This window comes from Chiloscyllium punctatum, chromosome 36 (assembly GCF_047496795.1).
Source record: "Chiloscyllium punctatum isolate Juve2018m chromosome 36, sChiPun1.3, whole genome shotgun sequence".
Lineage (NCBI taxonomy): Eukaryota > Metazoa > Chordata > Chondrichthyes > Orectolobiformes > Hemiscylliidae > Chiloscyllium > Chiloscyllium punctatum.
The window spans coordinates 43,419,823-43,491,911 of NC_092774.1; the positions used below are offsets into that span (position 1 = coordinate 43,419,823).

The 72,089-nt window shown below is 40.1% G+C and overlaps 1 long non-coding RNA gene and 2 gene segments (V, D, J or C); all 3 read left to right on the forward strand.

The window, feature by feature from the left end:
- Positions 1–11,929: 11,929 nt before the first annotated feature.
- On the forward strand, positions 11,930–25,869 carry LOC140460452 (Ig heavy chain C region-like). The segment is given in 3 exon segments: positions 11,930–12,021; positions 24,224–24,544; positions 25,641–25,869. Coding segments are annotated over 3 exon segments (591 nt in total).
- Positions 25,870–25,927: 58 nt separating this feature from the next.
- LOC140460068 (Ig heavy chain C region-like) lies at positions 25,928–30,701 on the forward strand (the record flags this gene model as incomplete). The annotated part of the segment is given in 4 exon segments: positions 25,928–25,937; positions 26,109–26,336; positions 29,289–29,609; positions 30,409–30,701. Coding segments are annotated over 4 exon segments (852 nt in total), but the record flags the coding sequence as incomplete, so codon positions are not given.
- A 1-nt stretch (position 30,702) lies between these two features.
- Positions 30,703–47,207, forward strand: LOC140460453 (uncharacterized). 2 transcript variants are annotated; one of them, XR_011954105.1, is made up of 3 exons: positions 30,703–30,729; positions 42,879–43,045; positions 46,948–47,207. It is a non-coding gene; the product is annotated as an uncharacterized lncRNA (long non-coding RNA). The 2 variants fall into 2 exon arrangements; XR_011954104.1 differs by lacking the exon at positions 30,703–30,729 and adding an exon at positions 39,650–39,976.
- The last annotated feature ends 24,882 nt before the right edge of the window (positions 47,208–72,089 follow it).

The window sequence follows — 72,089 nt, forward strand, 5'->3', positions numbered from 1 at the left end:
TCCTGAACAGCCACAACATGACCTCCTAACTCCTGTACTCAATACTCTGACCAATAAAGGAAAGCATACCAAACGCCTTCTTCACTATCCTATCTACCTGCGACTCCACTTTCAAGGAGCTATGAACCTGCATTCCAAGGTCTCTTTGTTCAGCAACACTCCCTCAGACCTTACCATTAAGTGTATAAGTCCTGCTAAGATTTGCTTTCCCAAGATGCAGCACCCCACATTTATCTGAATTACACTCCATCTGCCACTTCTCAGCTCATTGGCCCATCTGGTCCAGATCCTGTTGTAATCTGAGGTAACCCTCTTCGCTGTCCATTACACCTCCAACTTTGGTGTCATCTGCAAACTTACTCATTGTACCTCTTGTGCTCGCATCCAAATCATTTATGTAAATGACAAAAAGTAGAGGGCTCAGCACCGATCCTTTCGGCACTCCACTGGTCACAGGCCTCCAGTCTGAAAAACAACCCTCCACCACCACCCTCTGTCTTCTACCTTTGAGCCAGTTCTGTCTCCAAATGGCTAGTTCTCCCTGTATTCCATGAGATCTAACCTTTCTAATCAGTCTCCTATCGGGAACCTTGTTGAATGCCTTACTGAAGTACATATAGATCACATCTACTGCTCAGCCCTCATCAATCTTCTTTGTTACTTCTTCAAAATACTCAATCAAGTTTTATGAGACATGATTTCCCACGGACAAAGCCATGTTGACTATCCCTAATCAGTCCTTGCCTTTCCGAATACCTGTACATCCTGTCCCTGACTATTCTCCTCACTTCTGTCTACTTCAGACCCTGTTTGGTCTGTACCTTAGATCCATTGTCTTATGCTGAAATAGAGACATCGAGGCCTACAAAATAGTAAAAGTCCAGTCCCTCCATCTTGGGCTGAAGTGTGGTTTATCCACCGTTGCTCTCCCTCAATAGCTCCAACATATTTTCAGCAATAAGGACTCAAAAATTCACACAATGCTCCAGGTGAGGTCTAACAAAGCTGCTTTACAAATGAGGCCACACTTCACTACTCCTGCATTCAAACCCTCTTGTGATGAAATCTGAAATTCGATCAACATTTCTAATTGCTTGCTGAAAGCGGATGTTAGCCTTCAGTGCATAATTGGGAAGGGCACCCAAAGCCTTCTGTTCCTCTTCTTTTACAACCTTTCATAGTTTGACAAATAGTAAGCACATGGTTTCTTTCCATAAGAGTGGGTAATCTCTCATTTTCCCAGGACATTTTCAATTTGCTATTACCTGATCATTGTTTTAACATGAATTACCATAAGCACGCGGGCGATTTTACTTCATGCCTCCAAGAACCAGATCAAATGTTTGTGTGTGTGATTAATATTCTTTTGACCTTTTCTGAATATTTTAATTTTTATGTCTGTGAAATCCTTGGTTTCATTTTCTTTGAGCCGTCAGAAAAAAAAATCCCCTGACATTGTCAATTTGATACATAACATTCCAGGAAAAGAAAACTTCCTTCATGTTACATCGAGGCGTTGGCCTGATCAGCCATTTCAGACCATCTGGAGATATCAAACACGATATCGATACTTTGCACCTTTCGTTATTTCCTGTACGTTGTTTATCTCAGTCCACACATTCCAATTTTACATGGTTGGGCACAACCTTGACCAGAGACATCTATTTTCATCAAGAGTCTGGAACCTGCTTTATGCTGTGCTTTTTACTTTTTGGATTGTAAAGAAATAATATTCAATTTGTATAGACGCCTCAAAAGTTCGATTGCCTGATGCAGATGAGTACTTCCATTCGTGCGGTTGAATTGTCATTCTTTGTTCAACAGGGAGGAACAGTTGTTAATCTGTCAATAATATTTGTATCTCTAAAGACAGGCAACTGTTGAGAACCTGTATTTTATCATAGAAACCTGGTTGTTGCAAAACATCGTCAAGCTTCGAGACTGCAAAATACTGACCAATTTCTGACACGATGAGCTCGGGTCAGCCATCTGTGATGTTTCAATAAATTGTAACATGTATTTGCATAATGCACGTTATTGTGCTGATTAATATTTCATATTTAAATTCAATGTTTTGCAGTGCCTTTTACTTGTAATACTTTTAGGAATTTGTCAAGAATAATATTCATTGCCATAATTCTCCTAAAGATAATGCTTGTACACTTACACAATGACTGAATGATGTTGATTTTGGTTGAACTCCGAAACACATCACTGATTTTTTTTGTTTTAAACATCTGTTTTACAGGAAGGTATGGCAGAACTGAGATGCCTATCAAGCAGATTTCTAATGCATTTCCTAATTTACTTGATTCAACAACTAATTGCTTTGAGAGCAAATTCTGGCTGAGACACTGAGCTGCAATCTGAATCAGTGGAGTCTCGTGCAACTTGATTTCTCAGCTGTATCTGCAACAAATAACTGTCAACCAGATTGCAATTGACTTAAAGTGAACTCAGTTGCGAGGGACATAATACACAAAAACTTCGTGGCGTCACGAAATATTTGAAAGTACTGGACACAGCAAAGGCTATTTTTGCTGCCAAATTCCATGCAATAGTTACAAATTTAAATGCTCCATATCTTTCCAGTACAAGCGCTTCCAGTACAACTACATTGCTGTCAACTTCTAGCAACACAGAACCCTTCCCACATACATCCTGCCCAGGAATATAGGGCAATAACAAAAACAGAAAATAGCACAGTATTTGACTGCTGTTAGTCATTATAAACAAAAGGAGGGCAATCTCAGTGATACGGGGGAATTCAGTGAGTGTAATGGTATCAAGTGGTGATGGCAAGATCCTTTCTTGTTGCAGATGGTTACTGGATGACCATGTGAGGTGCTAATATTTGTCATTTCTGAGCCTAAACCTGGGCATTTTCCAGGTCTTACTGCATTTGGCAACGTGTGCCTTTCGTTTCTGAGGAGTTGTGAATTGTATTGAACATTGTGTCTTCTTCAGAAAACATCACACTTCTGATCTGAAGATGATAAATGAAGTAGCTGAAGATGGTTGAATATATGACATTACTTTGAGTATTTCCAACAAAGATGTTCTGGAGCCGAAATATCTTACATCCAATAGCCACAGCGATCCCTCCTTTGCAATAGGAATGATTGGAACCAGTGGAGAGTTTTGATTCTGATCTATTTCAGTTTTGTGAGGGCTTCTTCATTCTACACGCGATTAAACGTGGCCTTGATATGAAGAATTCACTCATCTGCTTCATCTCTGGAATTCGGCTCATTTGTCCATAGTTGAACCAAGACTGCACTGACGTCAGTATCTAAGCAGCCTTGGCAGAAGTCATACTTACTGCAAAGCAATTGGTTCTTTTTAACTCTGCTGAGGAGCTGTACCATCACATTTCCAGTGATGAAGAGTTTACTGATTGGGTAATAATTGTTCGGAATGGATAAGGAAATAACGAGGCAATGTTCATCATTGCTGTTTAGATAGCATTATTGCAGCTTTACCAGAACAACTTGGCTCGTGGGACAACAGGTTTTGCAAAATTGAGTAAATTTGGAGGAACGTTGTAAGTCCTCATTGAATTATCCGGAGCCTCCAGATATTTGATGCTATGATCAAGAATGAATCGAAACTGAAGACTGGCATGTTCGATTTCTGTGGCCTCTGCCAGAACAGAAATTTAAGAAGATAACTGACCACCTTCTGAATGGCAAGAAGGAATGAACAATAAGTGCTAACCCAACCCTGTTATACATATCCCATGAATTAATCAGTTATGAAATAGCAGTGCTTCAATTTTCAATGCATATATTTACTTTGACAGAAATAGACAAGGTGTGGTTGGGATAACAATAAGCGGCACGGTGGCACAGTGGTTAGCGCTGCTGCCTCACAGCAACTGAGACCCGGGTTCAAATCCCGCCTCAGGCGACTGACTGTGTGGAGTTTGCACGTTCTCCTCGTGTCTGCGTGGGTTTCCTCCGGGTGCTCCGGTTTTCTCCCACAGGCCAGGTGAATTGGCCATGCTAAATTGCCCATAGTGTTAGGTAAGGGTTAAATGTAGATGTCGGGGTATGGGTGGGTTACGCTTCGGCGGGGCGGTGTGGACTTGTTGGGCCAAAGGGCCTGTTTCCACACTGTAAGTAATCTAATCTAATCTAAAAAAAAGCTGCAAGTTTCCTTCCGAGCTTTGACTAATATTATGTTCTCTCACGAATTTTAAGAAGCAGCATTGGAACTTTCTGACAGAAATGTGGGAGCTTCTCCTTATAGTATGAAGTGATTCAAGAAGCTGTCAGTCCATTATCTTCTCAGGAGTAATTTGGAACTGTAGCCAAAACAGGACGGACAGTTCTCACTCTTTTATAAATGTCGAGTTGCATTATCAATGAAAGGAAAACGCTTATTACTCGATCTAAAAGAAGTTACGTAGCCCATGTGTAGCTCGTGATAACTGAGGTGCATTCCCCAATTAGGTATTGATTTGTGGCAAATTCCCAGTTGTTATAAATTAAAAATATTGTTCTGGAGGGTACCTGATGTGAGGAACATTAGTTATTGATTTTACGGGAGCAGGAAGGTGGAGGCAAGAAGAGACAAGAAACGAGCTAGTTCCTTCTTTTAGTTCTATTATGATACAGAAATATTGGGCCATTTGTGGCATCGGGGCGAACCCGACAATATGTTGCGGTGAACACTGCATTTATTGATTGGCTGAACTGCAGTTATTACTTATGTATAGAAAAGTTAAACATTTGAAACTGTGTTCATGCATCTAGTGGACTGCAGTTGTTTGGTTTGTTTAATTGCGGTCTCACATAAAATATATCAAGTTGTGTGCATGAAGTAATGATGGTCATTAAATATGCAACAGAGCTTGCATTTATTTCAGTGTTTCCCTGTTTCGTGCCGACTACACAGCTTCACAAACAACGTGTATTCTCGTCGGGACTGCAGTTACATTGTTTTAGTCTCGACAACTAATTTTAAATATAATTTCCTGATACATTTGTTTATGCATTCCATTTTTAATATTCTTCCAGCACCACCCAGACTTCATGTTGCATTCAAAATTGCTCTAGCATTATGAGGAATTCTAAGCGTTAGTATATAAACATCAAAACAACCTGGTGTGGATTCTGAGTAGAGACCAATTTATGTGCATTCTGGCGAAAATGTGACACTTCTTCTGCTTCAACATGTTTTGTGGACTAATGTAACTTTAGAGTTATGTGTGTGCTTTGTAACAGTATGAATAAGTTCTCGTAGAAGATCGAGGAAATTTACGGAGAGTTGAGAACCCCCAACTGACTGCATTCACAATACTGTAAAAGACTCTGCAAAATGTGTCAATATTAAACTGTAAAACCTTCATATGTGTTGTATTAATACGTTCATTTAGAATACTAGATCTGCTCCGTCATTCGAGCATTGCTGACATGCCTCTCAACCCCATTCTTCTGCCTTCTCTCCATAACCCTTGATTCCCTTCCTAATCAAGAAACTAAATCTGTATTAAATGCACTCAATGATTTAGACTCCACAGACATCTGTGACATGGAGTTATACCATTTTGTTGAATAAATTCCTCTCCATCTCAATTTTGAAAGATCGTTCCTTCACTCTGAGGCTATGCCCTCGGGTCGAAGTCTGTAGTGCGAGGGAAATTATCTTCTGCTCATCCGCTGTATACAGGTTTCTCAGTATTCGGTATGATTCACTGACACTCCACCCTTATATTTCTAAACTGCATTGCGCTCAAAGGCAGAATCTTCAACTGATCTTCAAAAAATAAGCCTGGTATCCAGTGGATCATTTATGCAAAGCCTCTGTGGACTCCCTCCAATGCCACACGTCCTTCGTTAGACAGGAGTCCAAAACTGCTCACAATATTCCAAATGTGCTCCTAATGGACCCTTATACAGTTGGACTTCCAACTCCCGTCATGCTTCAGGTTTCAGAAGTCATTCCCCATTTAGGAAATATTCCTCATCTTGATCCTTCCAACCAAAATTCGTAACCTTACACTTCCCCACATGATGTTCCATCTACCTCTTCTTTGCTAATCCCCCCGACAGTCGAAATCCTTCAGCACAATCCGTTTCCTCAGCATTTCTTATCCCTCAAACTATCATTGTATAATCTGTGACGCTGGCAATAATGCCCTTAGTTTCTTCATTTAGATCATTTACGAATAAAGTGAACAGTTGTGGTCCCAACACTGACCCTGCAGAAATCCAGTCGTCACTGGCTACCATCCTGAAAATGACCTCTTTATCCCCACGTTTTATCTTCTGCCAGTCAGCCAATTCTCCAGTTATGTCAGTGAGTTATGCCAAACACTATGGCTCTTATCTTAATTATCAGGGCTCTGTGCTTGTCAAAATCAAAATACCTCGTGTTTACTGGGTCTACTTTGTCTTAATTGCTGGTTGCCTCGTCAAATAATTCTTACAGATTTGTGAGGCATGGCTTCCCATTGAACAACCCTATTTTACCAATCACACGCAAGTGTTCTGCAATCTCACGTTGAATAATGGACACGAAAATCTTACCAACGACCGAGGTTAGGCTAACCAGCCTAAATGTCACAGCTTTTGAGTTAACTAATTCGTTGCAAGAGACCGGACATTAATAGAATACCATTTCTCTCTTTCTTAGATAAGCTTTCTTAGAGAAGCAATATAAAATGACAAAGCCATTATGGCTTTAATTAGAACAAAGAACAAAGAAAGCTTACAGTCCAGGAACAGGCCCTTCAGCTCTCCAATCCTGAGCTGATCCAAATCTATTGTCTAAACCTATCGGCCAATTCCTAAGCATCTGTATCCCCCTGCTCCCCACCTACTCACGCATCTGTCCAGACATATCTTAAATGAAGCTACCATGCCTGCCTCTATTACCGCTGCCGGCAGCACGTTCCAGACACCCACTGCCCTCTGTATGAAGTACTTGCCGCGTGTAGCCATCTTAAACATTTCACCTCTCACCTTGAAAGCATGACCTCTCGTTATTGAATCCTTCACCCTGGGGAAAAGCTTGCCTCCATCCACCCTGTCTATACACTTCATGACTTTGTATACCTCAATCAGGTACCCCTCAATCTCCTTTTTTCTCATGAAAACAATCCTAACGTTTTCAACCTCTCTTCAGAGCTAGAACCATACCAGGCAGCATCCTCGTAGAACTTCCCTGCACCCTGTCTAAAGTATCCTATACCCTGGAATATTTAATTGCCAATCATGACCTTCTTTCAACCAAGTCTCTATGATTGCAATACGTCATACTCACAGGCACCAATCCAAGTCCTAAGTTTATCTATCTTACACACTATACTCCTATGCATTAATGTAGATACACTTCAGGTCACCAATTCTTTTGCATCCATCTGATCTGCCTACTCTTCCACTTATTAATGCTATCTTTATGATTCTTACATCTCTAATATACATATCACTGTCTAATTCTCTTCTCTTCTGGTTCCCACTACCCCTGCCACATTAGTTTAACACCTCCCCAACAAGTAGCAAAAACTCCCCCAAGGACATTGGTTCCAGTCTGTTTCAGATGTAGACCGTCCATTTTGTAATAGTCCCACCATCCCCAGAACCGGTCCCAATGTCCAACAAATCTGAATCTCCTCCCTCCTACACCAACCCTCAAGCCACGTGTTCATCCTGCCTATTTTTCATTTCTACGCTGGCTATCAAGTGCCTTGTGTCGTTTCAGAATATTCTCCTGAAACATTGGAAACAACGGATCAGACTAAATTCGATAGAAGGCTGAGTTTCAGCCCTGGTTTAATTAAGACGCTGTTATTGAGGAAAACTCAGCAAATAATGAGTGACTACAATAAAATGAATCATTGCGATCCAGGATAAAAGATAAGACACACTAATCAATAATAAATCCTATTATCATGACGTTAATAAAGTGCAACGTTCTCACATGCAGAGAGATCTGGCTTTCAGAATGGACATTAATCAAGAAAGTTAAATGAAACTTATGTGTTTTTGTGACAGCAGTGCGCTGCAACAGTATAACAGCTTCTGTTATACAGGGCATTGGTAAGATAAAAATCAGATATATTTTGGATAGTGTTGGTCACTGTGCTTATGGAAAGGTTAATGAGAAAGAAGAGAAAATAGGGGAGAGAGGCGAGGTGTGTACATTCTGGAGTTAAGCAGAGACAGAGGTCAGTTGATTGAAACATATGGAGTGCTGAGGAAAATAGGCGGGGTCGATGATGAATGATTGTTTCCTTTTTTGGGGGAATAGAGAAAAAAAATCATAGTTTTAACACAAAGACTTGCCCACTTCAGACAGACATGAAAGGGAAATAATTGCTTATATATTTGTGAGTCTTTGGAATGCTCTTCCACAAAGTAGAGTAACCAGAATGGTATTAAATATTTATATGGAAAGGTAAATGAATTCTTGATTTCTTGGGGATGAAACATTATTCAGTATGCAGGAATGTGGAGTTGAGGTTAATTTCAGATCAGCCATCATCTTCTTGAATGCTGTAGCAGGGCTAGAAATGCGGGGGTTGGGGTGAGGGGCATTCTTGTTGCCTCTTCTGAAGAAAAAGACGGATAATAATCAGGGAGAAATTAGATATTACTCAGTTTCAGCCAAGCAGCCACAAGAACTCCGATTCCCTCCACTCCACCTCCACATGGAAAACAGCATGCGATGATGCTGAACGTTTTGCATTAAAACCGGGCAAATAGAATACACTGAAAATGCTAAACAACGTTTGCAGTCTCTGAGAAGAGCAGAACAAAGTTAAAACTTCACGCCATGTGTTTTAATCGGAGCCCATCTGATGAAATATCATGATATGAAACTACAACCCTGGTAAAAGTTTTCACAGCATCATAACGCTGTCTGCGAGGGTGTGCCTGCTTCCCCCGACAAAGATTTTACATTTAAACGTATATGCACGGCTCCTGTTTCCAGCTTATGCAATCTCTCGAAGTTCTCTTTCTCGATGCAAACATTTTCCTCCTGTTCCACATATTATGTGGGCCAACAATTGCAGTTCTTTGAACAAAGAAAGCTCGTTTTCCATGTAATCATCATATTATATTTCCACGTCAGTCAACATTCTGCATAACTGTTGGTGCAAGCTTTGAAATCACAGCATACAAACTCTTTGGTGGGGTCAAAAGCTGATCTGTGATTATAGTGTTAGGATTTATCATTTGCACCATTTTGAATTGATTTAACAAGCATGACCTGGAATTTCATTTGATTCTTTGTGAAATCCTACCAAGCTCTAACGTTATGCTCAAAAAGAAGCCTTCCTCAATGAAACAAGACACTTTTAACAATTTAACGCATATCGAATCCTCTTTTGATTAACAAATGCCAAAAACATTTTGCACTTGCTCCTGAGTTCTGTCTGCTGCTTTTAAACTTAATCACACCAATCTATCAACATCGCTTTGATCTTGTGAATTGCGAGCCATATTTGCAGTTGAACAGAACATTCAAGTTTCAGCAGCACCATCTCGAAGATTATACCCAAATGGATTATGTCAACGTGACGAGAAGCTTCTATCCATTTTTAAACAGGCTGAATTTCGTCTCATTTTTCGTGTTTTCTCTGTTCTGAATTCTTGAATTGACTTCACAGTCCAGTTTCAAATTTTGAATTCAGCAAAATCTGCACTTACTTTCATAGCTACTAACAGTCAAAGACTTTCAAATATTGACACACATTTCATGCGAAATTTTCAAGGAACGAGAGACGCCAATTAAACCTGATGTTTCTAATTTTATGGTTCTACGAGCATTGCATGCATACAAAAGACGCGTGGCCACTCGGTTGTCAGAGGTCACCATGTGTGGGTTTCAGTCTTAATTATTTAAGTGCCCCCTTTGTTCATGAATTCGCTGCCTGAACTTGACAAATGTTCACGGATAGGAAATCAAAATGTCACCAAGTTAAACACAAGGAAATAAGCACATGCTGTTAATCTCTCAATTCTCAATTGATGCAGATTTCCATGATGTGATGTTGGTTCGTCTGCACAAAGCTCAGCCCATCACATTTCGTGAGTTAGAATCAACGTGATTGGTTTCTCGCTCCACATGATGCAAATGAGCAGAGTCTCCCGTGGTTTATAAGGTCGGTGCTCCGACACACATTGTTACACAGAACAGGTTTTAATTCCAGTATTGGCTGCGTATGAAGTTTTGTTTGTTGGTGCAGAAACAATGAATATTTTCTTGTTTTCGTGCCTTTTAGCCTGGTTGCCAAGTAAGTACGGTTTCTTATAGATGTTACTCGCATGGAGACCGTGTTTTTATTATTGATATGTCCTTGTCTGAAACTCTCCCGATGAGAAATAAATGTCATGTATTAAATATATTTTTCTCCGCACAGATGTCTTTACTGAATGGGTTGAACAAACACCGAGAACGGCAACAAAGGAGGCAGGCGAATCACTGACCATCAATTGCGTCCTTCGAGATTCCAGGTTTGCATTGTGTAACACGGGCTGGTATTTCACAAAAAAGGGCGCATCAAAGAAGAGCTTATCAACTGGTGGACGATACTCGAAAACAATGAACAAGGGATCAAAGTCCTTTTCTTTGCGAATTAGTGACCTAAGAGTTGAAGACAGTGGTACATATCACTGTCAAGCGTGCAGTGATCACAGTGATAAACCTGATCTTCCACCAATACAAAAACACCTTCAGATCTTCCGTGAAGCAAATTTGCCTTGTTTTGTCTTGTCAACGCTCAACATGCACTTTGAGGCCACTGTTCAGGATACAGAATAGCAGGAGTCAAGTTCTAAAAGATAGTTAACACAATTCAGCAGGGAAATTCAGAGAAGGTGCACTTGGATATTCAGTGCAGTTGTTGAACTTACAGTAATGTGCGAGCATTTGTTTTTGCACTGGGATGTATCACTGTGACAGCTGTGATTACCACAGCAATCGAGAACTCGACGTCTGTAATACAGAAACTACCAGCACACATTGTTACCAGAACCTCAAACACTTTGATTTATTGGTTAACAGGATGGCCAGCTATTCTGGAGTTTGGATGGATATCAAATTTGGTTTTCTGAAATAAATGTGAGAAGGTGCACATTGGTAGGAATCCAGATTGCAGTTTGTGCATCGACTTGGTTTTTTTGTATGAATGATAATGACAAGTTTTGGCATTGCTGTGTGTGACTGTGTTACTGTACTACCACAATGACTAATCTGTGATTCCCGCAATACAGAAACCTCGTGCCACATGTGAATCTACTGCTCACATAAATTATTATCTGCATGCTTAAGTACCTCATACTGAAATATTTCTTGCAACTTTTAGTGCCTGGCAACTGCCATAGACCGATTTTCATACTTCTTTAGCTGATTATTATGCGACTGTTAAAATCATATTCACAAAGCAATATAGATAAGTATTCAGGATTTGAAGAGTGGCTGAGAATTATAAACGTGCCTGGGAATACAATATATAAAGGGAGTGATTTACGTTACACTTGCTGGATCAATCAATCAAAATCCTGTAGAATTTGAAGAATCTTCACTTATGTTTGCACAATGGATTTCTTGTGCTGGTGTGAAACAATGTGTAGCTGGGATTGCACAGTGACACAAGCCAGAGCATAAACCTCTCGGACAGTTATTCCTTTTTCTGCTTCTGATGAACATGATTCCATAATCAACTTTCTGTCATGAATGCTGCTTCATAGAGTTAACATCAATTCCAATTCGTTCCATTCTGGAATTTTATACAAGTTTCACGTTGATTATCGATCAGTTTGATAACGTTTCCAATGTCACCCAAGCTGGCATTGGAGATAGTCGGTATATGAATGGATTTAAATTGTTAACAAATGAAGATTTGTTCATGCTGTGAATATATATGGAAAATAGTGGAGAAGATTTGTTTTGGCATATTGATTATAGGACTTCTGCTTCACTGACACTTTTTGCATGGCGTTGAATGGGAGCTGATGGACTGTGATGATTACTATGAAGGAGGCGGCACCATTCTGACTGTGAAACCTGGTAAGTGACCCTCTTGCTACTTATCGCTATGATTTTGCAGTTTAATTATTTTTTTAAAACGTTTTCTCGTTAAAACAGGCTCAACTGCACAACGTGAGATTCAGAACGTTTACTAATCGACATATTTTGCGTGCTATAATTTGTGTCTTCCATTTCAAATTCATTTGCAGATTTTGTTTGAGCAAATTTATGCTAATATACAAATATAGACGTAAATTTGGCTGAGAACAAGCCAATACAGTATCTAAATGTTTAACTTGCTTGGCATAGAGTACATAAGATTTTATTTGCGCAGATGATGGCTTTAGCTGTTTACGCAGGAAACTGCCCACGATGTGAGGCTGTACTAAGGCATGCCAGTATGTCAATGGTATTCAAAACTTCTAATCTGAACAACTAATGCAAGTCTAGTTTGAGGAAAACTTTCTGCAAACATTAATGTTTTGGATTGTGTCCAAAATCAATGTTTCAAAAGACAAGCCTCATTATTTAACATAATGTCGATTACATGAACATTATCACAAAATCAGCAAATGGACCGTCCAATTTTGAAACTGGAACAATTGCAGCTCACCAAATGTGGGCTTGGTAAAGGTTGATTGGAGCTTAAGTTCTTCTGCTCCAGTTCCACAAAATGGTGAATAATTGTGCACTGATTTTACCAGAGCCCTATTTCAGACAACGAGCGGAGAGTAATTTCACAGTAATTTAGCACGAATCCAGATTATCTGAAACATGCTCTCCCAGATGCATGTCCATCTGTGGATTGAAGTTTGTTGTGTTTCAGAGGGAGTCAAATATTTGAGAACTTTGAACCCACTATAGCTTTAGTGTAAAATGTTTACTTGACATTAAAGTGGAAATCATGTAGCCCATCTGTACGATATTAATTCCTAGAGTGGAATATTCTTTGCCTTACTGATAATATTCATTGCTATCCGATTCAATTCTTTTAACCACATCAAGCAACCTGGCTAAATAGTCTTTGCCTTGCCCTCATGGATCCTCAGGACATCATACCTAACGAAATAGGATCAATAAGTCGATGTGTGCACTACAGCATTGCTTTTGCGATGCAGTCACCTTGCTGTCGTATTCTTGGACAGGTATTTACGATTGCAGGTGATAATAGGGGAACCCCAAATCAGTAGTTCATAATTGACAACAACTAACAAAAAAAGGTCAGAAATCAGGCTTCACCTGACAAAGGAGCGAAGATCAGAAAGTTTGTGATTTAAAAAGAAGACCTGTTTGACTATAATCTGATGTGGTGTGACTTTTGACCTTGTCCACCCAGTTCAACACAGGCACCCTCACATTAAAAGAAAAATGCAGCTTTGCCGTGGTGTCAATCCCACAACAGGAAGCATTCACTGCACTTAACAACTTCTGCAATTTGGGCATTGTTAGACTAATGTGCGAACAAAGAAAATGATTTTGGTGCATCTAGAAGGTGCGTAGAATAGTTTGCCCAGGCAGAAGGTACTGTCATTTTAACTGATAAGAATTAATACTTTCCACTGTGATATTGTTCGTGTCGTGGTAAGTTTCCAGAAAATAGCTCTGTCTCTTTTAATGAAGTGGAATTGGGTGTGTTTACGCCATGCAAATTTAATTATTTTACCTGATACTTTTCGCGCCAATGAAAAGTTTTTTTTAAATGCCATGTCACGTTTCCCTGCAATCATAAAAAAACTTCACATATTTTATTGTTTTGTTTTCTATTATACAAGTCTGTGTAAATTTATTTTGACTCATACATTAATAACACGATGTTTGCCAGTACAGTGATCACTTGTTCTACTTCGGAAACTTCTTCTCGGCCAAAACTACCAGACTCTGTTATTTTGCCTGCAAAACGCTAAAGTATGTGTTAAAGCAAAATTGCGAAAAAGTTTTACCCAAAATCAAATCTGAACGGGACGATCTGAGAAATTAACTGTTCTCCACCTTCCCGTAAGGGAAATTATGCAGTGAATTTTGGGGACAACAGATCAGCTGGGAACACTACCAAATTATATTAACCTGAAGAATAACCATCAGTATGAAACACGGAAATTCAGAAAATCGGCGTCACAGAAGACCAGACCTTTTGAAATTACTCCAACATAATTAAGATAAAATGACTACAGTGTGTAAGCAGGGGATCCGGCCCAAAAAGTTGACACTGACCCTTTTACGAGTAACCCACCCAACACTCAACATTTACACCTGACCCACACACCCCTGAACTATATGGGCAATTTACTGCAGCTAATTGACCTAACCTGTAGATCGTCAGACCGTGGCAGTAAAGATGAGCACCCAGAGCAAACCAGACGGGACGAATTTACAAACGCCACACAGACAGTCGCCAAAGACTGGAACTAAATCTTTATCCTGGGTATGGCGAGGCAACAATGCTAACTACTGAGCCATGATGACGTCCGACCGTCTGTCCGTCCATCCATGATGAATCAGTAAACTCAATCTTGTATCCGGTTTCTCTGAAGCTGTTTAATCCATTTCCCCTAATTCTATTTTTGAATTGGTCTCAAAAACCATTAATGGTTTGACCTCAACAGTTTTCTCTGACAGCGAATCTCTTCAGTTCACCCGTCTCTTGGTGAACAAATTTCTCATGATCTTATTAGAATTTTGTGACTATCTATGAGCGTCCCCTCATGCTTTTTCTCTCCAGTGTATATGGTCCGAATGAATTTAATCTCTATGAATAGATCAGTCCTGTTGACCCAAGAATTAGTTTGGTACTCAGTCTGGTCAGATGAACTCTGTGCATAAAGGAAAATAATGCACGCATATGGTTATGAAAAAAAGTTTCGGAGTTTCAAGAATTTCATCATCAATACAGAAAAGTCAATTGAAGATAGGACACGTTCTAGTAGGACAGAGAAAGGCTCAGTGAGACAATTATTTGGCTTGGGAAACTTGTTCCCACCTGAAATCCTCCAAAAACAATTATTTTCCTTCCTGCTTGAAGAACACTAAGACTGTTTTAATTTTGTATGCATGCTATTTTACCTCGAGGATTGGAATACACCAGTTGGCTCAATTGTTGGTTTGTAGAGCAATGTGGTACCAGCAGCATGGGTTCAATTCCCATTTTTGCTTTGAGGTTATCGTGAAGGACTCTCCTTCTCAGCCACCTCCATCCCCTGAGATGTGATGGCCCTCAGGTTAAATCACCAACAGTCATTTCCCTCTCATGAGAGAGCAGCCCCTGTGGTCTGGTAAGAGTATGCTGTCTCAGCCAATAACTTTATTTCTTTCAGTTAGTAGTGTTTTTTGGGCATTCCATGGAATGCTGAGATGATGAAAACCGATGTTCAAATGTATTTAACTGAAATAGACGATAGAAATTTTCTGTTTTACTTTGACATGTTTCCTCAAACTGTAAACTTTAAAAAAAATTGGATACTTCTATGCCAGTTGCTTTGTCTTGATAAAAATATGTTTAATATTCCAAGTTTCCCAGCAGTATGAAGTTAATATCAACATTAATGGCTATCTTATAGCTAATTAGTGTCACTGGTTCGAACTTGTTATTTCATTGCTATGTCTGTCATTTTTATAGTTCTGCCAAACTGCACTGCACCAGTTTGTCTGGGAAGTATCCATTATTTCGTGGAAATTCCTTTCCTTTCCATTAATTCTGGGAATTCTGCTTTTATTATGAAACTTGCATGACTAAAGCATATTTGTTTAATAGATTTTTTTTAAAAAAGGGATATGGGCTTCGCCAACTGAGGCAGCTTTCTTTTCATTTCAACAAAGTCAGGGTACAATGCACTTTACCCTATAAAATATGGTGTAAACCTGACTATGTTCTTCATTATGATTTCGCAATGTTATTGTAGTTATTGGCAAGTTGTACCAAACACATCGTTCAGTCCGACATGCAGTTTTATATAAAAAAAGTTACAACCTCCTGCTGCTCCACATGGTTCATTAATTCTGCCTTTCCTTGAATGTCTTTCATATTACTGGGAAATTGTACCCTAACTTCATCTGATTGACATTATTTTTTAATCGACCTAATCATGGCATATCCACGTACATATGCAGCATTCAATATCAATTCCGTCAGGAGGGCTGTAAAGCCATTCCGACAAAGGCAATTTTTCATTCCATGGAATTGTCAGGTAATCCTTTCCTGAACGGCCTCTGTGTTCACATCTCATGTGACTGAGATGACGAATCAGACGCACCACGGAGTCCAGGAGGAATCTTTTATGTACCTGGTTTATCTGGAAAAAAGCTTCTGCACATTCCCGTCCAGTTTCCAATTTGATAAATGATATCATTGTTTTAGTTTCCTTAATTATTTGCTGGCCAGATGTGCTAACGTCAAGTGATCCATCCTTTTGGACACCATCAACTTTCTGCAACTCAGAGCTGCACAAAATGTCATCATTTTGATTGTTCTTTTCTATTCCTCTTGCTAGATATTCACCCCTTTCACCAAATTACTACATTGCACGTCATTTTCCGTGTTCTTATTCACACGTGTCAAGATATTCTTATAGTTTAATTAGACCCTCTGATGACTTAATGCCTCTTTTTATTTTTGAGAGTTCGTTATGTTGGGCAAATGGAGCATGTCCCACTTAATCCAACACATAAATTACGAACAGTTGCAATTCCTCCAACAGTCCCTCTGGCACATCAATTGCCAACCTTAGGATTACTCCTGCACACCTACTGTCACTTTCAGCTTATTCTCCTGTCCATTTCAGAATTGTACAGTCCTCTGTCTTTCAATATCCACTATCAACTTTGATTTGGAATTTTATTGAATATTAACGGAAAATCAACACACACTGCAACCGACGATTCCCCTTTTATCCAGTAGATTTCTTAAACATGATTTCCCGTTCATAAAGCCGTGATTGTTTTGAACTTGTCCAGTTGCACCTTATTTTAAACAGCTTCTAATATTGCAAACTGACTTGTGCCATTTCTTGCTCGCTGTCTCAAAATGTTTTGATAAACTTGTTAAATGTGATGCGTTGCAATCTAAAGGGCCTTCCCAGCATTGGAGATAATCTGCAACAGTCAAGACAAAAGGTCAGTTATTTGAATGACATTTTCACTTTGGACGCAGGGATAATGTCACGAGGGGACAGGCAGCTCTCGGACCGCAGCTGCAACTATTAAGGCAGGACCGTTTTTCTGTTGCATGTCATTTCCCTGCTTTTGCCCTTCCTTTGCTTTGCCGATTAATTGCAGTTTCTAGAATGCTGCTTGTGTTCTCTGTCATGAAAACTGTTGGAAAATAAGTGTTCTATTTATTTCTTCTCTGCTGCGTTTGACAGCATGATTTGTCGAACATTCATTTCTTGCATGACTAACTTTCACTTTGTAAATTATTTTATTTTCGAAATAGTTACAGGACCTCGTCCTCTCTCTTTTTTTTAACTCACTGGTTAGCTTCCTATCATATTCTGATTATTCAATCTTTTTTTCTTAATTTTCAGACATTTCGTTTCCGAACATTTTAATATTCTGTCTAATGTTCTCACTAACCATCAGTTTATCCACAATCACATACGTTTTCCTTAATGTAGATATTATCTTAAACCACAAAAAGCAGTTCTGAACCTTGCAATATCCCTTACTCTTTGGAATGTACCTATTTAAGTGACCTGAAATGTCTCCTTACATGTTTGCCACTTTATCATGATCGAAATCTCCTCCATCTGATTTTCCATTTCACTTCAGCCAGCTCTGATTTCGTGCGCACAGAAATGATTTTTATTTCAAAAAAGAACAGTTGCCTATCTCTCAAATTGATTGCATTATGCAATGGAGTTAATGTTGCTGATCCCGAAGGGCGCCTTTGCAATGAGATAATGAGTTAATCCGATCTCATTCCACTATTGCAGGATGTTCAATATAGGTTGAAAACTTGCGATTCGAATGAATGATTGCAAGATCTATTTTTATGAGCTGCACACGTGGGCTGTCTTTGCACATCTAACTTTCACAGTTCTTTTCGAGATAATAGCTCGCATACTGATTTTCGTGATTTTCTGGCAAGCTGTTGCAATGTCTTCCTTTATGCTCTCCCTATTGTATTGTTACACATGGTGACCCAAACAATACTCCCACAAATGACTTCTTGAAATGGTAATTTCTCAGCTTTACTCAAACCCATTCCACGGGCTGCTTTTCTGAAATGGGGTCACCCCTCTCCCTTTCATAAAACTAGAACAGCAAACTCTGAAGAAATTCAGCCTTCCTGGAAGCATTGGTGGAGAGAAAGAGACTGAATATGTCTCCAGTCTGATATGACTCTATGAATGAACTGTAGCACTTGTATAGGTATCCTACCCCACCCCTCCCAGTCTTTTCTACATCATCTGGACGAATCCACTCCATATCATCTTGCGGGAAGGATAATGTTGAAGGCCTAGAGTAGTTTCATCACCTTTTGGCCTCGGTATGTGCTGAATATCAGCATGGACATCACTAATGTCAATTCAAACTAGTGTAACTCTGATACTTGCTGGAAAGTGTCACAAATTGATGCTTTCACATTGCATGACAGAGAAGACATACGCATATGCGTGAGAATATCAGTGTGCAGGTGGGATCAGTTATTATGTAGGGTATGTTGTTCCCAAGACTAATATACATAGTCATTGCCATGGATGTTATTTATAGTATTTGATATCTTAATTTACAGCAAAATGCTGCAGTTTGTTGACAGTGTGCTTGCTGGAGAGCACGGAACAGTGGTCATGTGTAAAAGGTCCAAACAATGTAATGAACTCAATATTTCAATCGCGGGTTGATAGTTGCTGCATTCGTGTATTATTTCAATATAAAATTTCACATGCGATATTTTCTCGTGTTATTGATGACGTGATTGCTGAGTAGTGAGAGACATTGGGGATTGATAAGAAGTCAGCAACAGTCCAGTTCATAAAGCTAAGAGATTGTTTATCTCGGGCTTTGTAATAGCAAAACCATGGCTGTCGTTGAATTTGAACAAATGGAAGGAAAAAGACATTCAAAAGTATTCTCTGACTGTGAGGTAAAACGTTGATGGGTGAACAAGAAGTGCAATTTATGATCTGGGCAGCAGAGTTCAGATCAGATTTGCTTGAAAGATTTTGAAAATGGGATCCCAGAGTTGAGAATTGCTGAATAATCTAGAATACCTTTAAAGAGCGTGGAATTTCTTGTCACAGGTCAGATTAGGTATTTTGGAGAGAGTAGTTGATTTGATGGAACAAGCAGGTGGTCCTGCTGATGGCTGTATTAAGTGGTCTGGTGACTATAACAAGGTCACGAGTAAAAACCAACTTGTGACCAGTGTGGTCAGCTGTTTGCATTGGTGATTACAACTTTTGTGTTGAACATATTTGTTCAGGTTAGCGATGGAAAGGGATAGGTATATAGGCTAGGAGTCATATCGGGGGGAGAAGCAACTTTGATGAGATTAGGCGAGATTTAGGACGCATAGGATGGGGAAGAAAATTGAAGAGGACCAGCACACTTGAAATGTGGAGCTTATTCAAGGAACAGCTACTGTGTGTTCTTGTTAATTATATACATGTCAGGCAGGATGGAAGTTGTCTGGCGAGGCAGCCGTGGTTTAGTAACGAATTTGAGTCTCTTGTCAAGGCAAAGAAGAAGGCTTATGTTGGGATGAGACGTGAAGTCTCAGTTAGAATACTTGAGAGTTACAAGTTAGCCAGGAAAGACATAAAGAGGGAGCTGAGAAGAACCAGGAGGGTACATGAGAGGTCATTAGCGGATGGAATCAAGGAAAACCCTGAGGCTATCATTCAGTATATCAGGACTAAAAGAGTGACTAGAGTAAGATTAAGGGCAATCAAAGGTAGTAGTGAGAAGTTGTGCGTGGAGTCAGAGGAAATAGAGGAATGGCTACATGAATCTTTTTCATCAGTATTCACACAGGGAAAATACTATGTTGTTGAGGAGAATACTGAGATACAGGCCACTAGCCTAGATGGGATTGAGGTTGACAAAGAGGAGGTTATTGCAATTCCGGAAAGTTTGAAAATAGATAAGTCCACTGGACCGGATGGGATTTATCCTCGGGTTCCCTAGGAAGCCGGAGAGGGGATTGAAAAGCCTTTGGCCTTGTCCCTGGTGTCTTAATTATCTACAGGAATAGTGCCAGAAGACTGGAAAATAGCAAATGTTGTTCCCTTGTTCAAGAAGGTGAGTACAGTCAATTCTGGTAATTGTAGAGCAGTGAGCATTACTTCGTTTATGGGTGAAGTGTTGGAAAAGATGATAAGAGATAGAATGTATATTCATCTGGAGAGGATGAAGTTCATTAGGGACAGTAGATACGGTTTTGTGAAGGGTAGGACATGTCTCACAAACCTTACTGTGCTCTTTGTGAAGATGACCAAACAAGTGGATGAGGGTAAAGCGTTTGATGTGGTGTTTTTGGATTTCAGTAAGGTACTTGATAAGTTTCACACGGGAGGCTATTTCAGAAAATGCAGAAGCATGGGATTAATGGTGATCCAGTGGTTTCCATAAGAAATTGACCAGATGAAAACAGATAGAGGTTGGTGGTTATGAGAAATCTTCATGTTGGAGTTCAGTTAATAGTCGTGTATCACGAGGATCTGTTTTGGAGGCAGTGCTGTTTGTCATTTTTATAAATGACCTGGACGAGCGTGCAGAAGGATGGGTTAGTAAGTTTGCGAATGAAACTGAGGTTGGTAGAGTTGTGGATAGTGATTAAGGATGTTGTGGATTACATAGAGACATAGATAAGCTGCCCGAGCTGGGCTGAGAGATGGAAAATGGAATATAATGCGGAAAAGCGTGAGGTGATTCACTTTGGATGGAGTGACAGGAATGCAGAGCACTGTGTTAATAGTAATATTCTTGGTAGTGTGGATGCACAGAGAGATCTCGGTGTCCATGTCCGTACATCTCTGAAAGTTACCAACCAGGTTGATAGGTTTGTTAAGAAGGCATACGGTGTATTAAATTTTATTAGTGGAGGGATTGAGTTTCGGAGCCATGAAACTATGCTGCAGCTGTGTAAAACTCTGGTGCAGCCGCACTTGGAGTACTGTGCAGAGTTATGGTCACTACATTCTAGGAAGGATGGAAAGGGTTCAGAGGAGATTTATTAGAATGTTGCCTGGTATGGAGGGAAGATCTTACGAGGGAAGGCTGAGGGACTTGAGGCTGTTTTTGTTCGAGAGACGAACGTTGAGAGGTGACTTAATTAAGACATATATGATAATCAGAGGGTGAGATAGGGCGAATAGTGAGAGCGGTTTTCCTCGGATGGTGACCGCTAGCACAAGGGGACATAACTTTACATTGAGGAGTGATAGGTAAAGGACAGATATCAGAGATATTTTCATTATTCAGTGAATAGTAGGGGCATGAAACGGCCTGCGTGCCACAGTAGTAGAATCGCCAATGTTAAGGGCATTTAAATGTAGTTTAGATGGGCTTCAGAACAGTTTCACAGGTCGGTGCAACATCGAGGGATGAAGGGCCTGTATTGCACTGTAATGTTCCATATTCTATGTTGTATAAACTGAAAATGTGGTCTCGTTTCCTGACAGGAATACTTTAAATTTACGAGGTCCAATCAAACATTGAATGGAAAGAAATCCATTTGTCTATATTGAGAACACCGGGAATTATTTTTGAAATAAAAAAACCGTCTAAATTAAGGGAAATATTAAGCGATGTCTTTTATGATCGTGATAAATGTAAGGTTCAAGAAATTTGGCTCCAGAAGGAGGGAGGTTCACAGAAACAGTGTGTACATTATACAACAGCAAGGCGTGATACATTTTGAAAGTTACTTTTAGGAAAAAAAATGAGGTTATGGGAATTGAGAATAAGATTTCGGCTATAAAATAGGCGTTAACTGTTCATTTCTACTCCCTGGTGAAATTCTGACAACTGTGATAGAAATCACAGTTCGACGATGTGGAATTCATCTATGTGTGCTGCCAACCTGTACAACGTGTTGGTGAGAACCGGGGAAACAGTTTGAGGATTCGAGCTGGACCATTTGGGAGAAATTTGAGAAGACATTTGTTCACCTAAAGAGTGGTGAGAATGTGGATTTCATTACCACAAGAAGTAGTTGACACTAATATATTGAATGTGTACAACAGACGGCGAGACGTAACACTTGGAGGGAACAGGGTAAAATGTTGTGGGGAGAAAGCAGGATTAGGCTATTGATTTGGACGATGAGTAGGATCATGAAGAATGTCAGAGCAGGCTCGAAGGTCTGAATGGCCTTGAGTAAGGAACAATTTTGCTCCCTCAAGTACTTGAACAAGGCCTCCATATTCCTTTTGTCTCTGTTGTTTAAACTGACTTCTGTTGACTTATCAAAACCACAATGATATCAAAATTAAAAGCTTGCTCAAAATTATTTCCTGATTATGACATGAGATCAAATTGCCTCGTTAGCAATAAATGTAAAACAGATTGTTGGTAATAAATCATTAATATTTCAAGACTTGGTTTTTGTTTTAACAGAAAGAAATGCTTTAATAAGTAGATGGGACAAGGTTTAGGGAGTCGTATACAGAACGTCGATTCTCGGAGGGTGAAAGTACATTGATTCGTTTTGGGACAGTTGAAATGAGGAATTCTTCAGAAGCTCGTGCATCAACAGAAATGTCTCACACGATTTCAGCTCGAGGAAATTTTAGAGTTAGAGTTGAGTGAAACCATTGAGAGGTTGAGGACAAGGAAGAGAATGCTGAAATCGAGGGATTGCTTGACATGGCAACATTATATCACAAAGCAGAGAGCCGGTCCTACGTGCTTGGCCTGAGATTAAGACATTGGCAGAAGGCGATTAGAAGACCCAAAGTTAGAAAGTGGGAGTTTGGCCAGGGATGCATTTTCTAGATTGTACAAATTTGTCTTAATGTTTGAGCAGTAGATAAGCTCACCGTCAAACCAGACAGTGAAGTTAGATATAAAAATAGGTAGTCTTAACGAGGAAGTTGAGTGGCGACCATTTAGAGGTTTATAAAATCATGAGAACAATGTATTACGTAAATATCAAAGTATATTCCCGAAGGGATAGGAGTCCGAATCTAGAATGGATAGGTTTAATGTGAGACGGAAAAGATTTAAAGGAATCTGTGGTTCAGTTTTTCTTTGCACAGAGTGTGGTGTGTATATGAAATGACCTTTCAGAGAAAGTGGTAGAAATGGTACTGTAACAAAATTTAAATGATTTTCGGAAGGTAAATGAAGAGGAAATGTTTGTAGAATATGGACCAAGTATCAGCAAATGAAGAAGGCCCTTGGAATGCTTTCCGTTATTGGTCAGTACACTGAGTATGAGTTGGTAGGTCATGTGACAGCTGTACAGAATATTGCTTCGGCTGCTTTTAGAATATTGTCTGTAGTGCTGGTCTCCCTGCTTTGGGAAGGACGTTCTGAAACTTGAGAGACTTCAGAAACGATTTACAAGGATGTTTCTAGGGTTGAAGGGTTTGAGCTACAGGAGATGCTGAATTGGCTGGGACGATTTCTCTTGGTGCGTCAGAAGCTGATTTGTGACCTTATCGAAGTTTATAACATTATGAATGGTAATGAGAACTTAAATAGACAATGTATTTTCCCCTGTGTGAGGGAGACCAAAGATGGAGGGTGAAGGATTTAGGTGAGAGCGGAAGATATGAAAGACTTCTAAATGATATTTTTTTTCTCACTGAGGATGGTGCGTTTATGGATTGAGCTACCAGTTGGAGGTTTGCAAAATTCCAACATTTAATCGCATTTGAATAGGTACATGAATAAGAAGTGTTTAGAAGGATATGGGCCATGTGCTGGCAAATGGGACAAGACAAAATTTCAGATATCTGGTCGGCATGGATGAGTTTGACCAAAGCGTTTGTTTCTTTGTTATCAATGATTCTATGATTCAAATGGCACATGTTCGATTTAGAAAAACTGGTCAGCATGGACGAAATAACTGAAATGTTTCTTTCTGCTCTTTGGACTCCATCAGTCAAATAAGTGTGGAGCTCACCTCAAGGTTAAATATGATGCCAACGTTACGAGGAACCTCTTATAGCAACATGATAGTCTGATACAATAATATTTTTTTTGGGGTATTATTTGAGAGTAATCGATTGTACATGACATCACTGAAACAATGTAGCCATCTATACGCAAGAGAGTAAGTCTTAATTTGTAATTTTAGGCATACAGCCTTCTCCACCAGTCATCAGTCTCCACTACTCTGCAACTGACGAACAGAGGGCAAACGGATTTCTGCAGCTGATTTGTCTAATTAGCGGATACTATCCTGAAAGAATTGCATTGACCTGGCAGAAGAACGGCAATACCATAAGTTCTGGCTTTACAACTACATCTTCAACGAAAACAGTGACCAATGATTTTAGCTCTACAAGTTTGCTTAAAGTGCCCCTGCAGGAATGGAACAGCGGCTCTGTGTACAGTTGTCAAGTTTCTCATTCTGCAACCAACAGTAACCAGAGAAAAGAAATTAGTTCAACATCGGGTAAGAAAACTAGACAACCTCACAAGCTCACATTCATTATCATAATCAGTTTTGTAATAAACATTAGACAAGATGGAACATTATTTTGTTGGTTTATTACTGCGGATGAAGCATTCTTGAATTAGTTGCAGTGAGTAATATCAATGGGAATTTGTAGTCCAGAGAAATGTTACCGCATAAATGAGTCGAAATGAACCAGGTACCTAAACCCGCTCTTTCAAAAGAAAAGTGGTAGAATAACATCTGAAATTATTTCCCTTTGCTCTGTATAGGTCTGACTGAAATAACCAAAGTTCTTGGAAGAAGACAGAGGAAAGGAGACAGATATAGAGACATAATGAAGAAAGCAACTGAATGAGAGAGATTAGTGAGCAAACCTCTTAACTGACAAGTTTAGGCAGAGTTTCTGCATATGCTCGGTATTAAAAATTATTTATACAACGTGGTAGTCCCCCGCTTTTTCTTATTTTCCGATTCAATTCATAGAAGCAAAATAAAGCCTTGACAATGCACACACTTCATCACAAAGGAATCATTTTCAACAATGCGTATTTCTAAAGCTGTCGCTAGTGAGGATTTAGTATTGTCTGTTGCTGATTGTTGCCATGCAATCGTAGAAAGGATGTATTGGGGGGACAATGTTCAGAGTAGCTAAGGGGAGAGATAAGGTGTCTGGTGGAACAGAGGTAAAAATTTGTTATTGGAAGGGGTTTGACAGAAACAACAGGCTTGCGCCAAAATGTTTATTTGGAACATTCATTATATAGATCAGATTTTAGACAGGACTTTAAAATACCCATTGGTGATAACGATCTCAATGAACTTCTGTGCTTAAAATGCATCGACCGTCACGATGTGGTAAACTTTCTGTGTCTCCACCTGTCTACCTTGCTCTAGAACTCTCTTTTATTCCTGTCAGTTTTTTTTCCCTCACACACAAACAAACACAGGACACACGGGAGAGAGGGAAAGAGGGAGAGAGACTGTTGCATTCTTCATCGTTTCCTTGTTCATTGATTTTGACATTCTTGTTGCACTCCTGATTACAATATTGGAACAGGGACCAGAATCTGAATCTCTGATTTCTCTCTCACAGAGATAACTGTATTATTGAGGGATCCATTGGTTGAAGAAATCTGGATCAATAAAAGCGCCATTCTGGTTTGCGAAGTGCTTTCTACAGTTTCCAGTGGGGTAGTTATCTCTTGGATGGTGGATGGAAAGGTGCGGAATGAAGACGTTCAAATTGAAGCAGCGCACATAAACCAATATGTGACAATCAGCCGCTTGACTAGCACCGTGGACGAGTGACAGAGTGGGGTGGAATACACATGTTCCGCAAAACAGGATCAATCATCACCCGCAATATCAAAACGAACAAGAATGGCAAGAGGTTGGTGACAAGAAATATGCATTTGTACATGTCATTTTATTAACGAGGAAATACTAAAATTGTATGTACTTCTATTACAGTCAAATCAATGAAGCCATATATCCGCCTCCTGCCTCCATCACCAGAAGAAATTAAGAACAGCAGCACTGCTACGCTCACATGTTTGCTAAGAGGGTTCTATCCTGAAAAAAATACGCGTTTCCTGGGAGAAAGACGGAGCTTCTGTCAACGTGAACATCACCAATTTCCCCACTGCTCTGGAACAGGACCTGACCTACAGCACACGGAGCCTCCTCATTTTACCTGCAGCGGAATGGAAGAGCGGCGCAAAATACACCTGTACTGCCTCGCATCCACCTTCACAGTCCACTGTGAAAAGGGAAATCAGGAGCCCGAAAGGTAAGGACAGTGTTCTAGCAAACATTTTCAACATTAACACATTGTACTGAATATCGACAGAACATGAAATCTTAACCAAACATTCTAAGGTTCCAGTAATTTTAAAATGCACAAGATCTCTTGGAATGAAACAACTTTAGCACACTGCACATGGCTATGAGGTGAACAGGAGTAGCAATAACATCCAACAGGCACATGGTCTCAAGTAGTGTGAAGACTGCTGATCGAAAAAATGGAAGGAACTTCTTGTGGCGCATTGCCCTCTTGTGGCATCCTGGACCAAGATGCCAGTGTTTACTTGCCACCTCCTCCAGAGTTGTGTGTTGAGTTATCAGAACAGGTTGACGAGAAAAATAGGTTAACTCAAGACTTATATTAAGAGAAAGGGCTTAACCACAAGATTAATGCTTGAAGGCGTGTTGTCTTTCGAGAACAATGAAATTTGTTGAGAGGATGTTTGTGTCGAAATGATTTTGTGTTTTGCTTGCTTCGGTCACTGCTTCATGCTCCTCCTTTGATACCAGCTCGAGCGGTTGCTGACAGTCAACTGAAAGGTACTTAGAAATGCAAACATTTCTCGACGAGTAGAACTGATGCACATGAATTAACTTGTGCATTTGAAGGATTATATTGTTCAGCCCTCCGACCATGGAGGTCACATGGAGGATAGTGACAAAGGATGTTGTAGGTTACCAAGGGACAGAGGTAAGAGATAACTACCCCACTGGAAACTGTAAGATGGATTGAGGGTGCCAAGTGGAGTTTAATGCGGAAAGGTGTGAGGTGGTTCACTATGGAAAGAGATAATGAGTCAAGAGTACAGGGGCTAATGATAAGATCTTTGGTGGTGCAGATGAGCAGAGTGATCTCAATGTCCATGTGCAGAGATCCTTGGAAGTTGCCATCCATGTTGATGGAGTTATTAAGAAGGCATGCGCTGTTTGAGTTTTGATTGGTAGAGGGATTGAGTTTCGGAACCATGAGTTCATATTGCCTCTGTGAAAAACTCTGGTGCGGCCACACTTGGAGTAATTCGTCCAGTTCTCGTCACCACATGATAGGAAGGATTTGGAAGTTTTGGAAAGGGTTCAAAGGAGATTTGCTAGGATGCTGCCTGATCCAGAGGCAAGTTCTTATGAGCAAATGCTGGTGGACTTGAGAATGTTTTCATCAGAGTGAAGAAGTTTGGGATTTGACTTCATTGAGATATATAAGATAACCAAAGGCTTAGATAGGGTGGACAATGAGAGCCTTTATCTTTGAATGGCAATGGATAGCACGCAGGGATGTAGCTTTAAATTAAACGTGAGAGATATGGACAGAGGTCTGAAATAGTTCCTTCACTCACAGTGTAGTAGGGGCATGGAACGCACAGCCTGCTGCAGGACTTGACTCGCAAACTTGAAGGGCATCGACATGGTCATTGGATATGGATATGGACGAGAATGGTAGAGGGTAGGTTAGATTGGCTTCAGAGTAGTTTTACAGGTCGGGGAAGCATCGAGGGCCGAAGGGCTCGTACTGCATCGTAATGTTACATGTTCCATGTTCTAGATGATTAATTTCATTCTGATCAGTTTTTTTTCACAATTCCATTCCCGCCTCTATCACTTAATTGTATTAGCTGAAAGGTTTTGAAAAAGCAAGACTATTTGAATGGGACTGATCATGGAACGTAAAATATGAACCACCTATTGAGGAAGAAATGGTAATAGAGCGCGACTGAACTCAGGTTGCGAATCGACAAATTCATGTTAACAGTCTGCTCGGTTGAACAGAGATGCAGTGGAAGAGACGAACTCAGGACAGCCAGAGGAAAAGCAAGTATTTATACTTAAGAGTTTGGAAAGCGAGACAGTAATATTAATCAACAAGGGAGTAGGTTTTGCAATATTCTCCCGCCCAGACAACCTGACAAAAGCAATAACATAACAGAGGAACTGCATAAGCTTTACAATATGCGCACAAAATAAAATTATGCCGTTTGAACTGCAGAATAGACATGGAGCATCATTCCTCACAAGTATTATTGAAACTTTCAGAGATAACCCGTTCTGTCAATTTTGTAACTGTACGAAAATTCAAGGTAACAATACAAGCAGAACATTCAAGAACCTTCTTTTCATTTGTACTTTACGTTATGCACAAAGAAGTAACTGTTATTGTACTAAAAGCAACCATTTTTCCTTTAGCAATCTAAAAGCATGCTTTCCCCTTCGTTATGAATTCTTTTAAAGTTATCACGATTCTGAATAACTGTTAGTTTTGGCTATTCCCAACACCAGAGTTGAGAACTGAAAGACATGTGCTCGCAATGTTTTAGATTTCCTCACTTAACACTCTTCAAAGAAGAGTAATATGAAAAACATCTGTTGAATGGGCCCTTGACTGGAACTGAATCATGCAGCAAGTACCTATTATTTTCAAATAAATGTCTGCCGAGGAAATAGGTAGCAATGTCAGTTGAAAGGATGCAATCAATAAAAATGCAGTTTGATGCCACGTAAATTTCTCCATGAGTTTTTCTGACACAGAGCAAATAATGTTAGCTCATGAACAGGGGACACATATGATACGTGTTTGCTCGTCTGGGATTGGATTCCGATAAATGCAGTTCATGTGGCAGCAACTGTCTTCTGACACTGGTAACTGCAATAGGTGAAAATGTGCAGCACTCGAGTGGAGACATTAGGCCTCAGTCTATCCAAGGCAGAGCAGTTTCCAAATTGTTCAAGGTTATATCGGAAATATGACTGCAGGCTTATCCATAATATTCAGAGTGAATGCAACCAATGCGAAAAGGAGGACACAGCATCTGATTAATTAAGCCTAAACGATCTCAGAAAACAGATAACAGATCACAGTAAGTAAAACTATTTCCAACTCTAGTCGTGTTTTGGAATTGATTTCGATATTGCAGCCTGAAAACATGCATTTTTTTTCTGATTCCAGGTGAATGCCGTCAGACAGATATTTCTCTCAATCTACTGAAACCTCCGTTCGAAGAGATTTGGACACAAAAGACAGCGACCATTGTGTGTGAAATCGTTTATAGCAACTTAGAAAACATCAACGTTTTCTGGCAGGTGAATGGGGCTGAAAGAACAAAAGGAGTCAAGACAGAAAATCCTGATTGGAACGGAAGTAAATTCACCATTGTGAGCAAACTTAAAGTCATTGCGTCAGAGTGGGACAGCGGTGCCGAATATGTTTGCTTGGTGGAAGACAGTGAATTACCAACACCACAGAAAGCTTCTCTCAAGAAAAAAATTGGTAAGTCGGATAGTATTGCAATAACAACAAAATTGAATTGATTTCGGAAGTCTGAAATGACAAAAAAAATGTTTCGAAGAAACAGAACAGGAGTGGCAGAATCTGTGGAGAGAAAAATAGGGTAAACGTTTCCAGTCCAGTATGTATCTTCCTAAAAATATTAATTTATGATACTTTGATATAAGCCTGACTCATACACTAGTTCAATGTAAAAAAAAATCCTGCAAACCATTAATGCGTTACAGTAAATGGCCCCAAGTCAGCAGCAGCAAGTGGCTCACTGGTTTGCACTGCTGCCTCAGGGAACAGGTTCAATTCCAACTCGGTGTAGAGGGTTCCCATGTTCACGTGGGCTTCCAAAGCGGGCTCCAGTTCTCGTCGACAGTCCAAATATGTGCATGTTAGATGGAATGGCAATGGGGAATGTGCTTTTGTCGGGAGTGGGTCTTGGAGGGATGCCTTTTAGCGTATGGGTATGGACTTGTTGGGCCGAATGGCTTGTTAAAACGCTATGAGAAAATCATGGAAAGCCAATAGCCGTGGCTTCTTCTTTTCTGAAAATGAACGTGAAGAACTGGAAGTGGATTTGCACCACACGAACAGCAATCTTTGCAAAATGTATGATTGGCTCCAAGATTTAAACCAGCAAAGTAAGGGACATAAAATACTGTAGCATTCAGAAATATTTGCATCGTCTGAGAGATAGGAAATATTTTATAAACTATATGCATTACTAGCAATGAAATTCTAATGCAGATGTAAAATGATCTCAGCTAAACAAACATCTCTCTCTTTGCAGACGACCAAATGCGTCCTCCTCAAGTTTACCTCCTGCAGCCATCGACAGACGAGATTGACGCTGAGAATTCAGCGACTCTGATGTGTCTCGTCACCAGCTTTTACCCAGCTGAGATCTACATTGGCTGGATGGCCAATGACACCCTTTTGGATACCGGGTACCGAACCCAAGTGGATAGCCAGGCGGGGAATGGTTCCAACTTCGTGACCAGCAGGTTGAGAGTCACGGCGGCGGAATGGAACAATGACACCACTTACTCCTGCTTAGTGGGACACCCATCCCTCAGCCGGGAGCTAATCAGAAGTACAAATAAATCTCATGGTAAACCGACAGCAGTCAATGTTTCAGTCGTACTAAGCGATGTTGTTAAAACCTGCACATAACTTGCAGTGATTGACTAACTGTTCTCCATAGATAGTTTAATGTTACTTTGGTAATAACTGTTTAAGTAAGCGTTTAAGCATTTTCAATTCATTGCACGCATCAGTCACATTTAAGATCAGTGATCACTTTTGTAAAAAAAGAAAGTAGCCACTATTCCAAATTGCATCTGTCGGTAAAAGATAATTAAGCTTAGACTCTGAAATGCAAGGAAAGCCTTGTCTTGTAAGTCTGATCGTTCTGAAGATCACTTGAAACGTTCCACCGCGCTACTGCAGGAAAAAATAAACCGTGTTTAAGTCTGTATGTGGCTCCGATGATTGTAATAAATGCAGAATGGAAATACTTTGACTTACTTATTCTTGGTTTGCATGTATAGGACTTCCAGAAAGATGATTTTGACCTTGATTGAAATGTGTGTGATACCCACTTGTGAGACACCAGCACTGCAGCTTGTTTACACGTGCAGACCTTTAGAGCCACTCGGCTTCACTCTGAGTAAACCACACTTATCCTCACCATTTTTGGCTGCACCCCTCCACCATGCAGAGCCCATGGGGTATCACGTGGTTAAATAAAATGATTGAAGATATCATGGTGTCAACTTGTTCAGTGTGCGAATCAGTTCTCCAAATTGGCCTTACCTTCATGTAGCCAGTCTTGCCAAGTACTCTACGTCCAGTCGTGACGTCCAGTCATAGTCTGTCGTATTTGTGTTGCATTTTCACAAGGATCCATGCTTGAGCCCTCATCCAGAGCAGGCTGCACGCATTCCATCACAGATATAATGCGAGCAAGCTCAGACTCCACTTCGACACTGATATCACATAATTCTCTCTCACAACCGTCTATTTTTCCTCTGTGTATGTCCAATACATCCTAAGACATGACATAACATCAAATAATGGAGAATCCAAAATCATTGTCCTCTGTTCTGTCGGCAACTCAGGTTCGTCACTCATTTTCATCATTCAGCTTTTGTCCATTTCCTGTGGTGACAGTTGTTTTCTTTTCTGACTAGAAATTCGACATAAATGGAATATCTAAGCCCATCAATCAACCCAACAGAAGGCTGCCATATTTCTGGTTTGTCTGCTTTCACCAAAATCATATGATTCAAACTGACTGTTTCACCCATTCGTTGTCCGCTATATATCTTTCACTCTCTATCGTCTTACATTTGCACAAAACTTAATTACCAGGCATATGAATTCGCAGAATTTCCCATTTACCCATCACTACTGAACTTTTCAACCATGTCTATTAATGCTTCCCTTGCAAAAGGCTTCCTCACTTATCGAAATGACATTCAGTGAGTCAAATTCGTGTTTGGATACCGTTACATTCACTTATCCAGTCTTTCCATATCTTCCATAGAACTTAGAACAATACAGTACAGAACAGGCCTTTCGGCCGTCGATGTTGCACCGACCTATGGACTTTTCTCAGCTCGCCCCCCACCCCCCCCCACACACTATCCCAAAATCATCCATGAGCTTATCTAAGGATTGTTTAAATCTCCCTAATGTGGATGAGTTGACGATCTTAGCAGGTAGTGAATTCCAGGCCCTTACCACTCCCTGTGTAAAGAACTTGCCTCTGACATCAATCTTAAATCTATCACCCATTAATTTGTAGTTATAATACGGTTATAATTCTGATACATTATGACGAATTGCACTCTTACAGCGTCATTCCTGCATCAGTGTAAAAATCGCTGCTTCGAACGTCACCCATGTCGAATCTCCACACTAACCCTGACTATTAGCAGGCGAAATCAGAATTCACCTGGACAATTAAAGCATCCATTTGAAGTATTATATGCGGATGCAAATCCATTATCAATTAGCTGATCCTATCGTTGGTGTGATAGCATTATGTCATTTCCAACCTGTGCACCAAACAGACCATTTTCCATGTATCAGTAGGTCTCCCAGCATCTGCGGAGAGAAAGCATTATCATTTTGTTCAAGTGACCTTCATTAAAACCAACGAGGAAGGGTCACTCGAAACGAAACCTTAACTCTGAGTTTTCTCCACCGATGCTGTCAGTTGCATTGGTATATAAATAGGAAGGATTTAGAAGATATGTGTCAAGTGCTGGCAGGTGGGACGAGATTGGGTTGGGATATCTGGTTGGCAGGGACGGGTTGGACCGACGGGTCTGATTCCGTGCTGTACATCTCTATGACTCTATGACTGTATGTTGTGAGTCTTTCAAGCAATCTTTGCTTTAGTTTCTGATTTACAAGATCAACAGATTTCTTTTCCTTTTTTAATTTAAAGTGTCATGGCTGAAATATCGCACACAGTAAGCTGAAACCAATGCAGCAATCTGGGGAGTTGTTTGGTAGATTTGTGTCTGGTTTCAACTGCATCTACGATGCCTCATTTCCCCCAATAAACTACATTTTAACATGGGAGGAAACAGTGTTTAGCAAAGCATTTGCAACATTCCGAATCTGCAAGGCACAAATTTCACATTGGCTATTCTGATTCGATGTTTTTCGTGAGGTTAAGTGTTCTGATTAGTTTATGAGGGAGGAATGCAAAGGATTGTGGTTCTGAAATGTATACATGACCACGAAAGCCTACACCATTGATCAGGTGTAAGATAGCACGCTCAGGTAACCTGCTTTGGTAAACATACATGTCTGAACAGCTGTTCATGAATGTGATGAAATGTTTTGACATTCAGTAGTTTTCGCAGTTTCATGACATGAGATACTTATTCTCAGTAGATTGCATCTCCGCATGTGACACTCTGCTTTGCTTTTCGATGTGACATAATTCCATGTTGAAAGGCATATCTGTGCGTGGATAGATCTGTTCAACGTGATGTGACAACTGTTCGTGCTGGATTGGTGCTTGGAGAGTTCATTTTCAATTGTCTGTTCTGTGTATCCGTACATGAGGCTGTCTCTGAGTGGTAAAATTTCGAAACAAGTTTTGCTTTTGATGAGTTTCCCCGTGGTCGGCAATTGTACAAAATACTGAGGCATGGGATTCAGTGTGCTTTCACGGTTTGGATCAAAAATTGGCTAGCTGAACGAAGAAGGTGGTGTTTGATGGGAAATATTCTTCGTGGAGTTCAGTTACTAGTGGTGTACTGCAAGGATAGTTTTGGGATCCACTGCTGTATGTCATTCTTATAAATAATTTAGATGCGGCATAGAAGGATGGCTTAGTAAATTTGTGGCTGACACTAAGGTCGGTAGACTTGTGGATGTTGCCGAAGGATCCTGTGGATTACAGAGAGACATAGATAAACTATAGAGCTGTGCTCAGATGCGACAAATGGAGTTTAATGTGGAAAGGTGTGACGTGATTGACTTTGGAAAGAATAGCAGGAATAAAGAGCACTGGGCTTATAGTAAGATTCTTGATTGTGGAGAGGAACAGACAGCTCTCAGTGTCCATGTACATAGATGCTTGAAAGTTGCCACCCAGGTTGATAGTGTTGTTATAAGGCATACAGTGTGTTATCTTTATTTGTTAGAGGGATTGAGTTTCGGAGTCACACGGTCATGCTGTAGCTGTGCAAAACTCTGGTGTGGCCGCACTTGGAGTATTTTATACAGTTCTAGTCACTGCATTATAGGAAGGATGTGGAAGCTTTGGAAAGGATTCAAACGATATTTACTATGATTTTGCCCGGCATGGAAATAAGACCTTATGAGCAAAGTCTGACTGACTTGAGGCTGTTTTCATGAGAGAGATGAAGGTTGGAGGTGACTTAATTGAGACATACAAGATAATCAGAGAGTTCGATAAGGTGGACAGTGAGATCGTTTTTCCTCGGATCACAATGGCTCACTCGAGAGGACATAGCTTTAAATTGCGGGACGATAGTTATAGGACAGATGTCTGAGGTAGTTGCTTTACTCAGAAAGTAATAGGGGATTGAACGCACTGCCTGCAAGAATAGCAGACTCGCCAACCTAATGACACTTAAATTGTCATTGGCTAGGCATATGGACGAGAATTGAATAATGTAGGTTAGATATACTTCAGATTGATTTCACAGGTCGGTGCTACATCGATGGGCCTGTACTGCACTCTCATCTTCTAAGTTCTGTGTTCTTTGTGGTATCTGGTTCTTCAGTGGCTGTTTTGTTGTATATTAGAAATACCGTGATGTATACTGTCCAGTTATACTGTGCTGGTGGGGATGTCAGTAACTACAGCAGATTCCTCAGGTCATGTAATGGGGTATCTATCCATGTCGGAAATTTCGTTTGAATTGAAGAATGATGCTGCTGCTAACATAGAATCTGTACATGTACAATCTTACGTAACATGATGACAATACAAACGGTGAAGCTTTTTATGTGGTATCTGTTCATGCTAAAAAAAACCTCATTTACTGAGGGTTCCATGACATTACGTGTTGGTTAGTTGTTGAAACGCATAAGCCACCATTCTATATCAGCTGTTTGAAGCATACGTTTTGGATAGACAGAACTGAAATAAAGTTTTCGAACTGCCTTCTATCCACTTCTCAATTTCGCAGTAAATATCCATTGTGCCAAAATATCTGCTTGCCATCGTAACTCGTCATTTTCATTGTTCTCTCCTCAGTCACTCGATACCAACTCACCCAGCTCCACTGAAGTCTTGTTATCAATTGCATATGTGTAAATTAAACTGATTTGCTTTTGGGATGCGATCGATGCCAGTTGCAGCTGTTGCTGAGAGCACACAGCAGGTCAGTTCATACCGAAATGGCATTGAGAGACTAAAACCCCAGACGTGAGCTTTGAATGCATTCTGTGAAACAGTATATTAAAGTACGAGAATTCTGCGATCGTGATTGTTTTGGATGAAATGTCCAACTGCCTGAATACATTATGAGCAGTAATTTCTTTGCATCAACTATACTGGTGTGAATTCAAGATTTCTTGATGACAGGCATTATATTGGCATTAATTAAGGTTTCATTAATTTGAAGAAAACATTGCGTCAGTCGAAATGGAATACATAAACTATCATTCTATTGTTGGACGATTGTTACAAGTGAAGTAGTGTAAGGAACAACATTTGTGCACTCGTTATTCCTAAGCTGCATCAATGATTATGAGGACACCATGCAAGATTTCCAGCATTGTCAGTGGCAATTAACTACGTGGTTCGTGATAAGAAAGCAAGGAGGATCCAAACTGATATGGACAGAGATCAGATGGATTATTTTGTAGATTAATTACAATTTTTTCCTCTTTGGCATAACGGCCCTCAATGAGGAGTATCTCTGAAAAGCCAGGAGAATGGGAAATGTTAATGCTAAAAGGGAATTGTGAGTCTGACTATATTAGTTATTGAAATCTAACAAATGCAAGAAAGAGATGGAATGCTAAGAGGGTTGGTGTAACAACAGCAATCGATAAAACGAAGGAGTCGAGCATTGCCTTGTGGAAGTGAAGCCGATGGCATGCCCTTGCCTGCATGAATAGGGCTGAGATGGGGTTCATCCACAGTGTCAAGGTTCTGGAAGTGATTACGACCAACAACCTGTCTGGTCTACCCATGTCGTCTCAATGTTCAAGGGAACAAAAGAGCATCTCTACTTCCTCAGGAGGCTGAAGGAAATTTGATATGTCAACAAGCACTCTTATCAATTTTCACAAATGCACCATAGACAGCCTTCTCTGTGCATACATCATAGTGTGATTTGGCAACAGCTTCTCCCATTACCACAAGAAACTACAAGAGTCATGAACACAGCCCCGTCCATAACATAACCCAGCCTTCCAGCCATAGAAGAGGTGTTGATTTTCCATTGTCTTGGGAAACCAACTAATTGAATCAAAGACTACTTTCACTGCTGCTACGTTTTCTTCCAGCCTCTTCTCTCAGACAGAAGACATAAAAGCTTGTGCACATGAGCAAACATATTCAAGAATATCTTCTTCCCTGCTGCTATTAGATTCCTGAATGGAACTCTCAAATATTATATTTCATGTTGATCTCGCTGTGTTCCTCTTATCTGCAGCTGTAACGTTTTATGTTCGCTCTGTCCGAGGACCCTATATACTTTGTTTGATATGATCTGCCTGCACTGCACCTAGGTATGTGTCAATAATAATTCCAATCAAATCAAAGTTGTTAGAAAGCAATGAACAGCAACTATGTTTTAAGGAGTTCAATCGCACGTAAATTTAAACATGAATGCACATATTGCTTCAAATTTGTGGCATTGCTAAGATTGGACCGAGACATAGTGCAAAATCTATTACCTTCACTTAAGTTAGGATGCAATTTCCTTTCAAATGAATTGTGATGGACATCCAGATGACAAATTTGTGAGATTGTCGGACCGTCCCATGAAATGACTTTGAAGAGACTGCACTAATAGTCTGAGCTAATCGAATAATGAGAGATTGACCGAGCATGTGCATGACAGTGTACCGTTGGTGTTTGATGTTAACGACATTAGTGGCAATGTGGATGTATGGAAACATTACCCGAGGTAGGCAATCCAATACTATCTAGAATGGTGAATCAGTATCAAGGAGTGGAACGGTCTGCTCCATGCTTTCATATTCCTGTCATCTCAACAGCAGCAAGCTACAGAATCGAAGATAATTAAAGCAAAAAGGACAGTAGCAAATCAACGAGAGAATGAATAAAATGATGGAAAAGTTAAGGCATTCCTAAGTATTCTTTCATTGAGCTATTTCAGGGAAGAAGGGGAATAATGAAAGCATTGGGGCGAACAGGAGTGGCCATTGTAACTGTTTCTGACAGAATTCTTTGTCTTCACTAAGGAGGGAATTAATGCAAAGAGTGTAATTAAAAAAGGATTCCAGTAAAATTTTACTTTAAATAATAATGAGAATGAAAGTATTGTAGAGTCAAACCTCCTGGAAAGTGCATATATATTTCGTGGTAAAAGGAACCCAGTGAGGTAATAATAGATGCTCAAAGGATCATTTGACAGTTCTCACGAAATGTATGTGAGGTAGCAGACGATTATAATTGTAAGTCTACAACTATTCCAGCCTCGAAAATGTCTTGATGGTCGACCAGAAAGTTAAAGACCAGTTAGTCTGTACTCCATGGAGCGCAATTTACGATAACCAATTTTGAGAGGTTTAGGTGGAATGGTACTAAGAAAGAGATGGACTAATCATGGAAAGTCAGAATGAATTTGTGGAGTGAACATCGTGTGTTTTGAAGTTGAGCGATTTCTTTTGGTGCAATAGCATCAAGGGGACTCTTAGGGATAGCATTTCGGTAATGTCTAAATGGATATAGTGAGGCACTCGCCAAGTTCCAACGTAGAAGACTTGACAGAAAAATAAAGCCCATGAAATACAAGAGAATGCCAAGTTTGATTACAAAATTGTGTCACCGACAGGAAGCAAAATGTTTAACAATGGAGAATGTGTTCCTTTGTTTTTGACCATCTCCAGTGTTGTATGACACGACTTAGTGTTTTATCGCTCGGAATTGGAGGTGTACATTCATGATTTATAGTTAAATGTTAAAGTTTTGATTTGGATTTCGTTGATGATACAGAGGCAGTGGCGTCATTTACATTAATGATAATGGCTGTCAAATGCAGCTCTATATGACTGGTTCAGTTCTGCTGGTGAAATATGATAATTTGAATTCAGTCTGTAAGTGAGAATATATGAAGTGAAGAGGATGTCAGAAACTTTACAGCATACGTCCACCGGTCCATGATTGCTGAAGTACAGGTGCTGAAGTGATTTTTTAAAAAAAGGCATGTGTGAACCATTGAGATGTTTTCCTGCTTTTGATGGAATGTTGAACACAAAATATATTCAATGCTCGAACTCTGTGATTTGTGTATTGAAGCAAATGCAGCAGTTTTGTGTCGAGTCCAAGTCACCACGTTCGTGGAAAGGCAAAATTGTTCAGGATAGAGGACACCATGTTATACAAGAGTGTTGTGAGAAATTTTAAATGGATGTACCATTGTTGTTTTCCTCCCAAGACAGGCGGCAGAGTTCTAACTACATTGAACAATACAAAATAATGAGGGGTTTATATAGTATGGGCAGCGACGTCATGGTATTATTGCGGGGAAATTCATTAATGTATTTTAGACAAGAAAAGTAATTTGTTTTACAGTCACATTCTGTAATTAGATCAAACTAACTGATCATCGTTTAACCAGAGGGTACCTTTTAGGACGACATGGGAAGTAAGGGAGAGAAAAGCATTTCCATCCGATGTTGAGGGCTGTCTGGGATTTGCTTCCTGGTTTGATGGTTGAGACAGAAATCCTCAAGTTATTTGGAAGCAGTTTGGATGTGAAACTGGGGTGGTGTGTCCTTCAGGTAATGCTGTATGGTTCTATAGTTCTGTGCAATTTCATTCATAACGTGATCGCTAAATTGATCTCTGCAAACCTGTCAATGGAACTTTATTAGTGGGAGCTGTTTTGAACTTAGAATGAATCATTTTGGATCAAGGTATCAGTCAGTTGGAGAAATGTGCATTAATTACAGAAATTGAGCCATGATATAAAACAGGAAAAAAAGGTGGTCAAATAATTGATTGGTTTTTTTACGAGGAAACAAAGTTGAAATGCTGGCCTGAAATTGCAAGAGGAAGAGAATCAGTACTTTTCTACAATTGTCAAGTCACAGAATACATTTCGGAATTGAGAAAACATATATAGTGATCTGTACTGAACAGGCCACTGGTTAAATCTTTATATGAGAACTGGCGTTCTCTTACCCATTCCCAATCGTTGCCTATTTCATGTAATCTTTAATACCTATTTAGCATCTGATTCCAGTTAATGCCTACGAATGTTCTGCACTGAGTGATGTCAAGTGTAATTATTTTAGATGGATTTTCTTTAATTGTTGTTGGTATCAAAAGGCAAGATATTAGTTGGTGGTCACCAGATGCTGTTGTCATCCTCACTTTTTTCTCCGAACGTGAAAAGCGCAATTGTATGGGATATTAATACACTTTACAGATCCATAGATGCACAGAATCATAACAGCACAGAAAAGACTCTTTGCTCAATCGTTTCTGCTCCAACGTGAACTAAACGTGCACTAATTGCAATTTCCTGCACTTGTCCCATATCCTTGAATATTGTGATATTTGAAGTATATTTCCATTTCTTTAAACTTTGCAAGGTTTCCAGCCAACGTGAGAAGTTGTTGACAGTTAGGAACAAGGGAAACTTGAAGACCTTCTACAGGTATATCAGGAATGCAAGAATGACTGGAGTAAGATTAGGCCAATCAAAGATAGCTTTGGAAAGTTGTGTGTGGAATCTGAGGACATAACTGAAGTGCTTAATGAATACTTTTCGTCAGTTTTCACTTTGGAAAAGGGAAATGTTTGTGAGAAGGCAGAGATGCAGACTATAAGAATTGATGGGATTACCCTTGACAAAGTGGAGGTTTTCGAAATTTTGGAAGATCTGAAAATAGTTAAGACCCCTTGGCCAGGTGGGGTTTATCCTTGAATGCTCGGTGAAGCCAGTGAACAGGTTGCAGAGCCCATTGCTTCGATCATTATGTCACCATTCCTGACAAGAGTAGTGCCAGAAAACTGGATGATAACAAATGTTGTTCCCTTGTTTAAGAAGGAGAGTCGGGACAACCCAGATAATTATAGGCCAGTGAGCCTTACAGTGGGTTATAAGAGCTTTATGATTATCTGGAAAGGAATGATTTGATTAGGGATAGTCAACACGTTTTTGCGAAGTGTGGGTCGTGTCTCACTCACCTTATTGAGTTCTTCGAGAAGGTGAAAAAGAAGGTGGATGAAGGTCAAGAGGTTGATATGACGTATTTGGACTTCAGTAAGGCGTTTGATGGGATTCCACGTGGTAGTCTACTGTACAAACTATGGAGTTTCGGGATTGAAGGTGATTTAACGGTTTGGATCAGAAATCGGCTAGCTTAAAGAAAATAGAGGATGGTGTTCGATGGGAAATGTTCATCCTGGTTCTTGGTTATCAGTGGCATGCTGCAAGGGTCTGGTCTGGGGGCACTGCTGTTTGTCATTTTTATAAATGATCTGGATGTGGGCGTTAAAGGATGAGTTAGTAAATTTGTGGATGACACTAAGGTAGGCAGAGTTGTGGTTAGTGCCAAAGGATGCTGTGGGCTACAGAGGGACACAGTTAAGATGCAGAGCTGGGCTGAGAAGTGGGAAATGGACATTAATGTGGAAAAAGTGTGAGGTGGTTCACTTCAAAGAAGTAACGGGTACGCAGTGTACTGGGTTTGAGGTAAAATGTTTGGCAGTGGAGATGAACAGACCGATCTCGGTGTCCAGGTGCATAAATCCCTGAAAAATGCCACCCAGTTTGATAGGGTTGTTAAGAAGGCATATGGTGTATTCGCGTTTATTGGTAGGGGAATTGAGTTTCATAGTCACAAGATCATGCTTCAGTTGTCCAAGATACTGGTAAGGCCGCACCTGGAATATTGCATGCAGTTCTGGTCACCACACTATCAGAAGGACGTTGATGCTTTGGAAAGGGTTCAGAGGACATTTACTAGGATGTTGCCTGGCATAGAAATAAGGTCTTTTGAAGAAAGGCTGAGGGAACTGAGGCTGTTTCCGTGGGAGAGAAGAAAGTTGAGAGGTGTCTTAATCAAAATATATCAGATCATAACATGGTTAGACAGCAGTGAGAGCCTTTTTCCTCGGATGGTGATAGCTAACATGAGGGGACTGAGCTTATACCGAGGGCTGTTAGATTTAGAACAGATATTCGGGGTAGTTTCTTCACTCAGAGATTGCTAGAGGCGTGAAATAGACTGCCTGCAGTAGTAGACTCGCCCAAGTTAAGAGCATTTAAATGGGTCATGGGAATACGTAGAGATAATAATGGAATGGTGTAGGTTTGAAGGGCATCAGAGCATTTTCGCAGGTCGGTAAAGCATTGAAGCCCGAAGGGTCTGCACTGCGCTTTAACGTTCTATGTTCGATGTTCAATGTTCTATGTTACCTCGCCAATCTGTGCATTCCAAATTCTCTTGACGTGTTGAATGACACTCTGAACCTCATGCCCCTGTCGTGATTGACTCCTCAACCAAGGGGAGCAGGTGTTCTCTATTAAAACTTTCCATACCTCTCGTAATCGTATACACGTAAATCATTACCCCTTCTGTCTACTCTGTTTTGAAGAAAATGATCCAAACCTATCTAGGGTCATAGCATAGCTCATTTTCTCCGTCCCAGGCAATATCCTGGTGAACCGTCCCTCTCTCCCCTCTGATCCTATCACATCCTTCCTGCCATGACAAGATCAGAACTGGACATCGTACTCCAAACCTGGCCTGACTGAAGCTTCGTACAAGTCCAAAATTACTTCTTTATGCTCTATGGCACAACAGATGAAAACAAGTGTGCCCTAACACTACTTCACCTTGTTTCTTCTTCCAAAGCATATTATCTCGCACTTATCAGCGTTTATTATCACCTGTCTTAGGTCTCCAATCACCCAATAGGATTTTCACTATTTACTACTCTTCCAAATGTGGTATCTTCTGCAAGTTTGCTTCATATTCCTCCTCCCCCCACATTTTTATCTGAATTTTTTGTGTATCTAACGAACATTAAGGGTCCTTAAACTGCTCGGAGTGGTGTACCGTTTCACACAAGGCTCCAGTGATCCAAACAGTCTTCTATCATTGTCTTTGGGTTCTATTACAGTGCCAGTTTCTGATCTGGCGTGAACGTTTTTGCTCAGGTCCATGTGCTTTAACTGTCTCTAATAATGTGCAGAAAGAGGTCTTTCAAAAGCTTTGATGCAATCCATATATAAACTACATCATCTGATCTCCTGTTGTCCAAACATTTTATTGCATTTTCAAAAATTTCCAACAAATTTGTTAGACATGACATCCCTCTGAGAAAGTCATGTTTACTCTTCTCTGCCCTCTATTGCCTGTTCTCACAACTATACAGTCTACTCTGTCATGGAAGTTCCATGATAGAACATTAATTTCTTTACTGAAGTTTACTCAGTCTGACAAAGAATGTATTAAATATCACACAATTGCCAGTGCCTTGATATTAGAGAAAATTTACCTGGGTTATTTTTTGTCGCCGTGACTAATTTTTCAAAAACATTTCTCCAGTAATTGCAGGTATTCCTGAAATAAAAGAGGACCCGGTAGACTATGACATCGAAGAAAATGAACAAGAACATTTCGATGGAGATGCCAACAGTTCATTATCCATTATGACGTTTGTCGTCCTGTTTATTCTCAGTACGCTGTACAGCACATTTGTAACTGTGCTTAAGGTAATAACACATTTTAATAGCTGTGTTACATTCGGCTTTCATAGATGAAATCATGCTAATCTGCACATAATAACGCAGAGCTATTACTCAAAAAAATCATTAATTCTCTTCAAATTGATCTTGAGTGATTAACTGCCGTCTTGAATAAACGTCCTCATGGGATGATTGCATAGAGGAATGCAAGCACACATTTTAAAAAAAAATCCGGGATTTAGGAACCAAAATATGTCAGTCATTGAAATAATGCTTCACTCGTAGTGTCTGCTCATAAAAGGGTAGAAAACGTTTTTTTTTGAAAAAAAGGCAGTTCATACTTGGTGGTAATAAGCTAGACACGGTGAAATATATTGAGACCCGAGAGTATAAAGGTAAAAAAATACATCGAAAGAAGTTCAGCACAAATTGTTTCAAATAATTCTGCATCTCCATGAACGAATGAGGAAAATATTAGTTAATGAATCAGATTAACTAATTAGTTTAGTTTAGATTAGTTTAGTTCAGATTAATTAATGAATCAGATTAACTAGTGACAGATCCAAGTTAATTTATAGGAAAAGCATGAGAGGCGACTTTATTTGTAACATGCAGGATTCTTCCAGATCTTTACAGGATAGTTGCAGAAATATTTTTTAAAAATATATCTTATAAAACCAGATTCTAGCCCACCATTTGCATTTGGAACCGCGAGTTTTCAGAGCACTGCTCCTGTGAAGTGTGATTTTTAGCTTTATCCACCCCAGTCCAATACCAAATCCTCGACATCATGCAGAAAGATTGTTTGACTTGGTGGTGGGTTAATACAGTCACAGAACGCACAAACGCAATTTCTGCAGAGTTGTGCCGATCTAACTATTCTACTCGCACATTCCAGCATTTGAGTTGTATGTTAGAATTCTTGAAGTGGTCATCCACGTAAACATTTAAATATTAAAAAGTTCTTTTTCTCACTTCTACTACCCTCCGAGGCATTGCCTTGCAGATGCCCAGTACCGTCTGGCTGAACAAATACTTCATAAAATTCATTCTGATACACCGACCCATCATTTTCCATTATGTTACTTCCTTACTGAACACCTAATTAAAGGAAACAATAGTTTCCCATCTACCCTGGCCATTTGTAGTCATGTACATCTAAATCACGTTCCCCCATCTGTTTTCTCTGTTGTAAAGAAAACAACCAGGATGAACAAAGCATCTGTTAATATTTAGAGCTCTCCAGCGCTGCTTAATCTTCTACAAACTCCCTCCACTTAAAACAAAATTCCTTGGTGTCGTGCTGTAAACAGAACTACACACAGTAATCCAGCTGTGGACTCACCAAAGTTTTGTAAAACTCCAACATAACCGCCCTGATCTCACATCTCTAAAATACGCACTGATAAAGGCAAGGGTCCAGAATGTCTTCTTAAAAAAACGGCACTGGACATCCACACAATTTTGAGTGGGCAACTCTAACATCTCCAGCATATTTTTTAAGAGGAATTGGTTCATCACATCACTCCCTATTATGTTGGCACTAATTAATACTGCTACCAAACATACTTCTGTACTCTGTGACAATCATCATCAATATCACCATTAGATAATGATGATTGAGTTACCAGTTCAATACATAGGTTTGATGGATCTCAAGAGTTATTCTGTTTCACTGCATTTCGCTCAGAACTAATGTCAACCACCTTGTATAATCCACCTTAATAGAAATTCACCATGATCACTGCAACCATCCAAAATACATTTGATGTTTGAAGGCACGGCATCGTTTGAGTGACTCTGCATCATGCAGAATCTACTACCAATATATCCTTCTTGCCATGTGCCCTCTGCACCCAAACACAAAGTTAAGAATTCGGTGTAACTATAACAGGATGTCCCGCTCATTGTGTCCCACACATAGCCTTGAATTATTAATTTGTAATCTATTAGTGAAAGACAGAAGCTCTGAAGAAAGTTCACTGACCTGCAGCATTAAATCTGGTTTCACTGTACAGATGCTGCCGGAGGTTTTCCATTAATTTCAAAATTTGTATTTGATTTCCAGTATCCACAGAACTTTAGCTTTTTGATTAATGAAAATGCTTTGTCTGAGAGAAAAAAAATCCTGCATGACAATTGGTTGCTTTGTAAACAGGTGAAAGCCTCATTTCACGGGGCACCCGATTGAAATAGTGAAGAAGATTCATAGATTTTGTTTTGGGATTTTCAAGGAGTAGTCAACGGCCTTATTATAATTTTATGTTTTAATCTGTTATGCTTAAATAATACAGACAGACATATGGTGTCGTCAGTTCATTCTTTCAGCTTTGCTAGAGCATTGAATACTGGAATTTCCCACTCTATCTTTAGGAACTTGATTCTCAGCAGTTTGCCGATATATGCTGCATAGTGCACTTTTACATTTTGTCCTTAACTGGCCTCTGAAACACAAAATTGCCCCAGCATTACTGCACTAGCGATCGCTTTGTCAACTGCAAGCTCGGTTTTCAGTGAGGCCATTCTAAATTGCAAGCAGGATGATGGCGTCGAGTGAAAATCAATTCAATTAATTTATAAACAGGAACTCAGAATTTGCTGATGTTTTGTAATAAAATTTGAACTGTCTTCGCCAACTGTAAACAACCTTACATTTGCCCAAAAGAGAGAAAATGCTGGAAAATATCAGCAAATTTGGCAGCATCTGTAAGGAGAGAAAAGAGCAGACGTTTCGGGTCTAAATGACCCTTTGTCAAAGCTAAAAAAAAGGGAGAAATAGGGAGGTATTTATACTATTCTGAGAGAAGGTGAGTCGTGGCTCCAGAAGCAAAGGTAGCAATAAAGAGGTGATAATGACAGTACAGAGAGAGATTATAGGGAGATTAGGAGCTGTGAATGACCAAGGCTGAAGCCAGAAGTATGTGGCAAAATATGTGAGGGATGGGGTGGGGAGGCGGTGGGGAGGGGGCGTGGGGGGGAATCAGAGAAGCAGAGGCAAAATGGAAAACAGGGCGGAAGGGTAGCAAAGGGGGAAGAGGAGAGGAAAAAGATGATGAGAGAGTGGGGAGCGAGAGAAAGAGAGACAATCAAGCAATAATAGGTACAGAACAGTGAAAAAATAGAAAAAAAGAAATAAAATAAATGAAATGAAATTATGGAGCAAAATGAAAACAGAGGGGTCGAGATGTTGAATGTTGTTGAATTCAATGTTGAGACCGGCAGGCTGTAACATGCCGAGTTGGAAGATGAGCTGTTGTTCCTCCAGTTTGTGTTGAGCTTCACTGGAACATTGCAGCAGGCCAAGGACAGACTTGTGGGCATGGGAGCAGGATTGTGTATTGAAATGGCAAGCCACGGGAAGGTCCGGGACCTGATTGCATCCAGAAGAAAAGGTAGCAACAAATAGGTGATAATGACAGTGTAAATAGTATAAATACCTCTCTATTACTCCCTTTTTTTTTGCTTTGAGAAGGGGTCAGTTATACTCGAAACATCAGCTCTTTTCTCTCCTTACAGATGCTGCCAGACTTGCCGGGATTTTCCAGCATTTTCTCTTTTTTGGTTTCAGATTCCAGCATCCGTCGTAACTTGCTTTTTTCTTACATTTTCCCACGCGGGCCGTGATCTGCCTTTATTTCCTCGTATTCGCTATGCTACTGAACTTAATCTCCTCTACAAAACATGAATCTATGCTTCATTTATTTTTCTTCCAAGTCCAAATTTCTCTTAGTACGTTGCATACTTGAAGAAACGTCTAACCAGAGTTGAGGTTACCTGCTCATGGAGTTTTGTCAATCCTTTCCAGATCACAAAACAAACCACTCTATTTCATAATGATAGTCTGCGATTTGCCTCTTGTGTCTGCTTCAGAATATTAAACGTTTTTATAGATTTTCTTCTCGTAATTATTGGACTTTTGCTCTCTGCAGGTGAACTGACCATCACTGATGAAAACAATTACTTCTGACTTCATTGAAAGCTTGTGTATGAAGCTCCATCAGATGCTGATTTGAAATGGCATTGAATTGATTTTTGCTCTCAATCATAATGGCCCTTCCACGCTATCACTTCAACGTGTATTTTAATGTGATCTCAACTCAGGAATGAGAACTATTTGCATATTGTTGGTCCATAACGTTTATCTTCACCCTTTCTTTTTGAAGTGTTGGTGTTAAAGAAATTTAATGAAACTGCCACAAGCTGAAAAAATCACTCTTCCCCATTTAAATAAGCTGAAGACGAATCGTTGAAAGTTGCCAATTGTCGGCAACATTTGAAAAAAATGAAGTGTATCCTATGTTACTCACCTGCTAGAGATGTGTTCAATACATCTTTGAGAAAGGTAACCAGAGAAACCTTCCAAACAGGCACGCGATCATGTATAGAATTCTTACCCAAAAGCATGAGATAGATAAAAGCCTATTAATTTGACAGAATGTCGAGTCATTACGAGAGAAGACATAGAAAATGTATTTTCCAAGAATTGGAAACGCATCTACAAGTATGAGTATTTTTCTCCGCACTGTTGTCATTAATTATCTGACAGTGAGAGCCGAGATTTCCTCTGTTCAGCATTTTTATTTGCGAAGTGATAAGGCTATCAATGCTGAGTTTGAGCATTGAGCTGGAACGATTGAGAATATCTTCAGGATATTTCGAGATACAGAGCCCAGAGAACACTTAGTAAAAATTCTTGAGTGTAGCATACAATTTGATTAGACCTTGAAAAAGTCGCAGGATTTCACAGTCTCGTAGAAAATCAATGGACGCTGTACACTGCCATTACTATTCGTAATACCACATATGTGGAAATGTGTTCCAATATAATTGCCTATTTCAAACAATGGTTACGAATTCCCAGAAACATTGTTGTTATGAGACAATAGGTGCACTAAAGCAATTTCATGAAGGGCTATTTTCAAACAGAGTTCAAATGATTCATTGTCTCTCTGTACGAACAAAAACAAAAGAAGTCTAACTGGCACCAGATACTGTGTAACATCACAGTTAAAAATTAGCTGATTTCTGTGCTGTTTATTTTGCTGCAAACCTTCCAAGTTGCAATTGAAGTGATTAAATGTAAGAGAATACATTTTGTTTTGAGTGGATCAGAGATTCATTCTTGAAATTAATGAGCCATTCAAAGCCTTGTAAGCTCTTTTGCTTTCTCAGTACCTTCACTCTATTCCCACATGTGTTTTCAAGCCTTTGAGTTACTTTTATTGACAAGCCTGCAATTCTTATGATTTTCAAAATAAATGAAGTGTCAGAACTTGCACTCATTTATGCAAACTGAAGAAATGTAATGCTGCCAACAATAGATATCACTGTTGTAATATAATTTAGTTATTGCCTTTCCACTGTTGTAATATAATTTAGTTATTGCCTTCCTATTCTGTCAAGGCAGTGGTGTGAAATGTACTTGCTATTATCTAATCCATATTGCCAATCATTTCTATGTTGTTGAAATCCTGACCTTCAATCTAACATGTTTTCAAAATGTAATGTTATTCAGTTCGTTCCACTGATTATGTCAGTTTTCACAGATTTTCGCCTCATTAATGATTTTCCTTTTGCAAATAAAATCAGTTTTTAATTTAGCAACCGCTGTGCAGAGCTTTATTCATTTACTTTCAGTTTGCTGGCCGTAACAATCGTCAGATTGAATTGAAACTCAGTCCTGTTAAGGAGGAAGCATTGACACTCTCAAACCTTATTGCCCATCTACAAACTCTCCTTGCGAGATCAGACGTTTTTATCTGCTACAATCTCTGTTACATAGGCGACTGCAGAGTATGTCAGAATGTTAACTGAATTGAAGGAGTATTGGCAGGCACTGTTTGATCCCTTGCAATGTATGTCCTTGCATGTATGCAGAGTAGAGCAACGAGGTTTGATAATTATCATGCAACAAAGATGAGGGATAAAACGTCATTGAATTACTGCCACAGATATGAGTCATCAATGGAATCTAGTTTTCAGTTCTAAATTCTTCCTGAAAGACAGTCAGAATTACATCTCTCTGTAATGACTCAAAAGCGCTATTCAGTAATGAATGAATCAATTATTGAATACTAATCAGCAGATCTTGATACCTTGGCACTGGAAATTACTACCCAAGATCCATAAACCTGACTACCCTGGCTGCCCGATCATCTCAGTTTGCTCCTGTCCAACTGAACTCATCTCCACATACCTACTTACTGTCCTGTTCCTCCGGTCCAGGAACACCCCACATACATTCGGACACCATCCATGCCCTCCAACTCTTCCACGACTTTCACTTCCCTGGTCCCCGAAGCCTCATTTTCACCATGGTCGTCCATAGGGACAATAGAACTCCATCTGCCATGATGAAGGCCTCCAAGCCCTCAGTTTCTTCCTGTACAGGTATCTCCACTAGTTGCCTTCCACGAACACTCTCATTGATTTGGCTGAACTGACTCTCACCATGAATAATTTCCTCTTTGAATCCTCCAACTTTGTCCAGACAAAGGGGCACCCGCATGGGCCACAGCAATGCTTGTCTGTTTGTCGGTTATGTTCTACAGTTTCACTGGTTCCATTTGCCAACTTTTCCTCCGCTACATTGATGAGTGTATCAGCACCACCTCGAGCTCCCACGACGAGGTTGACCAGTTTGTCAACTCCACTGACACATTTCACCCTGACCTGAATTTCACCTGCATCATCACAGACGCCCCACCCCACTTGCAGGACATTTGCATCTCCAGTCACGGTGACTGACTCAACACTGACATCAACTACAAACCTATCGACTCCCACTGCTCCCTGGACTAAACCACCTCCCACTTTGCCTGCTGTAAAATCCCTAACACTTATTCCCACTTGCTCCGCCTCTGCTGCATCTGCTCCCAGGAGAACCAGTTCCACCACAGAACAAACCAGAAGGCCTCCGTTTTTGAAGACAACAACTTTCCCTTCCATGTGGTTGAGGATGCCCTCCAACGCATCTTATCCATTTCTCGGACCTCCCGACTACCCCACCCCCCAAATGCAACAAAGACAGATACTCCCCGGTCCTCACGTTCAACCCCACCAATCTCTATACACATCTCATCATTCGCCTGCATTTCCATCACGAACAAATGAACCCCACCAACAGAGATAAATATTCCTCCCCACCCCATCCACTTTCCAGAAAGACTGTTCCCTCTGTAACTCCCTTGTCAATTCCATGCCCCCTTCAACGCACCTTCCTCTCCCAGCACCTTCCCGTGCCAACGCAGGAATTTCAAAACTTGCACCCACACCTACCACCTCACCTCCATCCAACGCTCCAAAGGAGCCTTCCACATCCATAAGAGTTTTACCTGCATTTCTACACATGTTGTTTACTCTGTCCTTGCTCACGATTTTGTCTCGGCGACATTGTAAAGACAGGAGGCCGACTTGCAGAGCACTTCAGATAACATCTCCAGGACACCGAAAGCAACCAACACCACCGCCCCACGGCTGAACACATCAACTCCCCCTCCCACTCCATCAAGGACATTCAGGACCTGCGCCTCGTCCATCGCCACTCCTTAACCACCCGACGCATGGAGGAAGAACGCCTCATCTTCTGTCTTGGGACCCTACAACCACACGGCATGAATGTGGATTTTACCAGTTTCCTCATTTCCCCTCCCCCACCTTAACACTGTTGCAAACTTCCAAATCAGCAGTACGCTCATAACTGGTCTGGTCTGGTCTGATTTATTGTATCCATTGCTCCAAATGCGGTCTCCTCTCCATTGGGGAGACTGGGCGCCTCCTAGCAGAGTGCTTTAGGGAACATCTCCGGGACACCCGCACCAATCAACTACACCACCCTATGGCCCAACATTTCAACTCCCCCTCCGACTCTGCCGAGCACATGGAGGTCCTGGACCTCCTTCACCGCCGCTCCCTCACCACCAGCCTGGAGGAAGAACGTCTCATCTTCCGGCTTGGAACACTTCAACCCCAGGGCATCAATGTGGACTTCAACAGTTTCCTCATTTCCCCTTCCCCCACCTCACCTTAGTTCTAAATTTCCAGCTCAGTAACTGTTCCCATAACTTGTCCGGACTTGTCCTACCTGCCTATCTTCTTTTCCACCTATCCACTCCACCCTCTCCTCCTTGACCATCCCCTCCCCCACTCACCCATTGTACTCTATGCGACTTTCTCCCCATCCCCACCCTCCTCTAGCTTATCTCTCCACGCTTCAGGCTCACTGCCTTTATTCTTGATGAAGGGTTTTTGCCCGAAACGTCGATTTAGAAGCTCCTTGGATGCTGCCTGAACTGCTGTGGTCTTCCAGCACCACTAATCCAGAATCTGGTTTCCAGCATCTGCAGTCATTATTTTTACCTTTAACTGGTCTGACCTGTCTGCCCTCCTCTCTGACCTATCACCATTACCCCCATGTTCGTCTATCTATCACACTCTCAGCTACAGTTCGCCCAGCCCATCTCCCTCCCATCTATCTCTCCACCCCATCGGCTCACAGCCCAAAAACTGTTGAAGAGCGTTTGCCCGAAAACTTAATCCTCCTGCTTCTCAGCTGCTGCCTGACCTACAGTCATTTTCCAACACCACACGTTCGACTGAATATTATGCATTGTGTTTAATGAATTATTTTATATTGTATGAGTGCGATTGTGTTTATCAATGGGAGAACACAGAGATTGTATATTCTGCAGTGGGTAATTCCTGCCTTCCCAAAGCTGAAAATTCTGATCAATAAATTTGGCCTGACTGAGAAAGCAATGCTCCCGAGATGATATTTAAAAGTGTTTTTACAATGTCTTGTGAACAATCATATGAGATTTCACCCCACAGTGTTACTGCAATTAGCCACATTGTCAGTCTTCAGTTGCCTTAGACAAATCGTGAATTTTCGGTGGCATATCTTGCCATGATCAGAAAGCTGAGAGTCCAAAGATTTCTTGACAGTATTAAGTAGCTCATTCTGTATGAAATTCCTTACTGCCTTAAGTCTGGTTTCAAGGCAGGCCTCATGTCAGCTGTTTCCAACATAATAACGTTTGCAACAATATCTTCATTTCATGCATTTCCTGAGCATTGTAAATGGTTCAACAGCTCTTGTATCGAAACATTAAGAGATTGAAGTGGTATCAGCCTACCAAATCAAATTTGAGTCAATGATTTTCAATAGTTATTGGTGATGTATTCATTCAAGCATCATCAACTCTATTGGAACAGGTCAAAGTGATCGTCCATTATACTTCATGCAAACAAAGTCGTCAACATTACACATGAATTGGCTTTACTGCCTACCATATTTTAGCGGAAAATGGGCATAAGTGACATAATATTGGGCTTCAGAGAAGTGATGTTAACACCTTACATAGCCCAGTAATACACGTGCAAAACAACCGAATGGATAACATTAATTTCAATAGCATGAAAACAATGCAAATAAATTCAAGAAACAATGAAGTTGAATCTTCCATACGATGTCCCTGATTGGTGTGATGGTCAGATTATGAGAATCTTTGCCCAGTTTCACCAAACTGCACTTCATTAATTATAGATGACAGACGAAAATCTGTCAGCAAATTTGCCATCTACGATTTCTTCCCCCAATTATCACAGTCAAACTAGCGATTTCAATTGAGTAATACAAAAGTGCAACTCAGTTGAAATTGTTCAGTTTTTTTAAATCTCAGTAGATAACCCACAGCCACGACCTTTCCTTACTTTGAAAGAAAGCCGCATTTAATGGAATTTCGACAGAAAGTTACACTATGCAACATGATCAGAAATCAGTTTATACTTTGTTGTCATGGTGCACTTCTGTAAAGGAGAATGGGTTTATGTCACTGTATTTTACTCCACCTAGAGACTAACGCTAGCTATTAGGTAAAAACAATGACTGCAGATGCTGGAAACCAGATTCTGGATTAATGGTGCTGGAAGAGCACAGCTGCTCAGGAAGCATCCGAGGAGCAGCAAAATCTCCTCGGATGCTGCCTGAACTGCTGTGCTCTTCCAGCACCACTAATCAAAAGTAACGCTAGCTATTGCATGTCTGAGGAACAGGAGGAGGCATATCAGATTGCATTGACAGTAATTCTGTACATTTAGATCGCAAATAATGCCTGGCAGAAAAGTTTAAAAACGTTGACACCGTTGTTAACACATATCTATCTACCTCATTGGGAAAGCTTAACGTGCCAGTAACCATTAGCTTTTGAGAGTTAATAGCACAGTGTGTGTCATAACTGTTTCCAATTTCACTCCAGAATGGCCGATGTATAGTTAAAACTACTGCTAGCTTATTCTTGTACTATCCAGCAAGAAGATAGATTAGTTAAATATGCCGACACAATAAATATCTTTTATGTAGTGTCTGATCCCAACAGCCATAGACTGCTCATGTATTGGTGTGAAAAGTGTGCTGACTGCTTGGCAATTCAACCGTGATTGGCCGATGCATTGCCATTCAGAAAACAATGCACAGCGAATCTCTTGTCATGTTTCTGCGTAATCACCAAAGACGTCAGTATAATGAAAAAATCAATTGGCAATGCTTACTATATTTATTATTCTGTTAAGTTTGCTATTGTTCTGTTATAAAGCAATTCCGTCTTTATTTTGTTGCATTTCAACGACAGTGAATGAATAAAGTTTGTGTTGTATTTTAATTTTGGTAGGTCTACCTACCGAATTGCCTCTGGAATGCAACGCGTTATATTTACCTTTAAGGTATTAAAATGGTTAGTGCTGAGACTAGACAAACACCAAACTGCACTAATCCCTTTGAACTGCACTTGTTGCACAGCCTTCTGTGCCTTGGAATGATAATTACTCATCAAGATGCTTCTTAAATGTTATGAGACTGCATCCACCTCCCTCTCAGGCAAATATTACATACTCCGACACCCTCTGGGTAGAAGACATTTATCTCAGAACAACTTCAAGGCGCTTACTCGTTATTTTGCATTCATGCCATATGGTGTTAAGTATGCGAACCATAGAGAAAATAAACTCTTACAATTTCACATGTTGGGGCAGCACGGTGGCTCAGTGGTTAGCACTTCTGCCTCAGAGTGCCATCAAATTGCTCTCCCGCAGACAAGCCGTGCCTGTCCAGTCTCTCCTCATGACTTTCCTGCCAACTAACATCCTGGTGAATCTCGTCCACCTCCTGTCAACTGTTTTGAGATCCTTTTTGCTGTGTGCCAACCAGAACTGAACACAATATTCTATTTCTGATCTAACAAATTTCACTTCTAAAGCTGTAACAAGACTTACTTTCTCCTATTGTTCTACGCCTTGGCCTCTGAAGGCACGCGTCCCATATGCCTTGTTTACCACTGCAAATGTCCATGCAACTTCAGTGATCTATAGACGTATATACCAAGCTCCCTGTGTTCCTCAGTATTACCTCGGGTTGCATGATTTGTGATAATTGTCTTATCATTTTTCAATCTACCAAAATGCATCACGTCCCATTACACTGAATTAAATTTCATCTGTCACTGTTCTACCCAATTTCCCAGATTATCAATATTAGACTCTGCTCTGAGACAGTTATGCTCACCACCAACGACATCAGCAATTGTCGAGTCATCCAAAAACATGCCAATTAGTGCTTCTTTGTTCACATTCAATCATTAACGCATTTCGAACAGTAAATATCCCAGCATGAATCTCGGATCCTCAAACAGACTGTCGTTAATAAAAAGGTCATTGACAACGCTCAAGGCCGGTAAATGAGCACTGCAGCCCGCAGAGTCATCACAATTAGTACCATTCCCAACTGAAAGTGCTCTTTGAGACAACTGAACAGTTTTGTTTTCCCCTCTAGCAATACCGCTTTGCATTGTTTTATCTGCTTAGTTTCAGAGATGATATCACACAACTCTGGAGCAGACAGGGCTGAACTCAGGCCTCAACAGCCCAGAGATGGGGACATTGCCATTGTACCAAAAAATGTGTTGCTGGAAAAGTGCATCAGGTCAGGCAGCATCCTTGGAGCAGGCGAATCGACTTTTCGGGCATAAGCCCTTCTTCAGGAATCCTGGGGTTATTTCCAAAACGTTTTCGGGCTTATGCCCGAAATGTCGATTCTCCTGTTCCTTGGATGCTGTCTGAACTGCTGCGCTTTTCCAGCAACACACTTTTCGGCTCTTCTCTCCAGCATCTGCTGTCCTCACTTTCTCCCACTATCACTGTACTGCAAGGTCTCTAACTATCTTTTTTTCTATGTTTTCGAATCAACCTGTTCAGTTATGTTATTGCCCACATCCAAAAGAATTATTTTTTACACCCGAGCATTCTGGTTCAGAGGTACCAACGTTAATTTAAATCTACAGAGATATGATTAAACACCAGCAGGTGGAATTTGAAACGAGGAATTGATTCTATTTGAACCCACAGCTTTTGTGCCGCAAGACACTTCACACATTCATTTCAACTTATTCACTCAAGCTGTTCAAAGATGCTAATCTGCTCCTCTGGAGCGGGTGGAACTTCAACTCGGATCTGCTGGTTTCGAGATACCTCTTCACATTGTTGTAGGCATTTCCTCATTGAACTGTGCACAGATATTATGACAAGCCCCTTGAGCAAATTGGACTTGGCCTCTGAGCCTCCCGATTCAAAGGCATGAACACTGGCACTCCACAACAAGAGCCCTCATTCTTTACAATTTTTTTGGCAATGGTGGGGCAGGGTGGGAGGGGGTCCTGAATATTCCGGAGGAGGCCTGTAAGCTCGTTTGCATTTAATGTGTTTCTTCCAAATTAAAAGAAGTGGCGAGCTGGTGTGCGTGTGCAATCCTGTATGAGCTGAAAAAACATTCTATTCACGAGCACTTCCCGCTGCCACATTGCAATACATACCACACATAGATATTTGGACGGAATGTACTGTCAGCTCTAAAATAGTGTGTTTGTTTAATACGGAAAGGGCATGAGGGAGAAAGCGATAGACTGACAGAGCGAGAGGCTATTGATCGTGGATGGGTACTGAGAGGGTGGGTGAAAAGTCTAGGTATGGTTTAAAGGATGGCAAGCAATGAGAAAAAGGTGGAGAGAGGCAGGGGGAATCAGTGAAAACTGGAGATCGAAAGGAAAAACGGCGCTGGTGTGCAAAAGAGACAGTGTGAGCGAGAAGGAGAGCGAGAGAGAGAACGAAAGAGAGAGAGAGCTAATGAGAAAGAAAGTATGGGAAGAGTAGGAACCATATACTTCTGAGTCTTACTTTTGTAAGTTAAAACAAATTTGCTCCATTCTTTCCTCCATGGTTATTGTTTGGTTTTGGATACAGCCAGCAATGTAGTGTCTCCTCGATAATCTATTTTAACAACACAGAATCTGCTCCTGAACTCTCAAGCAAATTTTCTTTGCCCAGTTCAAGAACAGTTTATTTTATTTATAAATTAAGAATTCCCATTTTGTTCCATTCGTTACCTTTCGCTCACCCACTTATAATTGCAAGGAATGTGTTTAAATCCTTCAGGCCTATTTGGAAATAAGATCACAGTCTCGCAGATAATATTAATTCGAGTGTGAAGCCAAAATATATTTTCAGACACATCTGTCACCAGTTCTAAGATATCAAAGATGCAATAGTCTCAAATCCAAGGAGTGCAGATTTGTGATTTTCGAGAAGAAGTTGGCGAAATTTCCATAGAAAAACAATAATGGGGCAGCTTTGAAGGTGATTAAGCACCATCAATAACATTTCAAAGTTGAAGTTAATCTCGACAAGAATCGCGTAGTCGATGAAGGAAATACACAACAAGTGATGTGGATACAACAGGGAGTGTATGGGCATTCAAATATGGTTTACAAATCGGAGATTATTGGAAGAATCTGGTGAAATATTTTTTAACGTGGTATGAAGCGTTCACACTACAGGAGCCGAGGACAGGGAGAAGAGAAGACAGACGTTGAAATTTAATTTGTAATGAATCTTGTGATGTCAGGTATTTGGAATTGATAGACGTTTCGATCAGTAATGGAATGGAAAATGGCAAGAAAATGCAGTTGAGAATCAACAATGGCTACATTGAATAAACGGAGCAGACTGGAAGAGCTAATAATCTACCTCTGTTGCTCCATCTGATCTTCTTGGCGTTAAGATTAGCACTCTGAATATCCATCGTAATTAAATAAAGTTTGTGTACCTAATAATAAATATTTCCTCGTGATCCTCACTTTAAAACATGTTGGATGCATTTTAATTGTTTTGACAGCCTTTTTTCTCCTGAGAACCAAGTAACAGAAGAGTTCCTACAGTACATTTCCAAACATGTCTCACTGTTGCAATGAGATAAGAAACATGTGCCGAAGGATGCACGAAATCTACAGATGTGATGCTGTGTATTCACTTTTTTGGATTGGTTGGTTCAGACAGCTTCATTTCGTTACTGGAATGGGTGAAACTTTCAGTCAATTTAAAGAATTCGCACTTGGTCGAGCTCACATAGGCCATAAAGCCAAAAACCGAACAATTACAGTTAGTTTAATCGATGAACATTTGCAACATCAGCTTGGAAACTGTCACTTCATATTTTATTCCAGAAGCTCCAAATTGGCGGAAAGATCACCAAATACATTGCTGAAAATGTTACACCACTTCATTCAAGATAGAAAGAATTACATAACCAGATATAACGACAGAAAACTCGCAATAATATCCATAACGTTTTTACACATCTTGGAACTATTGTAACTCATAAGTATTCCTGATTACTTTTAGGTGTTTGCAAAGAGACGGACATGTCTGTCAACACAATGAACAATTTCATTAAAAAGATTTGGCCAAAACAGACAGCGACCATTATGTGTGAAATCATCTGCAGCAACTTAGAAGACATTACTACGTTCTTCCAAGTAGATAGGAGTAAGAGAACGGAAGAGTAAGAGTAAGTGGCAACGAGAAATCCTCAGTGGAATGGAAGTAAATGCATCACTGTGAGCAAGCATCAAGTAATGGTAGCAGATTGGGAAAAACTATGAAATACGAATATCAGCCAAAAATTTCTCTTGGGCCAGAGCATTGGAGGAAAGTCACGCAGACATATTACAACGCAGAAACTCCACACAGTTTGTCACCCAATCTGGAATCAAAACCAGTTCCCTGGTCCTCTGAGTTCGCATTGCTAACCATTGATCCCATTGAGTCTGCACGAACCTGGAGAACATTCCATCCAAATCCACCCACACCCTGACACCAAACAGTATTTTACTTTTAAATATTGCTAACCAATCTAACCTGAACACGACACGAAAGTTTTCTTCATGGCCAATCTACCTAACGTGCAGATTTTTAGATAGCATGTAAATGCTCATAGACACCGGGAGGCTTACAAACTCCAAACAGACGCTCGTCTGAGCCAGGAATCCAACTCGGGTCCCCGGTGCAGTGTGGCCTCAAATATTTTAGCCTCGACTCATGGCACGGGGACTCAGTAGTTCAGTAGTGAGCACCGTTGCCTCACAGTATCAGGAAATTAGTTCCTATTCCTCGGGCGAGTATCTGCGTGTAATTTGCGCGTTCTCCACATGTCGACGTAGATTTCCTCGCAGAGTCCAGAGATTTGCAGATTGGGTGAATTAACCATGTCATTTGCCCATAGCGTCAAAGAATGTGCAGGTTAGTTGGGGCTCATTAGCAAGTAAAATGAGCTACCTGTTATAACAAATAATTCACTCTCCACATAAATTGCCCATCTAAATAGGGATATGCAACATTACAATTTTGACTTTGCTCATTCTGTAAGTACTAATCTGAATATACTACAAATGAGTGCATCCCGTTAGTTACTGTCATTTTTTAAAAGCTGATCGACTCGACCTTCTAGTAATTGAACATGAGAAGGAGGTAAAGCAACAAAATTAAGCATGAGTTTCATCGATGAACAATTGGAGTTATGTGTCAGTCTTTGAGGTAGAAGATAATGCTACACCTCCATACGTATACTATGAGAAACAACAAAATTTGTGAAATCTTTACAAACAACGGACTCAGCAAAGTATTGTCCTTTTGACTGACGAAATGCGTCCTTATGAATTTTACATCCTGATCTTATCCACGGCCGAGATTAACGCAGAGAAGACGGCTGTCCTGCTCTTATCCTGCAGAAATTTAAGTCGGCTGGACGGCTAATTACACACTTTCAGATCCAGGGTACTACTGCCCATTGGAACGCAATAGAGAAAATATTCTAGTTCCAATACTAGTAGACTAAGACTCACTGCAGCAGCGCGATGCAGGACAACCAGCTACTCCTCTTTAGCGGGACACGGCCTTCAGCTGCAAATTAATTAAAATTCAAAATAATTACGATGGCAAAACCAACGTTAGTTAATGTTTGATATGTTCTAATTTAAGTTTCAAGTCCTGTTCATCATCTGAGCTGTCTACAGTATAGTTTCCTGGAGATGTAGTTAACCTTTTATGCCAAAATCTGAGCAACTGTGTCTGATGTGCATATTCTAAAAATCTCATGAATGATTTACTGGCACAACTAGAGCACGACAGAATTGTTGAAGCGGCTTTGATAATTACAAATAAAATCTGAAACAAAATCTAAAGACTTCCACACCCGTATTTTGCAAAGATTATTTTACACTTGATTCAAATATGCATACTATCCAGTGTAATTTTTGAGCAGTGCAATACGACTGGTGCCCAGCGTTTTACGTCCTTTACTGTTGTTTTAATCATTTACTCCAAGGTGATCTACAAATCAAGATTTCACACGTATGTTGATGGCACTTGGCTCTACCTGAACAGCTTTTATTTTGAATCGGTGGCTTCTCTCTGAATACTACTTGTATGATTGCTGTGAGTGGACGAGCAGAAGCTCCAACAATGAAACAGTATAGACACCACCAAAACCAATGTCATCTGTTCCTGTCAAAATATTAGATTCAGAATTCCCTGATCCACTCTTCTCTTTGGCCATCGTCCAATGCAAAACCAGGATTCAGAGTATCAGTATCCCAGTGGAAATCGAGCTTTCTCCAACATTATTGACTCCACTACAACGACTGGTTTCTTGCCACTTTGAAATTTCACTTGACTCTCAACTTTCCTTTGCTCACGAGTTGCTGAAAATGTTATTATTTCCTTTGTTACATGTCGATTTGACGACTGAATCTGTCTCCTGGAATAACTCCGCTCATCTTGCACATTCAAAATATTTCTTCAATTTTCGTCCTTCGACATCATTTGTAAGGATTCCACGTTTACAGGCATCAAAATGTATCAAAGTGGTAGAATGAGAACGTGATTGGACTATTAATCCAGGTTGGTGAACTCAGTTAATATCTCACCACAGTTGCTGCTGGAATTGAAGGTTCATTAACAAATCTGGAATTGCTCTTCGCAATAGCGACCATGGGACCATATCTTAAAAAAAAACACTGGTTCATTAAGATTACACTTCATTCAACAAAATCTCCTAGGCCTCATACAAACTGCGCAGGCATTTTCGAAAGTTGCTCTAGAATTGCCGCATGAGCCATTCAATTTATGGGCAATTAGAGTTTGGCGAAAAGTGCTGATGTCTCCATTTTGTGAACAAAACGGAATTGGGTGGCACTGTGATTCCGTGGTTAGCACTGTTGCCTCACAGCAACCCCCCTCGGTCAACTGTCTGTGTGGAGTTTGCACATTCTCCCTGTGTCTGCATGGCTTTCCTTCGCGTGCTCTGGTTTCCTCCCACAATCCAAAGATGTGCAGGTCAGGTGAATTGGCCATGCAACATTGCCCACAGTGTTAGGTGCATTAGTTAGGCTTAAATGTAGGGGAGTGAGTTTGGGTGGGTTACTGTTCGGAGGGGCGGTGTGGCCATGTTGGGCCGATGGGTCAGTTTGCACACTGCACAGAATTTAATCTAATTTGGAAGACATTCTTGTTGTCCTGTAATACTGGTCTCTTCTGTATCCCACTTCTACTGTCTGATTGATGGCAGTCAATGGCAGTTACGTCAACAACAATAAAAGATTCTACGAGTGTCCATGTTTTTAATACGTCTGCTGATCCAATCGTTGTCACAATCGTTGAGTTTCATGCTCATCTCATGGGGGACACAAGATCTTTGTTTAACCTCTACTGCTAATACTTCGTATGCACGATGTCACGATGGAAGCTCTGGCACAGGTTTATGGATTGATTGGCAAGCTGCAGTCCAGGAGAATCGTCCAGAAAGCTCAGCGTTGTGAGTGGAAAGGATAGCAAATCTTTTCATAAAGGTTCTCAGCGACAATCCGTTATTGCAAGTGTCAGATTTTGCATGGGATTTTGTTGGTTAAAAGTCTCCAATACTTTGATTTATAGAATGCAAAGAAGGAATGCAAAGAGTTATCTTATTACAGATGAGATAATCTATTTACTCAGGGAAGTGCACATCTGTAATTATGTCAGAGAATGCACACTCACGAACCAAATTTGCGCAATACATGCCTGACCTGCCCACAGTCACGCAAAGGTGTCTGAGAATTTTTGTGGCAGCAATTCACACTCTGTCCAATGGAACGTAAAAACGTTTATGCTCATGGTAACACGATGATTTTGGCGAACATTTCGTTCTGAGATGTATTATCTGTCCATCCCAGATGGTTTTCTTAATAAGTAGACAAGAGACGGCTTGATGAAATGTCGAACCTGCTAATGCTGGAGCATTCCTCTGTGATTGGGGGGAAGGTTGCTGTTGAATAAGTGTGCATATATCTTTCCTAGTGGCTGGTTTAGAAAGGGAGAGATTTGGAAGCATAGGATGTGTCACCTATGTACACAGACAATATTTCTCTGAGTGGGCGAAACACAAAATATACATAAAATTTCTGATCTATGTTACACGATACGAACCCTACTGTTCTGACCCAATAGGTATATATTTTTTACACTATTATGGACATCGTGTCAATCAGTATCAGGATGACAAAATTAACAGCTGTGTTTTCAAGAATGGTAAGTTGAAATTTTATTGCACCACCAAACCTGTGATCGCCAGTTTCATTTCGTCACTCTTATGTTGTATTCTGCTTTCAACGTGAAAAAATGTATCACAACAACTACCAATTCCTTCTCGAAATCTTGAGGACGTCCTGTAAGTATATTCAAGGAAAAATAACACCTAGAGAGAATAGAACCCTTCGTATACCAAAGTGGACATGTATGTGCAGAAGTGCAGGAATGAGCGAGGTTCTCAATGAATATTTCTCCTCTGTGATCACCATGGAGGAAGACGTGAAGACTTAGAAACTTAGGGAGGATGGCGTGATGGCTTGGGGAAAGTCTCTATCGCAGTAGATAAGCTTTTGTGTATATTAGCATACATGAAGATAAATCTCCTGGTCCTGACCAGATAAATCCAAAAATATATCCAAGGAGCTAGAGAAGAAATTTCAGGGAACCTGAGTGATATTTTGGCGACACTGGTCGCCACGGGTGAAGACTGGAGTGTAGCGAATTTGATCAGCTGGGAAGTCGGCCGTGAAATGGAGTTTAACCTTGAAAATTGTGATCGTGCATTTCAGAAAGTCAAAAGAAGGAAGGAATGTCATGGAGAATGATAGGGTCTTAAGGAGTGTAGTGGAACAGAGGGATCTTGGAGTTCAGGTTCACAGTTCTGTGAAAATGGAGTCACAGGTAGACCGGATAGTGAAGAAGGCTTTTGGCACACTGACATTCGTCAGTCAAGGCATTGAGAATAGAACTCATCAAGTTATATTGCAGATATGCAGGACGTTGGTGAGGTCACACTTGGAGTATTGTGTTCAATTTTCAAAAAACTTTTTGTCGGAAGGAAAGAGGTCAGAAGACATTTACAAGGATGTTTCAAGGACTCAAGAGTCTGAACGAGAGTAAGGGTTGGAGAAGCTAGGCCTTTTCTTCTTTACAGCGAAGGAGACCCAGGAGGGATGTTATAGAGTTGCATATGATCATGCGAGGCATAGATATGGTGAATGCACACAGTCATTTCCTCGGGATTGTGGAATGGAGGACTAGAGAGTATCAGTTTAAGATTGGGGGGAAACTATGAAAGGGATCCCGAGGGATAACGTTTTCTTTAACACACAGAATAGAACGTTTATGTAATGAACTGCCAATGGAAGTGATGGATGCGGGTACGTTATGAATATTCGAAATGCATATGATTAAATACATGGTTGGGAGGGGATTCGAAAGGTGTGGGCCAAGTGCAGAGAAATGGGGTAATTGTGGACGGAACCTTTGCTCAGCATAGGACAGTTTGGACCAAAGGGCCTGTTTACGTGCTGTAAGACTCTATGACTCTCAGTACAGGATGAACCAGAAGTCTACGAGTTAGAAGAAGACATATTGGCAAGTGTTAATGAGGATACCGAATGAGCATTTATTTCTCGTCTCTGGTTGCTCTTTAGAATGTGGTGGTGAACATCTTCTTTGAATTGTTAGCAGTGCCTTTGGTGAAGATACACCACAATATCTTTCAGGAGCACGTTCCAGAATTTTCCCTCAGTGACATCAGAGGAATTGTAATTGATTTGTCGGTGTCGATGGTGACTGCTGTGGAAGGGAACTTGCAGTTGGTGATGTGCAAGTGCAACTGAAGCCATTGTCATTCTCCATGGAAGTCGAACCAGATAGGAAGTTACTGTTTAACGTTCCTGTTAAAATTTGCACCTTGTTGAATTTCTGTCGTGCGGTTTGCACATTGTTCTTATAGAGTACCATGAAAGAAATGGCAAATGGTGGTGTATTTGCTGCCAAACAAATGACCTATTTTCTCTGGATGGTGTTAAACCCTCGCGTTTTGTCAGAGTTGACTGACCCAGGCAAATCAAGAATCATCTGGAGGCCGTCGAGATTGGTCATGCACGAGGCACTTCATATAATAACAGAATTCTGACAGATCAAAAAAGGCCATTCGGCCCATCACGTCTGCACACACTGCACACACTTCCACTATCTACCACATTGTTGCAATCCAGCAGTGGAGCTTTTGCCAAAAGCAACCCTCCGAGCGTGCAGTTCAATGGACACTGTTGGACACATCGTGATATTGGCAACACAATGAGCCTGCACATCTTTGGACTGTTGGGGAATCTACAGCCACAAGGAAAATGTACAATGTCGACACAGACAGTCGCCGAAATCAAATCCAGTTAGTTATCCCTGAGTTGAATTTCATTGAATTGAACTGAATTAGCATTACTATCACATGTTATCAACTGAGAACAATTGTTTGCAAGTCGCCACATAATGGAGACATCTCAGGTATAAGTCACCAAGATACAGATACTTAAGTATTTGTTATTAACTAGAAAGAAAGGTCTGTCATATGAATAAGTAGGAAAGTAAAATCATTCCTGTGCTGCTCTTCGCCTTCCTTCATGCATATTTAATTGAACCAGTGTCAAACCCTTTCCATTGCTGTTGTTGCAAATTGGCTCTGCCGAGCTATGAGGTTGCAAGTTTGTTGGAGAAAAGGTCTCTGCTGATACTTCTATGTGCCACTGCACTGATGCCCCGTTTTGTTTTTCGAGATCTGTTCCGAGTCCATCTCGTTTTGCATGACAACTGTACACAATACAGTGCAGTTATTCTTACTTTGACAATGATTTGTGCTATGATAACATACCTGTGCACTGGTCTCTCTTACTGATAATGTCATGGCGAGGTCCATTTGCAGCAGACAACTTCGTGAGGACGAGGTCAATTTTATTTTTCCTTCTTGTTGGTCACTCCATTGCGTGCCACCCCAGCTCTCTTTTCAATTCGTGCTCAGCATGGAGGAGTACTGATTTAATTGGTTGATGAGGATCCATTACAAAATGTTGGCCTGATGCCGTGAGACTTCATGAACTCCAGAGTCAATGTTCTGTACTGTGAGATAAACTCATACTTGACTCATACCTGCGTCACAAACTCTGCTGGATATGCCCGAAAACTAGGATATAAATAGCTGAGAGAAGGTGATGGAGGTGTTTGAGACATTTGATTATGTGCATACGGCAATGTTGGGCTCATTTCTGACTCGCCTGTGAAACAGTTTCTTCAATCTGGATCTAACCGTCAGATACAACGTCATGCGATTCCACAGGGATGGATTTTTTGTTGTCGTTTTTGTGCACTATTTGGTGCAATGTATCTGTCTGGTATCAGCTGAGAACATACTGAACATTTTGTGAAACCATTTCAAACTGCAGTTAAAAGTCGATTACATATCTCAGGGCAATCAACAAGGGACATTAAATACTATATTTCCTTTGCGCCCACAGTCCTTAAACATAATAAAGGAAAACATATCGTCTTCCATTCTAATATCCCTTATTTTGGTACAATTTGTCGATCGCCAAAGTACGTCGAGGAGAAGGACAACTTAAAGTAGTTAAAGTTTGAACTTTTTTCAAAGTAAAACATAACAAAGAGCATCGAAAACAATTCGGGTAACTACCAATGAAAAGGGGCAGAAAACCAAGAAATTGCTTTATATAACTTAAATCTCTCTGAAAGACAAACTAGTTATGCGAAATACAAGGATTGTCTTTTCTTCTATATAAGGGATCCACGAAACATAAATGTAGATCACATTTGGGTTTAAATTGTTCTGTTCAATGTTGTTACATGCTGTTTCAGAAAGAACCAGTCTATTCAAGCATTTCATAAATCTTGGGGACGGATGCATGATACTGAAATCGGATGTTAATCATCTTGTCAAAATTCTCCTGTAAAATTCCGTGGAAGGCAAGAAGCATTTGGTCATGATATGATTAGATTTCCGACAGTATGGAAACAGGCTCTTTGTCCCAACAAGCCCACACTGACTTTTTGACGTGTAACCCACCGCAGACTCATTCCCCTGCATTTACCCCTGACTAAAGCTCCTAACACGATCGGCAAATTAGCATGGCCAATTTATCTGATTTGCACATCGTTGGACTGTGGGAGGAACCCGGAGCACTGGGAAGAAACCCACGTAGACACGTGGAGCACATGCAGACTACACACAGGCAGTCGCTGAAAGGTGGAATCGAACCCAGGTGCCTGGCGCTGTGAGATAGCAGTGCTAACCACTGAACCACCATGATGCCCGAACTACTGAGCCAGCGTGTGCTTGTTAATATGCACGTGAGTCAAGAACAGTTAATCAGAAAAAAATTCCCATTTCATGACAAGTTTTCATATTATTAATTTGTGATTTTTGATATTCAGTGTGATCAAGACAGTCTTTGCCTATTTCCGATAGGCTTCTCATTCTATGTTTCTTACAATAAGTGAACGAGACATCACTCGTCTAAACATTTACTTCCAGCTTGTGTGGGAACGTGCATCATTGAAGCCAATAGACCAGTGCCACGACTATCAGCAACTGAACTTTGTAAAGATAAAATCTCAAAAAAGCGATTGGAACTGCTTGCTTAACTTCTACTCCGAACATGCACATTCAATTCTCCTTCTTCAAGTTTACTGTTAAGCAGAATTTCACATAAATGCACGAAACCAATGAACTGATGAAGTTCCAAAACATAAATTAACATAAACTCAGAACAAATGATTGTCTGTTCGTATGATTAGGTCGGATATTACAAGAGTGGCAGGGTTTCTGATCCAAACCTTTATCATTGATCAAGGCATTTACAAGTAAATAAACATGAAAAGCGTTCATACCACAGTCTTAAATCATAATTAAGAAACTCAGAATGTCCAACAGCTCATTAATCTTGAATTCCTCACTGATGCAAGATCCAGACATTCCACGTCGAACAAAAAAAATCGAATTAAGACAAATAGATAGATAATAGCACAGTCCAAAACTAAAATTAAAAGACGGAAGTAAACATCCCTTTGCATTTTAGTTTGCATCATCACAGAGTCCCTGTTCAAGGTATTCTGTAGATGGAAGAAATGGTCGATGATAAAGGTTGCTGACAATTACATCACTGACTCAGAACAGGAAATCTTCAATTGAGAATAAAGCTAACTTTGTGTATTTTCCCTTCCAAATGTAATGCCAGTCTGAAGACCGTGCCAAATGGGTAAACCCAGAAATAGTTTCAAGATTGCCACATCTGGCCGGGTGAGAAACTGCCAAAACTGGATAAATTTTTCAAACCATGCTTTAGCATTAAGCGGGGATATCCTCCAGGAAGCTATCAGGAACATCAAATAAAACATTCTGAGGCCCTTGGACAAATATTTTGAAATGAGCGATTGTCTTTGACAAGAAACACGAGGTAACAAAGAACTTACATTGCTACTTGCATAATGTATTTACTTGAAGATAAAATATGACATTATATCCTTTATATTAATTGGATGCAACCTTTGGAAATTGCTATCTACCAGAGTTACAATGTGACTTGATTTATACCGGAATGTTAGAAGCGATACTGTTTTAAAAAGGGTGAATTCCAGTACAGTGAAAGATCCTTGTGTCACATCAGCCATGAAAGAAATGAATTTTTGCTTTGTATCTTAAAACTTGCACTCTATCTTCTTTACAATATAGCTTCATGAGATTTGCAGATAAGGCTATTATGAGAGTGATATTTACATGAACAATAGCAAACAATCAGAACGTCTGCCATCTTGCTAAGCCTGTAAAATTCATTTGCATCCAACGATAGAATTCATGTGCATCTTCACTTTGAACGTTGCTCATGTTTTATCTTAGAAACAAAATTATTTGTCGATCAACGCAATGTTAATCTTTGTCAACATAATGCGCTGGACAATAATTAAAATGGCTACAGAAAAGGTTGACAAGGATGTATCCAGTTTTGGAGTATTTGACTGAATAATCTGGGGCTGTTTTCCATGGAGCGATGGAGGCTAAGATGCATAAAATCATAACAGACGTTTATAATATCATGGGAGCGTGCATGACAATAAGACACAAATATTTCCCCTAGGGTGGGGAATCCAGAACTAGAGGGCATAAGTTTATGGTGAGATGGGAAATCCTTAATCGGGATCTAAGGGGAACTTTTTGATGCTTGCTTTGTCAGAGGGTGATGCTTGTATGGAATAATCTGCTAGAGGAAGTGGTGCAGATTGGTACAATTGCAACATTTTAAAGGCATCTGGTTGGATATATGAATAGGAAGGGTTTAGAGGGATATGAGCCAAGTTCTGGCAAGTAAGGGCAAATTGGCTCAGGATATCTGTTTGGCATGGACAAGTTGAACTGAAGGTTTTTTTTTTCCCGTGCTGTACGCCTCCATGACTCCAAATATTATTGAAGTTTTATTCCAGTTTTCTCTGAAGTTCCCGTCGCTTAATCGAACAATTACTTTCAGAATATTTTTTTTCCAGCTTTGTGTTTCCTTCAATGACTCAGTTTGTAAAATTCATCCTGACTTGTTGTAACCATTATGCCACAAATGAATAAAGACTTTTAGTGGTTAAAATTCAGTCAAGTAAATGGAATCCCTTTCAATTATATATGTTTGAAGACCTAACAATTGATGTTGTTGTTGAATTTGCTCTTGGGGTGTGCGTGATACTGGTATGGTCAATAGTTATGCACAATTAATTGCCTTTGAGAAATGCTAATGAGCTCAGTATTTGAACTTCTGAAATCTATATCTTGTTGCTGCACATGCTAATGCTTCAGAAAGGGACTTCAAGTCATTGATTCATTAAAAAGAAGGTATGTGGAAAATAGTGTTCCATATCAGCGTGGTCAGAGCATTGTATGGGACCATTCGCGTTAGTGTCCCTTGTGTGTTCTTCTGTTTCAGTTCCAGACTACACAGTTCATCGGTTTGGGATTAAGGACCTTAATGTTCAAATCAACGTAAAATGGAGAGCCACAGAAAAGCACTGAGTTAGTGTCGTAGAATTTCACGCACAGCAAATCCACCGTTCAGTTCTAAGTCATTAACTACAAACTGAATACCTAAAGCGATTGAATAGAATTGAATTGAATTGAATGCTTCATTTCACTGACTCTGGAGTGAATTCCGCAAAAGAACTGCTAAGTTTCGAAATGAAAACCTGTATGCATGAATCATTCTCTCAACAATTTTGGATTACGTTTGACCACAGATTTATCGAGCCTCATCAATATAACATAAGTCCAAAAGTTGTGGGTGCTGCAAGTCTGGAAGTCCGAGAAACTCAGAACACCCTCTGTGGAGAAGAAAGCCAAGGTAATGTTGCGAGTCCAGAGATCCATATTCAGCCACCAGCTTTTGGCTGAATGAAGAGGTCAGAGATGAAAACTTCTATGATTGGTAAGTAAACCCCTTACTTTCAAAAGGCCAAGTAAAGGGGAGAAACTGATGATTCTACAAGTGACGTTATTAACCCAATAATGAATTGAGATAATAACTGTTGATACAAGTGTCATAGAAAATTATATTAAATCATTTATGCAATAAAGCTTCGAAAATTTCGTGAGGCACGTACTTGAAATGAACGGACGGAGTAATGGTGAAAAGATTATTTGTTATTATTTATTGTTTCACATGTCATATTTTTCCATAATGCTTTAAGGTACTGCCAATTGTCAGCATGCTACCATTTTAAAGTAAATCTTTCACAGGTTTATTTTATTCCTCCAGAAGTAATGTAAATACAGCGTCATTGTTAAAATAAAAACTGACATCAGCAAACAAAATGGAACTTCAGTATGTAGTGTCTGATAATTTCAGTTGAAAGTTTAATGTTTAAAGCTTACCGAAAAGGAAACTGATTGATGTTTCTCCCATGTGACAATGCTAACTTCATTGGGTCCTAGTCTGGAAAGCGAAATTTCCTTCTTACATGTCAGGAACGTTTCAGCGAAAGTGTGCTTTAGAGTTATCGTTCTGTTAACCCTTTCCTGTTAAAAATAAACATATGTTCATGTTACTAAAGGGGAATCACAAGAACTCTGAGCAGTTTATCACGCTCAGAGCCAATTCAGTTTCTCAAAAACAAGTAATAATGTAAAATTATGATTAAGTATTCTGAAAATAATACAAAGAAGTCAAGAAACAATGGGTCAAATACACTGAAAGTATTATGGATGCAAGAATCAGAATGCATCACTTTGACACTATTTCAATGGCGTGCTTTTTATTATTCACATGAACTTGGAAAACTGTCGGAAAATTGCTAATGCATAACACTTCCGATAATTTCGAGGGCTTAATACATGGTTTCAAATAAAATAAATTCTGGTGTACTGCTTTCACTTTTAGCTGAGCATGATCAGAATCTTTCTCTCAGTATTCATTGAGGAAAATAAATTGTTATCGAGTAGAAAGAACATGATGCGTTGTGGTGTCACCAGAGTGTAGTTGGTGTTCTGTGATTAATTGATGCGTTCAGATTTGATCTGAGGAACAGTATCTTGTGCCACCTAGTGACTAATGTATGTAAGTTAAGTAATATGAGCGCATAGGAACTGATGAAATATGCTCAAATTCTTTGGTCCGTTCCTCCATGATTTAAAATCATGTTTCAGTTGAGTCTTGAATAAATTCAACAACTTTTACAGTGTATGGTGTAAAGCTATATCGCAAATATCTCGCGAACTCAGTTGTTAGCAATCCCGTAATCAACTACCTTTTTGAGAGAGGTAACTTCAGAGTTTAAATGGTATACGTCCTTATAAAACCTTCACTACTGAATGCCCTCGATATAATTCTAGAATCACGGCTGCAAGATGAGATAGTTACTGCAAAATATATTTATTAGATATAACCATTTAGAAGGTTGAGGTTAAATAGCTCCTCTTCGTTCTGTACTTTACAGAAGGTACGTCTTGTCTCTGGAAACTGTTTGCTCTACTTTAAGTCAAAGCACAGGGAATTACGTTTTCCTTAAATTTTTAGATAGCACCTCCAAAGACAACGGAAGAACATTGACCAGAAATAATGCAACACTAATGAAGTTATCTAATGCAAACGAATTACTTGCTCTGCATATCAGTCCATTTGACTCATTGCTCTCTCCATCTGTCATTTATAATACTGTTCCTATCTTGTGGAAACCGAACACTTGGCCAATGGAGCCCACAGCCAACTGTTTGAAAGTATCCCACCCGACCTACACTCTACTGTATCCCTGAAAAACTGCATTTCTCATGGCTAATCCACTTGCACTTGCTTTGACAGTGAAAGAAACATAACCCCTGCAGAAGACAGAAAAATGTGCAAGCTCCACACAAGCAGTCATCCAAAATATGAATCGAACCTTCGTCTGTCGTGTTGTGTGGCAGGATTGCCATCCTCTGAGTTGCCGACCTATTAATTGAAAAACAAAGTAGCCTTCGTCTCTTTGCACTTTTACTATACCTTCAACGTTTTTACCTATTATCTTTATCTTTCACTGTTCCTTCATGTCGCTCAATGCTGAACAACATGCTGTGCCTTCTAACTGTTCATACATTATTTAATTGCAACAACATTTGTAAAGTGTAACGTTCGTTATTTCAAGACCAGGAATGTGAGTTCATCACAATTTTTTTCGGAAAAATAAATACTTACAGATTCTGCTTCCAAATCTCACGATTTCCATTCTCAAAGTCATCAAAGGTATGTGCCTCAGTTAGTATGTTCGTGTTATTCTGCATTTCATAGCTTCAGACCCTCTCACAAACCATGTCCCTATCTCTCTCCTCCTGATACTTGTTTTTGTATCTCTTTATGATTTGCCTTCTTGATCATTCTTCAGATTCACAACCGCAGAAAACGTTGGATTAAAAAGCTTGAGAAAAGTGAATTAAATTTCACAAGAAGATTACACAACCCCTGCCTACTCGCCAACCAATCACAATATACGAATGTAAATGAATAAAACCATTGTTATATCACGACACTACCTCGCTTACATATCCCCAAGAAAGTAACACGGATGGTTTTAGCGATGAAAAGCTTAAAAAAAAAGTTTACCAATCTGATATTTTTCTCTACCAAAGAAATGTTTCCCTCGACTCCACACCGTAAGTTCCTCCCTACCAGTCAGTTCACCATCGTCATTCAATTAATGTCTGCAAGTTAACATTTGTTTGCACTTCCATCTGTTTCCTGACCATGTCCCTTTGTTAATCAGCCAGTCACTAGTCACTAGCTTTCCCTTGATTACTTCTGTAACTTTATACAAGAACACATAAACC